At 36.1% G+C, this 72,089-nt stretch overlaps 1 protein-coding gene across 2 annotated transcripts; it reads right to left on the reverse strand.

Moving 5' to 3' along the window:
* Positions 1-2,753: 2,753 nt before the first annotated feature.
* Positions 2,754-46,965, reverse strand: LOC145670432 (1-acylglycerol-3-phosphate O-acyltransferase Pnpla3-like). 2 transcript variants are annotated; one of them, XM_081739104.1, is made up of 12 exons: positions 46,589-46,965; positions 35,258-35,370; positions 33,053-33,172; positions 29,609-29,797; positions 21,183-21,266; positions 19,210-19,386; positions 16,679-16,854; positions 14,517-14,674; positions 11,682-11,769; positions 10,108-10,300; positions 8,336-8,492; positions 2,754-6,452 (listed from the first exon to the last, which is right to left on the reverse strand). In XM_081739104.1, exons 1-12 carry the CDS (start codon positions 46,746-46,748, stop codon positions 6,193-6,195), a joined length of 1,875 nt encoding a protein of 624 aa, XP_081595230.1. In that variant the 5' UTR covers positions 46,749-46,965; the 3' UTR covers positions 2,754-6,192. The 2 variants fall into 2 exon arrangements, with proteins under 2 accessions (XP_081595230.1, XP_081595229.1); XM_081739103.1 differs by lacking the exon at positions 29,609-29,797 and adding an exon at positions 28,428-28,616 and having other exon boundaries at positions 46,589-46,964.
* Between the last annotated feature and the right edge of the window lie 25,124 nt (positions 46,966-72,089).

Here is a 72,089-nt window from a genome sequence, read left to right on the forward strand (position 1 = left end):
AAAAATCCTTGTTATACCATTTAATTCGCTTTCTTTCTCTCTTTTAAAATATTGCGATCATTATTATCAATCAATTCTGCTGGTTAAATCTTTGTTTCATTAAATATTTGCTGTTTCGAATTGCACAATCACTTCTGCTTGTCCATCAGGGCCACTTATTATAGGTCCTCCCGAAAATTTTAAATTGTAAAGTGTGTGATTTAATATTTCAGTGAAAAGATAATGGAAAACAAACAACTTTTATAGGAAAACGAGTCCCTCAAATCCATCTACAAGTCGTCTTCTCCCGTATTGTTGACCTGCTTCTTTTCTAATTGCATATTTTTTAATACTGAAGTTGTACGGGAAGTTAGCCAACTATATTTCTCTGATTCGGTACTTATACGTATCATTAGTTGTTTTTAGTTAAAAATGCTTTTCGGTTTGTGTAATAAAGCTGCAACACTAGTAAACGAAAAATGAAAAGATTTTAAACTTTACTTTAAATATAGAAACGAATAAATATTAGCCCATGACTGATTTTTAAGAAGTTATAATTTTAAATTATATCATTCCTTGTATGTTTATTTGTGTTTCTATTAGATGTAAGAGTAAACTGAGAACATGACAGTTAACCTTTACGAATAATGTACTTTCGCTCAGAATTGCACGAGTAAAACAGGATTACTCGTACAAAATTATCAGTTTTCATAATTAGAGTAGATTTTAGGTAGTTATTTAGTAGCAACAGAATATAGGAAATATACAATTTTAAGCAAATTTCTGATGTAATAGATTTTCACTGAACTGTTACATGACAGTATTGTGTTAGGTGAACTAAATAACTTGAGGTGATACTAAGTGCGAGGTGCGGGGGACTCAGAAGGAAATTATATATATCATAACAAGGCCTTCTAAAAGATACTTCCAATTTTCAGAACTAATGGACCACGCCCCCCCTCCCCCCCTACGAAAATGTCCTAATTACGCCAATGGTTGCCAGTTCAGGAGGCTGTTCTCTTGGGACCTCAACATACCAACAATATAGCAATGTTAGGAAATGGATTCAAGGTACTCGTAAGTCCTTCACGTACGAATGTGTACGTTCCCGTATCACTTTTACATGTCCTTATGTTCCGTTCAGCCCGCTGAACTGGAAACTGGTATTTGCATTTAACATTGGGCTTACAAGTGTAGAGCCAGAACTACTAGTGCGATTTGAAAAATTCTATTTTAGAATGAAAACTACGTATTTCTAATAATTTTCCTCTCTTTCAATTTTTTTTTGTATCACTACTAATAACAAAATTTGCATATGGCCCCAGACTTTTGATACTCCCTGTATTTCACTCGTAACTTGGATTCTTACCGAGACGATACACCCGTAAATTGAGGTATCGTTATATATAAAATTATGATAATTTTGCTGAGTCATAAATTCTACGAGACTACACTATTGTGAAATAGGGTTGTGGTATTGGATTGGTCGATTTTACTGCTTTTGATTCGAAAGGCATATGCAGTGGATTATTTAGGGGGTATCGGGTTCAACCCTTCCCCCGCGAAACAATTTTTTTTTTTTTTTTTTTTCATTCCGCATACGACAATAATCCTTCTTACCATTTCTAAGAATTTCATTCACTTTCCATTTTCTTCTGTTCTTTGTTCAGAAATAATAGTGTGTCAAATTTCATCCATGTAAGAACTGAGTTTTTTCTTTCTTTCGTCCATTCTACTCTTCTGTTTCTTTTTCTTAGTTGTTACTTTCTTTCGTTTCTCCTATCATACTTTCGACTGTTGTTAGTTGTGATTCAAGTCGGCCGTCGTCAGTATACAACGATATTGTATATTTGTAACACGTCCATTTTTTTTTTTTTTTTAAATTTTAATTATTGTGGGCAAAAGGTGTTGCTTAAAAGTGCATAGACTGTGGTGACGAAGAAGAGAAAGATATAAAGAAAAAAATATGTTGATAATATATGATTTTTTTTAACCGTTGTTATTGTAATAACAGATTCGTCGTTTTTCAGGGTTGCTATGACAACCAGTAGTTGTTGATTGATTGTGATACTAAGAGAGAATATAGATAATGAAAGCCGTTGCTGTCTAAAATCACTGTGTATTATTTCGAAGTAGTAAGTGATTGATTATGTTGTGAATTCCATTGTACGTGATATCCTATAGGCATTATATTAGCGAACTGGGAAAAATAACGATTATATTTAAGAACCAATATATACTCTAACAGATTCATATATATATTGGTAATTATACTTGATTCTCATGCATTTCTCGCAATCATTAATAAAACTATGAAATTCAAACGAAGTACGAATTACAAATGAAATTATAACAATATTCATAGTGAAACAAAACAAAAACTGATTGAATATATTTTGTCGGACGCCATAACTTTAGCTCAGGAGGGCAATGCCCCCTCCCACTTCCCCGTGTTGTCCATAGCCTTCTTCCCGAAACAAAATCCTAAATACGCCACTGGGAATATGTATAATCAGCCAAAAGCCTTTTTGAATCCAGGGAACGTGTATCATGCTGCACAGAAATCACTCGAGAGATCTTTCGTCGTTACACCAGAGACTGTAGAGAACGCCTTCCGTGTAAAAGTCAAGGGCGGTCATGTAGAACTGTCACTTTGTCACTATCCCTATGATTTCAGACTTAAATGGTGCATCCTGTATTTTTAAAGTGGTAAAGTGGCCACACACACACATTCTTTCGCTCTCCTTCCAATCTGCCAACACTAAATTCAGGCATGCTGGTAAGTTTACCAAGTTTTATTCATAAATACCGCTCCGACTTCCCACTATAATCAGAAACAACAGAAACCAAAATCTGGGACAAAATAACAAGACTGATTGGTTTCATTGTAGTAACAAATATATATTACAACTATGTACATTACAACTGTAGAGAGCAGACATATTATATACAGAAGCAAATTATTTTTTTTAACAAACACTGAAAGACTATGAAAAGGATATGTAGCTCTGTGCTAATTTCACTTAGAAACAACTTTTAAATATATATAATCATTTACAAAGTTTACTCCCAAAGTTTAGAAAAAGTAAAATTTCTATAAATTTTAGATAACTTTTTTTCCACAAATGAGAAAAAGTATTTAAAGAATGATCTTATGGTGCTTCGTTCATCGCACTGTAAAACTTCGTACAAGGCTAATTCTTCATATCTTATTTCCATAACCTTAACGTTCACTATGTGTACCATAATATACTGTGTATCGTAAGTAAAAGTGAAACATAATTTCGCCTCGTACTAAGCTTTTGTGCAGATTCAGTTCTTAAATATATTTCACCACGTGTCCTGTTCAATAAATTTTTACCAAACAAATGAAAAAACCAAGGGTGTAGTACATTATTCTTAAAAATCATGACTTTGTACACGAGTTTTAGTTTCATTACAAGAATATGCACAATAATCATTCAAAATTCATAATAAAATTAATAAGTATTCAATTGTTAATATATTTGTAGATACATATATAACGCATTTAAGTTTCCTTTCTCACTAAATGAACACTTGTCCGTTTTTAGAGTGTATATTCAAATAATACAAGTATTTCAACTTTATTTATATTCTTAACTGTGAAATGTTATTTATTTATTGCACAATATCTACACTTCGTAAATACAAGTGAAATGAAGTAAATAAGTAAATTTGGAGTACTAATGTTTTACAGTTAAAAATGTCTTAACGACATGGTGTGTTACACCTTTTCTTTCAAATTTTAGACTATTTTCTTTATTTTAAATATCCACATTTATGCTGTATTACCAGCTAGATAAGGTGTAAACTATAACACACAAAGAGTGAAAAGTGACTGACTGAACCGGAACTCGAACCCGGAACTTCCGGCATACCATACCGATGCGTTAGCCACTATGTATCGGTTAACGCGTAGTGGTTAACGCATCAGCACGGTAGGCCGAAGGTTCCGGGTTCGAGTCCCCGTCCAGTCAGTCACTTTTTCACTCTATGTGTGAGATAAAATTTGCACCTATATAAAAAAAACGGTTGTTTTCTCCTTTCATTAGTACATAAGGTATAAACTGTTTTTTTTAAACCATAAAATATATACATATTCTTTCAATATATAATATATGGTTTCCAACCGCTATTGCGTTGTAATATTTTTTTAATAGGATAAAATCGTGAAAAGCACCGAAAAATGATAATTTCTTTGTATATTGTTTAATGTAAATCAAAATTTTGGCCAAATACACTGTATATGTAAAACTTCTAAAGTACTTGAAGGAAGCAGTTGTGAATGTGGAATTGATAAAAAAAGTAACTAATTAATTACAGTTTTACACGATAAAAAATTATGTATTCAGTAAACAAACTTATAAAATTATAGTATTTAGTTGATATTACAATACAATCAAAATCATAAAATTTATTTGGAATATTCAAGAACATGGAACATTTTTTAGATTACCAAACTCTGGCCTCCTGGAAAACAGGATCACATATAAATTCTTTTGTTAGTTCATAACGAGATAGGGATTGTTAGTAATTTACATAGACAAACAATCTTATTTCTGTTCCCTTCCAACTTGTTGAATTCTGTTTTCTCGCCTATATGCAACTCTACGGCTGAAGAATATGTGCCGAATTAGTTATTATCACCTATATATTTTAGATTCTGTTTAACTAAATAATAAAAATGTCCAGCACGAACGTACAGTCAAGAACAATATTACGTATAGGTTGGAGGCATAAGAAGTGATAGCTTCAACCTATATTTAATATTGTTTCTATTGGTTCTGTACTATCCAGGAATGTACTAAACAAAAAATGTACAATTGCTATAGTATGCACAAACTAAGAATTTCAAACGGACAACACAATAATTAGTATGCACAAAACACAGGATATAATTAAGTAATGTTGAATTTTCATCTTCAATAATATAAAAGTACTGTACAGAGCTACATTCAAAAACACACATTTTCCTTGGGCCATGAAAGACAAAGCATACAACCACGTACGATCATATAAAAGCGATAATTAAACTTCTCAGCAGTATATGTGACCAATATTTGACATGCAGTGACCCAAAGGAAATTGAGGAAAAGACAGACCCTTAAGATATAAAGCATGATTCTCAAATGTTGGAATTCACTAAAATAAGACAGTAAATCTTACTAATATTCAACACACATTAATTATGTAACAAAAGATCAGTGAATATTTGATTAATAAGTTCTAATATTTTCAAGTATAATATAAAAAAATATACTTGTGACACATTACTAGGTGAATGTGAAATATGTACGAAAAAACTCAAAAGTGTGTAGCAGACTATGTTATTTGAATTTTATGAATATCAATTGGAATAGAATCAATAAACTAATATTTTCCAAAACTATTATATTGCTTAAGAAATGAAAAGTTTAATTTTTTTTTTTAAAAAAAGGAAGATCAGCTACCAATAACCTCTCAAATTATGAATATGCAGTTATGATATCTAATGCTAATAAAATTCGAAGTATTAGTCAAAAATCCAATATAACGCGTACAAGCAATATGAAAACCTAACCAAATTCATTTATTTCTTACTTACTGACTTCGGAATCGTAACTCGAATATACAAAATTTATTAGTGTAACGTAACTTCTTGCCTCTGTATTTATTGTATAACACAGATATTATTTATTGATTAAAAAAAATAACAGTTACAATTGAACAAACATTACGGAATTCTTTTCACTATTAGAGAATTATTTTATTTGAGCTTAGCAGTCAAATGAAGCTTAAAAATGCTTACTTACCACAATGGAATGTTCCACATGAATACATCAAAGGTTGAGAACCATGCTTATATATATTAACACAAGTGAAATCTAAAAAAGAGCTAAGTTACACTAAGAAGTATAAACATATTCTGATTGCATTGTTGGATTGCTTATTATCAGTCTTTGAATATTTATTCACAAAAACACGTTCATACATGCACACACATATATACTGAAGAGTAATAATACATCTCTCGCGCTTCACCTATCGCATAAATATAATACTCACAACTCTCTAATTAAACGAGAAAGAACACGCAGTATTAAAAATAATATACATAAGTTTCTTATATGTATATTCAGTATGTACAAAAATATTGGGAAGACTTCTATACACATTATATATAAAAATAAGGAATTACACAAAAAACTAGTTTCACGTATCCATTATGACATACGATGGTCTCCTCGGTAGGGATGCTTTTGTGTCACTAACTGGTTGCGATCTCTGATCCGATTCCGGTCGGGAGTCGGAGCACAATTGTTTTTCTATGGATTTAGTGGGCGTCGGGTCTGGGCTCGGTGGATTCCATTCACTTTCCGGATCTGAGAACAAGGTACCTGATTCATTGGCCAGGATATCGTCCATGGAGTAGTCTGAATTGAAGGAGTTGGAGCGGTCTCGTGTATAGCCGTCTAGAAAAGTAGAACAGAAACAAAACAAATTAAGTACGATGTAAACATTTAGCTTTTATAAAAGTTTGTTCTAATTCTATTGTTTCAACAAGTAGTCTGTGCATCACTGTTAAAAGAAATCAAACAATAATCGACACAATCTGCTAGTTAATAGCCTACATTTCTCATATACAAAGCATAAATAAAAAAGAACCTACTCCAGAATAAAAACTATCAAATGCATCAGACTGACCACGATCAACATATTTTTTTCTTTCTCGATTTTCTCAAAACCTAAGCATCCGACTTCATCCTCAAGCATACCATTCTGTTTAGTTCAATGTAACCTATCGACTCTTATAGGAGATGGACAAAAATGTGGAAACACCTGGTACTAAAGAGGCAGCCATTTCAAACACGATCTGCGTCTGAATGTTAGGTGTCACTGTGGTCACCGGCACATCCTGTGAGGTATACAACCTGGCCAGTTGAACAGATGAATCAGTTACAAATCAGTGACCGGTTCGTGCAGCTTATCGTGCATCATGCCTGAGCTGACAAAGTTTCAAAGAGGGCGAATTGTGGGTGCGTGTATGGTGGGAACTTCCATGACGAACGTAGCGGAAATATTTGATGCATTAAGAGGCAAGTCTCGAAGATCATGACTGCCTAAGAGTATTTCGGGAAAACCGCATCAGCGAATCACCAGCGTGGAACCAAGTGTGTCTTGCGTTGGTACGATTGTGACCAAGCAGAAAATCACCAAGGCGCCGAAAGTCGCAGCTGAGCTGAATACAGTGCTTACAAACCCAGTTAGCGTCACAACAGTCAAAAGAGAACTCCATAAACAAGGTATTTATGGCAGACCTGCATTTCCCAAACCACTCGTGACTGTTGACCACCCTGCTTTACGGAGATAGTGATGCAACTCCCATAAAAACTGGACAATGGAGCACTGGAAGATTGTCATGAGGTCGGATGAATCTCCCTTTACATTGTTTCCAACTACTAGCCGAGGATACGTGTGAACCCCTGCACAAGCGTACGATACAGACTGTCTGTTATCAAGAGTGAAGCACGGCGGTGATTCAGTGATAATTTGGACAGCCATATCCTGGTATTCCGCCGGACCCATCATCATCCTGCATGGACATGTCACTGTCAAGGACTACGTAACAATTTTGAGTGACTAGTTGCATACTATGGCGCAACTTTGTTCCTAGATGGTAATGCCGTGTTTGAAAAAGACAGAACCCATGTTCATACAGCTCACATCGCCCAGGACTGGTTTGATGAGCACGAAGATGAAGTATCACATTTGCCATAGCCTTCACAATCGCCAGACTTCAATATCATTGAACTCTTGTGGTTACTTTTGGAAGCCAAGGTGCGAGCCCGCTACCAACCAGCGTCGTCTCTACAATAACATGCAGCTCCTTCGGCGGAAGATTGGTACATCCCTTTGACAACCATACGCGACTTGCATTTCTGCATTCTCCGTCGACTACAGACTGTTTTGCGTGTCAAAGGTGGTCCTACTCGCTATTAATAAAGGTAATGTACAACTTTTCAGGTGTTTTCATATTTTGTCCATCCCTTGTACATATATCAACATCGGACAATATTTTATTAGTTTCAGAGTCAATAAATTTCCATACCATTCAATCCATAACTTTCGGGTAGTTCAAAACTCCCTTTCTATAACCTTAAAGATCTGATCAAAGATAGGCTGAGATGAATAGTGATATTCCGGTTGTCATACGTATAAATTTATCGCCTATAGACGCTGGGGGATGGGGGTGAATTGTAGATTAAAACAAGGAACCTAGCTTTTCATCGAAGCTTGTTAGACAAAGAAAGTAAGCCACAAAACAAAGACATTAAGTCTTCAATTTCATACTCACCATCCACAAGAAGTGTCTGGTGTAGACCCCAAGAATTGTACGGAACATTCAAGTGTGTATCGTCGAACTCCAGATTGCTATTTGTAGCCCGTTCTTCAGGACTTAATACTGCATCCGTATCAGCATTGGTGACATCAAATATCTCCGTGACTTTAACCTGCAAGAAGAAAAAAATATATATATAATTATAAAAACTACCTACCTCGTTATATTATAATACATGGACAGAAAATCAATTTCCTGGTCTGCACAATAGCGACAAAACAAATCAATTTTTCCTTAGTAATTCACAAGAACAGGGGAAAAAACTAAGAAGTCTTTCGCAAAACACACTACAATGAACTGGTCTACAATATGAAAACGTATGATTTAACTGTTAATTAAAACAATTGATTTTCTTTTCATCACAACAATGGAGATATATCCTATAAAACCATAACACTGATAATTTTATCTTGTACGTCGCTGGGAGATGTTCAGTTATAAAGTTTCACTTAAAGGATTATAATATTATATGTGAAGTTCGTGTTGGAACAATGAAGAAGTAGATGAGCTGTCCAAACTTGCAATGGAAAATGGAACTAATGCAAACATAAAACTTCCTTCCTGTAACTTTAAACATCTAATCACAATGATTAGCTGCTGAACGCTTTAACTCAACAATGAGTACGTAACAGAGGACTGGGAAATCTCAACCATCAACAAAAGAAAAATTTAGAAGGGTTTAAATAACGTGGCTTAAATCTAAAATAATTATATTCTATCGAATTCCTTTTGATACTGCTTTAAATCCAATCAAATCAAACCTGACCTAGAGAAGATATTCAAGTTACTTTGGTTTAACAAAGAAACTGGAACGTTGGAACTTATATTTCAATGCAAACTATATAATAATAGAAGACTGGGATTTATTCAAATATTATTTAAAAATATGAACACTAACTATGCCATTAAGTATCCATTTTAGCACCAAAACATCTGCAACTTATCAGAGATTTGATACAATTTTTACAGGATAACAATTTATCATCTATCATTAAAAATACTCTCAAGCAAATACCTTTCTGAAGTACTAACGGAAATAAAAGCTCTATACTTACTTATAATTGAAAATAATAATAATAAACAATATACAGGGTGGACCAAAAGTCACGAAGGAGTTCTAACTGTGAATAACTTTTTTTTTTTTTAATTATCATTAGTTTCCATTGATATTTCAAAGACTTAAAGACCAAAGATGGGAGACTGTTTACACTTATGTGTGAAATATAATTTCAAAAAATGAAATGAAATCTTTAGTTTTACGTGCCACGGTTATGCCGGTTAGGCTAAAGGAGACGGTGATGATAAGAAATGAATGATATGGTGGAATGAAGAAAGTGGGAGGAAACGGGAGAATCCCGAGAAAACCCACGAGCTACGCTTGTCCACCACAAAGTCCACACGGCGCGGGCTGGGATCGAACCAGGGACTCCAACTACCGGAGAACGCTCTACCACTGAGCCACCGCGCCCCCAAATATAATTTCAGGTAGGTATCTGCCATTATGGGCCTCACAGATATAGTGTACCTATAACGCTTGGAAAGACATTGGACTTTCTTTAATTTAAATTCAACAAACTTTTTCCACATCGACACTATAGCCGTGTAGCTAAAACTGAACACGTCTGCTCGCACTGGAAATATCTCATGCCTACCCAATCGAAAGTAGAAATGCTAACTAATCTTAAACTTCTGTGAATACCTATGCCATAGTTGACGCTTGGACTTACCTCATTGCGCTCGTCCATGTAATAGAATGCCATAACAGCATCCTGATGTGATGTCACTCGCAAGATGTGCTCAAAGGTGTCGTCATCCACTGGAGAATCGAGATTGTTGACGGTCAAATTAGTTCTGTGAGGTGCTTGGCTTAACAGCTTGTTGGGATATTTCATGGCAGAAGGCTGCTGTACACACATATCGCTGAAAATCGAGATTAAATCATGTAAATTTCAATAGAAATAAAACAAATATGATGTATTTCATTTTACAGCAAGTATGGGACCGCTGGAAATGCTACAACAAATTTTCATATTGATATCTTAGATAGGAATGTTCTACTCTCTATTTCCTGTGAAAATTTCACGTCCCTGGACTTAATTGATCTACAAATCAAACATTCACATCAACGGAACAAGTACAAGAAAGTTCCTACGGAAAGCACTCTATAATCTTGGTTTATAATACAGAAAACAAATTTCGAGACTTCAATGCACATTATGACACTATAATTGCTCATAAATACAATAATTTAACATGAAAAAAAAAATTACAAAATCACAGTAAAAATAATTTTCTGAAATTAAGCAGATTATTTGTAGACTGAATTTTCATCTCATAATTTTATCTTGTACTTTCTCGTACTATTTTATATTCTAAATATTATCGATAACATAAGTAAACAATAAAAACTAATACCTATTAATCATTCCTGGGTTTTCATACGTTTTATTCAAACTGGAACTTTCAAGTAGCTATTTAATTCATTCAAGACAACTTTAATGGAGAAGACATGCAATGTCAACACAATAAAAATATAAATATGTCTTTTGTGAAAATAGTTTGTACTCAACTTTTGACAAGGAAGGCATGGAGCTGTGATAGCGCTCTCACCTCTGCTGTGAAGGGTCCGTGGTTCGGATTAGGATGAAATTTCTAGACTTTTGGCGTCTATGGCCATATTAGCCCGTTACCGATCACACTATCCGAGGAAAGGGAAGGAAGACAAGATTGGGAAAGGAACGAAGCGGCCTGGGACATAAATGTTAGGTACCATCCCGGCATTTGCTTGATGGGAATAAGAAAAACTCAGGATGGCTGGCTCACTCAGGCTTACACTTTTTCGACCGAGTGTCCCGCACCAAAGGTAAGAGCATTAGCGATTACGTTACGCGGAGCCACAGGGCCCGTGGTTCGATTCCAGACCATGAGTTTGTGATAGACAACATTGTGTCCGCGGCTTTTCTCGGAGCACTAACGTTTCCACCCATCTTCGTAAATATGTACGCAATTCCTTTAGTCTTTCATCCATACATTATACATCATTTTCACGAAATGTAGCTGTCGAAAGTTAAAATGGAATTTTTAGTTTCAGGTCCAACGAAGAAAAACACGAATGGAAGCGAATGATTATGATAAAGAAAAAAAAAAAAAATAGCAGCAGGAAAATTTCGAGAACACTTCAGAGCTATGATGTTATCCACCTTAAGCTCACATGACTAACGAATCTCTCACAGCAGAAGCGAGCACACTACCACTGAACAATCGTGCTCTCACTATTACACCCTTTTTGCTAGATACTTACCCTTCATCTAGATTCAGTGTAAAATTGAAGTTGATGTTGTTCTGCAATCTCGTGTCGAAATCATTGACAGCTTCAATGTCGAATTTCGCTGCAAAAAGAAGGAGAGGGACGTAAGTTTACTGTAATAACACTATTCAAATCGAAAACTGAATTTACGAGTTATCTCATCAACTACACCCAGAGGCAGATCTATAAGGTAAAAACTGGGGGAGCCAACCACAACTCACACTATGATATGTATATCATGAGTTTACTATTAACTTTCAAAAATATATAAATAATAGCGACAACTATTTTTGTTACTCGAAAAAACTGGCCCCGCCCAGGGCTAAATCCGCCTCTGACTACACCATCATAATTCCATCTTCTTAACATTTAGGTCTTCAACTGCATACCAGGAAGAGTTGGGTTTTACAGACATGGCAGTCTCCAAAGAACACAATTAAAGAAACAAGAAAAAAAAAAACTTTTTAACTGGTTCTCATTCAATAAAATACCAATTAAATGTCTTGTTCCTAGCATGTTCAATAAATTTCGTTTTAAAATTTAAGTATTTCAGAAATAATTATTACCATAATTATCAAGCGCCTAATAACTTGTTCCGTTTAAGGGTAAAAGTAAGGGTAAGGGTGCGCCCTACAACAAGGTCTATTTGCACTCGTTCAAGACCAGAATTAAAATCGACCGAGAAAAGATCAAATAAAAGTAAAACTCACAAGAACACGAGCATAGCGAAACAAATAGAAAACGATAGACAAATGTCATCGTTTATAGTAGAAGGTAAAAAGACTCTCCTCAGTCGAATCACATATACAAAGTACAATGGAATTAGTTAAAACATTGTTCCGCTTAAGTAGCCTTGAATTTTTAATGGTATTCTTTCCGCTGACAACGAACATGTAGTTGTATATTTCAATTTTGCTTACTGGAATTGCTTTAATGGAGATTCCGCTATTCTTGTGCCAATTTCAAATTGTACTGCTCATAGTTACATTTAGTGGTCATGCACCAATACTTGTCTCCGTTGTTCGTACTAAGCAATATGATAATAATCGCTTGCATAATATTTCACATTTCGCCTAGTGCAGCCATGTGCAACTGCCAGCCCCCGGTACAGTTCCGGCCCATTGAACCCTTTCATCTGACCCGCCTAACCCGTAATTAAAAATTAATTTTTTACATGATCTATTAAACTGAACTGATTTCTTTTCTTTGGATAACTGATGACCACCTTGAAAATATTCTCCGTGTTGAAACACCCAGTGTACCACCGAACACTGATAGCTAGTTCAGAACATATAAAAGTCACGTTTCCCATTAAAATGGTAAATAAATACACATTTTTCTGCTCTTCTTTAGTAAATAAATATGTTGGTTACCGTTATATACCAGTTTTTGTGTCCCTGTGATGTTAATATACGATAAGCGATTGAATAGTACGGACTTCGATGCCAGTAACTCCTCTGTGATTGGCCCACCCCCTGTCCCAATTTGCACATGCAAGGCCTAGTGGGTTCACTGACTATTCGTTGCCATTTAATATAAACTAATTATATCCGTTCTTCATAAATAATTAATACCAAAACTAAATAAGATTCGAGACGTCTATTTTAGAAGTACCAAATTCCATGATAAACACTATTTACTTACATTTACGATTTCAGCTCGCTATCAATATCTTTGAAACCCTATAAATTTATAGTGTTATGTACTTTTGTTGGACTATCCAAAAAATATGAGGGCTGTCGAGAAAGTAGCAGACGTTTTGGCCTTCACGGCAGTGGGCGGGGCTAGAATCGCCATTTTGGTGTCAGAGCGTTGCCACACTCAGTACGCATCCAGCTGTGGTAGACTGAGGACTGTGACGCTCTTTTTGTGCTTTCTGTGACGTGTAACAATGTCCACCGCAATAGAAAATCCCACCTCTTGTGAGGTGCGTTCTGTGATTAGGTTTATGTTGACAAAAAACCACAAGCCAATTGAAATTCATCGGCTTGTGAAGGCCGAAGCAAAGGTGTAGTTTTCTCACGACAACAGAGGGGCAAGCGTATCCGAGAGCTCTTGGATGGTTTTGGATGGAAGGTGATCGATCACCCACTACAGCCCGGATATGGCACCAAGCGACTACCACCTTTTCCCAGCGATGAAGACATGGCTCGCTACACAACGCTTTGATACTGACGCTAAATTCCATGCCGGTCTAAGCCAGTAGTTGAAATCGCAGGTGGCTGATTTCTACCACGACGGTACTGAAAAACTTGTGCCACAGCATGATAGGTGCTTTAATTTGCATGGCGAAGATGTGGAAAAATAGCTTCAAAGTGTACCTTTCAAATGAATATAATACAATTTGGTTTGTTAATTCTGTTATTTTTTATTATCATTATTATTATTATTATTTCAAAACGTCTGTTACCTTCTGGATAGTCCTCGTACAATTCTCATCACTATTATTTCTGGTTTTCTAGAACCGAGTTCGCTACTTTTTAACAAGAGCAGCTTCCCAAAAATCGCCTCACAACCGTGGGTCATCACCGGAAACTGCTCCGGCGCCGCGAATCGAACCTAAGACTACGAGCATAAAAAACACGAACGATTATCATCAAAAGCTACAGAGAATATTCTCTACATTATAAATTTAAACATTTGAATTTCGGCATACTAGGAAATTTCAATACATTACAGGCATTATTTCAAATTAATATTTTTACATTTCGGAATCATTATCTCAGAAGAAAACTACCAATTTCGAACTTCTTTCATAGAAAATAAATATACTATCGTTAATTCAGCACAGTTACTATAAACTTGCTTCGTGTTAATGGATATACTTACTGTCTCTATATTCTGTAATGGCCATATGACAAGAGATTTTGGCACTAATCTGCTGACGTTTCTTGTTCATCTTATTGACTAGGTGCATCAAATGATCGAGAATCATTTTACTTAGCAACCATAGATTATGGCCCAGCGTTGGAGCTGTAGATACAAATCTGCAACAAAATATAAAATTAACAATGATTTTCTATTTTGATCCTTTCATTGTAAAAACTAAGAAATTAAAGAAATAAAAATACACAAAAGTAACTATTAATCTTGCAGTGAAATGGCGTTGATAATAAGGAAATAGAAGCTATCGTTATAGTGTAAAGTGTACATAAATTTCTTCTCAATAACTTAATGACAATAGTGAAACGATTGCTTTCTAAAATTTGTCGTACTTTGCGACACAGATACTTAGATAAAAATCTTACTACTTCAAAATTTCTTGAACAGCTTTGACTGCAGTCAAATAATTTTCGAGTTAAATGGTTTTAAAACTTATTTGATGCATATTCAGGGGTTTTGCAACCTTGAAGTGTTTCGACCTATCCCCTCAAGTGTGAAAAGTTTGGTGACAAGTTGCTTTTGAAGACATGTTTATTCGTAAAATGTTTTACAAACGTTTGAAATTAGAAATAAAAATAGCAAAACTGATATTAAGAAAAACTATTCATTATAACAACAGTACTACTACGTTCCATAGCGAAATTGGAAAGAAGAATTGTTTGGAAGTATATTTACGGCACCCACATCCAGAACTAGTAGGACCAAATTTTAATGAAATGATTTTTTTTTTTTTAAGTTTAATGTTACACGATTATAGCTGTTAACAGTGGCGTATTTGCGATTTTGTTTCGGGTGGGGGGTTGCTAATTTTGTCTGGAAATGTGAAAATTCTGCAAGATAATTCATTTACTTTATAATAGTAAATAGAATTTCGGGTGGGAGTTTAAGCCCGGAAGCCCCCCCCTCAAATACGCCACTGCCTGTTAGGCTACGGGAGACGGATGATTAAAGCAAATGAATGATAATGGAAGTATAATTTCTTATCAGTTAATGTCACACAACCAGTTTCTCTTCTTCTTAATTCAATCTAATATTGTTCTTTTCTCCCAACTATTCGCAACTTCCTAATTTGTATCCCGTTCGATCTATTCAATTTTCTCCATTCTTCTTCAACCCACATTTCGAAAGCCTGCAATCTTTTTTCATCGCTTTTGCGTAGTGCATATGTTTTTGAACTATAGTATACAGGACTTTTTCCTTTAATACTTTTTTCCTTTTGTCATTTCTATCCTAGAATAATAGCAATTAATAAAAACAAATACTGTATATATATAAGTAATTGTTATAAATATGCCAGTACTTTTCTTATACTCAAACTGCAGCTATAAAGCCAAGCTTAATTTCAATCGAACTTTATTATTAAGTCATATTAAATATAGTTGAATTATGATTATTTGATGACAATCTATTTCTTTCTTATTATCTATATATGTCTGAAAAGGATCACATAATGATCGAAAGAGCTCACTGTTCATTTTGTGCATGCAAGTACAAATATATATGCAGAAGTGCATAATCCCTTAGGTAACTTCTATTCCCAGTATCTTCGGAATGGATGGACCGATTAATATGCCATTTTCTGGATCTGGAAGAAAAAGAGGCACGTTCTTTAAGATATACAGTATTATACTATTAGAAGCCAAATCTTTCAGAAGATACTGGGAACTGAAATTGTACCAACAAGGATTAACTTTTCCAACCAATTATACTTAAAAGTAAAGCGTAATATTGTTTAACATTTATAGCATATCTGTCTCTGTCTTGTTTATATAATAAATGCAGCTACGTACTGATGCTGGTGTAAGAGATCCATAGTTCGATTGCAGGCCATGAGCTTGTGGTGGACAGCATCGTGGGCGAGAGTTTTCTCGAGATTCTTCCGTTTCCTCCCACATGCTCATTCTACCAATTAATTCATAATCATTCAATCATCCGCCTCCTTTAGCTTAGCGTGGAAAGTAAAAATTTGCAGAGATTTCATTTTTTATTTCCTTATCAAACAGTTTTCTTCTTTTTAGATTTGAGCCAATTCTGTCGTCAGAATATTTAAAGTACTATGATATTGCCCCCAAAGCACAGAAAGAACAGATAGATGACAAAATACTTACTTGTTAAAGGTAGCATACACGATATCCGCTGGCAGTATACATGGTAAACTAAGGATCGAAAGGAGCTTCATGCCTCTGTGCTTAAACACCCAGTTGATGAGTCCTTTGTTGGCAGAATCGATTGCTTCTTGGAAAAGGGTAAGAATGGTGTCAGGAACCTTGTCCACTAGTGCTTCCTGTTAAGTGAAGACATTTCATCATTTAATTATTATTATTATTATTATTATTATTATTATTATTATTATTATTATTATTATTTACAAAGCTACAGTAGCGTTGCTATGCCTTGTGAAGTCAGCAAACAGAACTTTATCGAGCTAAATATCAAATTTCACTGAAAAGGGCTCATGCTGGTAGTACGTCGTCATCGAATGAAATTATTGTTTGATGATTTGCGACTTAAAACAGTAACTGTAAAGCTGTTTGTTATAAATAGTGGTGATAAGAAGGGAACCTTATCTTCACGAAAATATGTCTAGTAAAAATCTGATCTGTATATCCTGAGGAAAAACCACCGAACAGAAACTGAAATTATATCGTCCCGGAAGACGACCTTAACATATTTTTATCCTTATTATATGATTAAAATCTCCTTAATTAACATTTACGATAAACCAACTAACTAACTCTATGGCCTATGGAATCCGGAGGTTCAATGCCACGTTCACAAAAGATCTCCATTGACTTCTGTCCTTAGCCAACTGGATCCAGTTTTTACTTTGTATTTCTATTTCTGCGAGATCCGTCTTAATATTGTCCTCCCATCTGCGCCTAGTCCTAATGCACGTTTGCCGACTGGATTTCCAGTCGAAACTTTGAAAGTGTTCCTACTTTCTTTCATTCTGACTACATAACTTGTCCACCTAAGCTTCCTAGACTTGACCCTAACAGTGTTTGGTAAACCGTACAAATTATGTAGTTCCTCGTTATGAAGTTTCCGCCATTCCCCATTCCCATTCCTCTTGGGTCCGAATATTCGTCTCAGGACTTTATTCTCAAATACTTTCAGTCTACGTTCTTCCCTCAGACTAAACGACCATATTTCACAACACACATGATTATAGTTTTATATATTTTAAGCTTCAAATTCCTCGACAGAATTCGCGACGACAAAAGTTGAACTGAATAATAACACGAATTCCCTGCTTTTAGTCGACATTTAATTTCTTCGTGAATATGATTTTGATCTGTTAATATTGATCCTATATATATGAAAGTAACGATGAACTGTATGTATGTTACTTAAAACACATTACTTAACCTTATTTGAATTTCTTGTGTCATACGGAAAGCTCCTTTGTGGCTATATAGTTAGCATACGCGCCTTTGGCGCAAGAGACCAGGGTTTGATTCCCGGTGCGAGCTCATGTAGTTAGGATCCCATGTTAAGCTGTAGGTCCACATATCATATACCCTCGCTCAGTGGTGCCCACCCCCCTCATGTCCATGACGCACCCCCCCTCGATTGTCTATCCGCAAGTGTTCTTCCATGAAAAAAAAACTTTTCGATTAATTTTTACACACCCTTAAGCATATTTATATAGATTTTTAACCCCCCCAAATATTTCAATGACGCAATTTGCGTCATAGCCCCCCCTTGTGGGCACCCCTGCCTCACTGCGGAAAGAAACAGTAAACTCATATCAATCAGTCAACCTTGTATTATACGGAATAAGAACATATATATTTGAATAAAAGTTTTTTAACCAACAGTAAGTTTACCTTGTTTTATTCCCAAGATATGGGAGAGTAAAGGCATCATTTACCTGGCAGCTTATACGGTGTGCTATTTTATTCTTTTTAAAATTTAATAGTAATTTTCAGAACTAAGGGTATATGAGACGTGGACCTAAAATTCAATGTGAAATCCAAACCACTGTAATACGTTTAATGTTGGCCCATCGGGCAATCGTCAAACCCGGGCGTCAATGGCTGGTGCATTAACCACTAGGAAAGCATGAAGAATTTATGCGGGGTGCTGTAACGTCATCGACTGAAAATGTTTGTTTGTCCATAGATTAAAACAATAATCGAATAGCTGTTTGTTATAAAGAGTAGGCCTTTTTTACACTTGAAGGTGACTATTTGTTTCGTAATTTTTTTCTATGTTGTTCTCTTACATTTATAGTAATCATCCTGAACGTGGCCTAACAAATTAATATTGCAAAAGGGAAGGGAACTTGTACTTAACGTCACAGCTCCACAAGAGTGTCATTTCTATAGTGAACAAACTTATCAATCGTAACTCTATAACAAATAGAATAGCAATTGTTTAAAAAATACAAATACAAAACTTGTTTAAAAGATTTCTATACAAATAATAATAAATAATTAAATAAAAGTCTTAAATATTTTCTTTAAATCAAGTCTTAAGCAAACTGCTAATAATAATAAATAAATTCTGGAAATCCTTGCTAAATTTACATACAATTTAATGCAAGGCTTGATTGTTTCATGACTTCCAAATACACAATACTCTAGCAGTAACTCAATTCATAACCTTATTGAAGCATGATTCTATTATAACTTACCTGTCGTTGTAGTCTGCACTCATCACATTGTGGATCATAATCGAAACTCTCATCCAAGGTCTCTGATACGGTGAAAGTGGATTGAACGGCTAGACATCTTGTACAATTTATTAGGTTATTTCTATGAAGAAATCTCAATGCATCGTCGAATCCTTGTTTGCAGAAGTTAGATAACACCTGTTGATTAAAACATATTTACGTAAATATAGCAACATTATTGGAAATGAAATAAATACAACAATCTTGCATTATATATGGTAATATCGTACTACCAATTTATTTGTACCACCATGATTATACCGAGGAGCATTTAAAAAGTTCCTGGCATGATTTTGCACTTTCGGTTAGTGATTCAATCATAATTACAGTCCTTAGGTTACCTGCTTAGAATTTGACAAGTGTGAACAGGTCACAGCAGGCAGTGCATGAGTAACGTAGTTGAACGGAGGAGGGTATGGTGATTAGTTAGAGCAATGTTGCAGTTCGAGCTACGCACAAAAATATCAAATTCATGTACAAAATGGGAAAATGTGCTTCGACAGCCTTAAAAACAGCTCACGGTATCAGTGCTTTAAGGAAACAGCACCGGTACCCATTTCGCAACCATAGAAGAAATCAAAATCAACGCAACAGCTGAACTTCAGAAGATACCAAAAGAGGACTGGGTCAGAGGAGCAGGTGTTTCCAGAAATGGCAGGAGCGGTGGTATTAGTATCTGTCCTGAAAGTGCCTACTTTGAAGGCGATTAAATAAATGTGTACTTATATTGTGATAATAAAAGAGATACAACAGAATTCTGGGAACTTTTTGACCGTCCCACGTTCAATTAAAATTGCATTCCACAGTTTTCCCATCAACAGACTGAAGGTTATACTCCTTTACTCACTTGCACTACGGATTCTGTCGTAATCAACAGACATATTCTTACCTAGTTTCTTGTAACTAAAATAGTAAGTCATTAAGGTAGATATCAGTATACTGCAACAGATTAATCTAACTCACTAGTCACAAGATATGCACTATTAGAACAAACTTGTAATTTTTAGAATTAAAACTGCGTTTTATATTCCGTAAATCTATTACAATGTTTGAAACAAAACAGAAAAATATCATTTAAATAACCAAGATCCCCTACCCAGCCCTCGTTAGTGCATAGTTATTATTTTAAAAATTATTTCAGCAATGTTCCCAGTGACAGTTCTTGAGGAAAGGTGCATCGATATAGATTACGATTTGATCACTACAAACTAAACGAAAAAAAAAAAAAAAAAAAAAAATATTACGTATACAAGAATTAGAGCACTCGGGAAGTTTTCTTTTCTTAGCATGTAAAGACAAAATATACAGAGACAAAATATACAAAATATCATAACTTTTACCAATGTAACTTCTCTTAAGAGCTGTCACTGACTGCTTCAAATTAAGGTATTTTATACAATAAAATGGCTGATCTTCGGCTCAGTCACATATTTTCACCCTTCCCAATTCAATGTGATTTTACTTATATTAAACTGATTTTCAGCTGTCTGTTGCTGAATGCATTTCTCAAATATTTACTACTTTATTGGCTTAGCTACATAAAAACTGAACAATATTTTTGTAGACTAGAATTCGTGCGGATATAAGCAAAAGCAGTTATTCATATTACAAGATAATATTTTCCTACTGCAAATGTTTTCTGTTCGAAGTTCTAACTTGAATATATTTAAATTTCACTTTTATTCTTTTCTCTCTCTCTCTCTCTCTCTCTCTCTCTCTCTCTCTCTCTCTCTCTCTCTGTATGGCAAAAATCCAAGAAATGATCGTATATTTATGAAAGCGTTCAATGATAGACCTGAGGAAAGCCCACAAAATATCAATCCACAACTTAGAATTCATTTTATTTTCGCATTACTTAACTTGTTAGAACTATGGCTTGTCAACTAAAAAATATAACATTTTAATCGTGAATAAACATTAAAAAATCGACTCACCTCTGTTTTAGGAGGAAATAATATCCTAGCAAATCTGTAGATATTTTGCCGTGATAGTTCAATACTGGTATTTGCTAAATTCACCTGCAAAATGACATACGATGCTATGATTTCACCGCAATAAAGACAAAATTATAATAACTGCATTACACTAATATTATACTAATATAGTAACTACTATTATTATTTACAGTAATGTTTTTACTTAAAATGCTCTGAACCAAAATTATTTCTGACTATATACACTATTTACTAAGGGCTTATGACTTCTGATGTACATGGAAAACATGTTCATTCTTTAATTATGATTTTTTAAGTGCTAATAGAAATACACTACTAATCGTATTTCTCTATTATTATTATTATTATTATTATTATTATAAAGGCAATCATTCACTTGAAATGCAGAAAGTCTAACAGAACTGATATTAACAAATACTACAGAGCATAGAACATACAATATACAACTCTATCCACCACGACTCTCGAACTCACTAAAATAATAATTGACCAGAATATATACACTTATTTATTAAAACTAAAGTCAGTATCTGATGAAGATAACATTAAGTTGTCGAAACCGTTACATTGTATTTCAGTTTTAGTAAATAAGTGTACAATCCGCGGCAAAAAACCTGCAACATGAGCATATAAGTTTATTGTGAAATGACGAAGTCTTTTGCTCCAAAATAAGTGTGCACGGGAGGAGACCGAGGTTTATCCTGGCGTGATTCGTTCCACTTAGACGTTATGTTCATTCCCTGTGCTGATAGGCTTAGTTTCACAATAAACTTACATCCTCATGTTGCAGGTTTTTTGCCGCGGATTGTAAATACTCTGGTCAGAAGTGTTAATTATTACAATATACAAGAAAAAAATGTCCACGAGAAAAGGAAGAAGGAAAACAATCACCACACCTTTCTAGTAAGTTTATACTGACACTTTGAAGTATAGTATGCGATAAAAGAACATGGCATATTTTATTTTGAACATGGTATTCTCCTTTGTCGTATACTGTACAATAAGGGATTTACGTATTGATTGTCTGTAAATTTTTATACATCTTATTTATATTTTCAGTCTTAGCTGACTCCGAAACTCCCCTATGCATTACGAATCTAGATGAGTTTGATCCAGGAATCAGAGAAATAAATAACTAATCAAGTACTACTTTGGCATTTGTACGGTACCGCAGAAGTCAGAAAAGCAAGCAAGATCTTTATAGCTAGTTTCTAGTTTACACAAGGCTTTAGATTTAGGCTAAGTTCCGTTTTGGATAAGCATCGCTGGATAATAATAGCTAAAATTTACATGTAACTTTTGAAACTGTCAAGTCGTTCATAAAGAAAAAACAAAGTAATTGCAATTAAACTTAACACTAAGAAATGTGACAGTCTAACAATTACTCTGAAAAACTCTCCTATTCCCTCCAAATACCACCATATTAACGATTCCCCTATAACACGTTCTGCTTGTCACAATGTTCTTGGTGGTATCTTTGATTCGAAACTCATGTTCTCTGACCACATCTCCTCAATAGTTAAGAAATCAATGCGTATGTTCGGGCTGCTACTTTACCGATTCACTGAATTACGCACTGTGGCATCATTAGCAATATTCTATAACTTTAATAGCAACCAAGATCGAATACTGCTCTCCCATATGGGCCATGGCCGCACCTACACATCTCTCTAGACTTGATTCTATTCTTAATTTCTTAATTGCAATAGTACACTTTCGTGTTCCCGCACTTCGAATATTACTTAAAGAGGAACTCTTGCAACATCTTAATATTCAGACTCCGGAAGTACGCAAAAATAATTCTGACCTGAAATGTCTTCATAAAATAGTTAATGGAAACTTAAGATCAGAAACATTACTTCAGGAACTATCCTTACGTGTCCCTTTCCACATAACACGGAATACCCACTTATTCCATCTTGCCCGCCCTAGGTTGGCAATCATACAGACGTCTCTTTTTTACAGGATACCGAACAGTTATAATCATCTAACAACTGATGTGGACATTTTTTCGAGCTACCCGGTCTCCGAAAGAGCAATTAAACGAGTTTTGGTGAAATAATATTACTTTTACACTCTATGTTGACACTGTTATTTTGTTTTCGTCTTGTTTCTTGTTTGTTTGTTAAAATTTCCCTGTGTAAAATGGCAAAGTTCTGGAAATTTGTTCAATAAATAACTATTTACGTTCAACAGCTATCCTACAAAAACTAGTCTTGGACCCTCCCAATAGTAATCAATCCCAGGAGCACACAAACTCCACATATTAAAGGCATCAACTAGTAACATGTCCCTTTAATATAACCCCACCTACTTAAGAGCAAAATTATACGCTCCTCAAAAGACAATCGTCTACGTATTTTACTTACTACAATCTATTACATGAAGCTGATTTATGAGCTTTTTAAGTGGCTGCTTTAATGTAAAGAGAAGGAACCGCAACTCCCTGGCATACAGTGCGTGCTATGGCTGGTCATACTACTACGAGATGGGTGATGTATAGTTTGTATATCACCTTTTAGCCCATTATTTTGGCTTTGTAGAGCAGAGTTCGAAATTTCTTAATTTCAAGCAGCTCCTAAATTGTATCGATGCCTGTTCAAATTTTGTACCCACTTCGAGAATCCAATCCCGGAACTATTAGGCTGAGAATAAAGCATAATGCATCTAACAAGACTGTTCAAAAAAACGGCAAACTTTATCTACTTGGTTTTTCTCTCATTCTCTTGTTGCATCATAGGGAGCCATATTTATAAACGGAGTACTACTGACCTCTAAGACCAATATTCTACATACTTCCACTGAAAAGAAGAAAACTTATTGCACATAGTAACCGTTAGAACTGAACATTAAACTGAAACTTTGCTCTTGGACTTTAAAAAAAAATCTCTCCTACACAATGTTTTCAAATAGAACAGCAGTTACTTCATATTATTATATTCTATGCTCCTTATCGCTCATGTTATGTTGTGTCTATTCATATTACAGCATCCATTGCATAATTATGCATTTACTATATTTTATTTTTATTTATTTATTTAACAATCACCAGATACAGCTCAGAGGCCATTTTATACTAGATGTCTAACAACAACAATAACAATGAAAAAGGATTTGGGAAGATGTTGACCAGGGCCTGTTTAGTAGGTACCATCCCGGCATTTGCCTTGGTAGAGTCTGGAAAAAACCCCTGTCAGGATGGTCGGCAGCGGCAATCGAACACACGATCACCCGAACGCGAAGCCAACGCTCTACAACTTGCGCTACTTCGCAGACAGTCTGTTACAGCTGCTTATGTATCTTCCTGTCTTTATGTTTTTAAATGTGTCTGATATTTCCCACCTACGTAGTGATTCTTATTTTCTGCGAAATTGTCTATTTATGAAATCTGGCTAATCACTTAAATTATCATCATTTGACTGAAACCTATAAGATACACTAGCTGTTTCATTACTCTTTGAAATAAATTTGACAGTTTTCTTTGGAACAGAACGTGCACCATTAAACAGCTTAAATATACCAATCTAATCCACAACAATTATGATATTGATAGCTACACTCGTATTTAGTTCCGCACATATTTATTTGTCTTTTAAGGTGAGTGCCCAGTTCCCTTAACAAGTGAAATAATTCTTGCAAACCACTCTATTTTATTAAAAACACTGAGACTTCTCGAAACAAGCAAGCTTCAAACTATAGAAAACAATTTAAGAAATATGATTTACATTGTATAATGGAATGTTCTATTTACAAACTGTACGTGTACTATTTACAAGCTTACAATAATTATTTTTCATTTTCGGAAAGATTCAATACAATACAAAGACTATACGTATCTTATTCCACTATGATTCCTGTTGATTTTTATATCAGTAAATTTTTCGACAGGCTGTCTTCTACTATAGTATAACTAAAGAAACCAATTTTAATGTGTCACTGTATAAATGGAACAAAACGAAGGTATATATTGCCGATATTGTTCTCTGGTATACAGTTACTATTCTTTATAGTTAATATACCGTATTTGTGACGGTTTTAACGACGATATCTAACCAGTTCCTACAGTTTTTCAACATTATACCAGAAGACACCAGGAAAGCCTGTCAACATTATTTTGTGATACACAACTCAACGGGACTGATAGAGATTACAATACGCGTTTAATATGATCAGAGCTAGGAGTTTCAGGTGCTGCGTCTTTACTCTTTCTTGCTATTAAAGTGGCCAAACTAGCTTGTCTTGCAAAGAAAATACAGTAGACTCCCGACTATCCGGCCTAGTTTTCTTTTACCGTAATTAAATAAGAAAGGTAAGGCAATGCCAAGGCATTGGAAGCAGGCGTCTTCTACGATCCTCCTACGTGTCATGTGCAAAATACAAGTTGTGACAGGAAAAGAGCACCGTTCTGGTACTTGTTCATTGTTTCGTCAGTGTGTAACGGACCTTAATACAGTACGCTTGCCACTGTTCCTGATTATAACTGTATAGTACGTACAGTACTGTATTCGCAAATTGTTCTTGGGGTATGCTTAATGTTAATAAAGAAATTAGTTCATAGAACTCCGGCTTTTTGTTATCCGGCCTGCCCTTCCACCACATCAGGCCGGATATTCGAGAGTCTACTGCAATAAATAAACATTTATAACTATACTTTGATTGCAGCTTCTTCCACAGTTTTATTAATGCGTGCCTGTTTTCCACGTCGTCACCATTTTGCACTCTTTAAAACTTTTTTGACTGCTTTGCCACATTTTATTTCTACAATAATTAAACAAGGAACACCGAACGTATGCTTCAGTGCATTCTTGTTAGGCAAAAGCTATTGGACAGAAAGTAAAGGGAGGTGGCAACATTAAACTAACCAATCATGGCTATCACCAAATGATATTATGGAGTCTTTTCTATATACAAATATGTACTTAGTGATCGGAGATCAGTAGTCATTTACGGATTTGCTTAGGGAGAGTGGGCAAGACTCTTCACAGACAAGTAGTTTCAAGTCTTTTCTTTTAGTATATTGCCATACTATTTTTTCTTTTTTAGTATATCAACATACTATTTTTTTTCTTTTCCAGTATATTAACCACACTTTTTTCTTTTTTAGTATATTACCACACTTTTTTTCTTTTTTAGTATATTACCACACTATTTTTTTCTCTTTTAGTATATTACCACACTATTTTTTTCTTTTTTAGTATGTTACCACACTATATTTTTTCTTTTTAGTATATTACCACACTATTTTTTTTCTCTTTTAGTATATTACCACACTATTTTTTTCTCTTTTAGTATATTACCACACTATTTTTTTCTTTTTTAGTATATTACCACACTATTTTTTTCTCTTTTAGTATATTACCACACTATTTTTTTCTTTTTTAGTATATTACCACACTATTTTTTTTCTTTTTTAGTATATTACCACACTATTTTTTTCTCTTTTAGTATATTACCACACTATTGATTAAAATAGATGTGTGTCTGAAACTGAACGCAGTGGGACCAACTGCTACTATCCTGCCCACCGTAAATGATGTGCTTGCCAGAAATACAGCCTTACAGAAAAACATTTTGAAATATTATGTGTTCTAAAGGTTTTCCGTACTTACGATTTTCATAAACATTGTGTTCTGGAACTTTTACGAATAATTACATTTGAAGTTTGCTTTTTTTTTTTTTAATTAAAATTTTTCACCTAAAATTCCTAGCTCTAATCATCGTTACTATAATAAAAACCTTAACACTTCATCGACTTAAAAGCATAATTGTTACTAAAATACTCGTCTGCCCAGCTGCAGACATACCACGAGAAGAATACGAAACAAAATTTTCGTTGATTCTAAAACTACAGGAGTTTTATATAAAGGGCATATGCACAAGTTAACAACCATATGGCCTAAGTCGACAGAAGTAACTTTCGATAAATTGTGACTTTTACTTATTCACCTATAAAGTTGCACGGGACTGGCCCTGGAAATGAACACCTCTGATACGTTATCATTTCAGACTATACTAAATTGGAGTTAAGAAATTCAGAATGGCGGAAAAAATTGGGTGGCTTTTGATTTGTCAAACGTAGGAATATACAAAGTAGGAACTGCAATATATATATTTTTTCACAGTACTCTTGCATAGAAAATTATTTATAAAAAGGGAAGTCGGAAAATAAGTTCTCCTACCTTTTCTTTCCCCGCGAAATCGTAAAACCCAATCATATATCATTAGGTGACGTACAACCAAAATCTCTGTACATGGCGCTATCGCAGTGATGGCAGAAAGTTCGGATGAGCGACCCACTCCGTGCCCGGCAAGTATAGGGATTGGAATAATCAATGCTCAGCGTTATTTTTAAACACCGACAAGAGTGAAGCATGGCTTCGCCTTCTGACATCTGACGTTCTTCTATTGAACGACAATGTGAGACCACACTTCGTGATGATAACGTAAAATCACCTTTTGATACTCTCGATTTCGAGCGCCTTGCCCATTCACCGTACAGTCCCGCTTTCAGGCATTGAAGGTTCTCAGCGGAAGGTACTTTAGAACCAATGACAAAGTCAAGACAGCGGTGAAAGAGTTTTTCCCGTATGCAGAACATGTGTCTTTCTAAACCCTATAAAGCGGTATAATAAATGCGCAACATTCTTGGTTCTTACGTGGAAAAATAAAGTAAGCTTTGTTCTTTATTTTCGCAGAGTAAAATTTGAGATCCACGAATGCTTTTGTCCATAACCTCCTGAGTGAATTTATCTTCCGGCTTATCCTCGTACAGTATGAGACGTAGTAATATTTAGTATTGATAAGGATACTATTGAAAAAAAAAAAAATAATAAAAATAAACATCTCTCATTCTTTATTACCTCGGAAAATGTAGGACGCTGATATTGGAAATTGTCTAGTGGGATTTACCTAAGAACTAATTCTGAACTTCATGAATATTAATTTCCTTTCATTGAAATTTAAAATGTCGAGGCACTGCTGGTTGAAAAAAAAAAGTACAAATGAGATTTTTAAAAATAAAGCAATATACAATGCATAAAACATGCAAACACGAAAATTGCAGAATATATACAAGCCGGTGCAATAAGCATTTCTGTCAATCCTTCATACACTATTATATGGAATAGCATACATATTACTACAATGAAGCTTGCGAAGTTTCTAGAAGTCAGCATATTCAACAATTCTCTTCTATTGAGAGACCTAAACACTAGCTGCGCTCACCTGGAAAAAGTTGTTGGTGTCGTCACGTGGACATATATCACTCTCTCCGCAAAACGGACTAACAGTGATAGTATTTTCATCTAGCACAGGTAAATTGTCACTGTAACAGCCATCTATGTACCTGACACCATGATAGCGAGGAGGAATCCAGCCAGAAAAGATAGGAATAAAACTCGAGCATAGCAGAGCCTATGAGAAGAAGACGTGCATAAGCCATGCAAGAGAAGCTCTAAGTAAACACTGTGCATTCATTCTCTTAAGCTACTCAATGTGATCAGTAAAGTATTAGCCAATACCATGTACGAAAGAAAGAAGTACAGTAAAATACATTCATTTATCCTATGCCGCTTGTCAAGGGTGTTCACGATCTGGAGAAATGCATCGTTCGAGGCCGCAACACCGTTGAGCAACGGTAAGTGTTTTTGAAAGTGTGTGTGAATTCATGACGCGTCGTGTCTCTGTGTTTCTGCTAAATGAAAATTGTAACCATTTTAAACACTTTGAATAGCTCTTACTCACTATTTCTACTCGTCTTCTAACGATTATAGTCTCAAAACTCCATTGCGTAAAGAGTTCTTGCGAATTGTAGCTTTTTGAATCAATGCATAAATTACAATGAAGCAATCTCAATTTCCAAACATTACCACCCGTCAAGAGCTATGGCTTGCTAGTTGGACACACAGAACCAACATGGAAACTCTCACATTGTCCTTATTTCCGGCTTTCTAGACAAGAATTCGCTATTCTTTACAGTAAGTAGCCCTTCAATTGACTCATGATTAGTCCCTCACCAGTATGGAACTCGAAAGCAGAAAAACGTTATTTCTTATAAGAAAATAAGAAACTAATATAGTAAATCATTGAGTTTTTCTAATTTTGAAGATGGAATATTACAGAAAACTATTTAAAATGATTTGAATTAATATCAGTATTTTATAATTACGAAAATCACGACCTATCTTTTTAAAAAAATATATAATTAGTGCGATCCTTATTCATTCCATCAAATACCGTAAAGAATTAACTCTCCACTTCCGTACATAGTATTGAAAGATACTATTATGATCAAACTACCTATATAGGAGAAAAGAAGAGAATTATATACATATAGTGCACTCACACACACACATCCTTCTTTCAAAGCACCATTTACATGACCTGCAAAAGAAAAGAGAACTCACGTGAAATATTTGAGATGACATGTCTCGAGGACATATGTCGGATTCACCACAGAATGGACTCACAGTAATGGTATTCTCGTCAATAATGGGAAGGTTATCACTAAAACCACCGTCCATGTAGCGAACTCCATGAAATCGTGGCGGGAGAATACCAGAGAAGATAGGAATGAAAGCACTTGCTAGGACGGCCTGTTGAAAAATTTAGTTTTCATACTTTTACACTAGAACATTTATTATTTTCATTTTGCAGAACAAACTAAAGTTTATACTCACCAGATTAAAGAATAGTCACCTCTACACAGGGAAGGAGCTTTAGCCAAGGGCTACCGAATGGAGTAAAATTCCCTGGAGTTAGAACCCATGACCAGTTATGACCGACTAGATGGATTATGTACGGCAAGCTCTGAATCACACCGCGTGCGGTTGGGCATCATCATCATCATCATAGGTATTCTGCCATTATTGGGAGATCACTTCTCACAACTGAGAAGCTTCCATGCTCCACGTTCTTCCGCTAACCTCAGTCTTTGCGTACGATCTTTCTGTTTTGATATCGTCCATTAATTGTAGTCTTCTTCGCCCCCTTCCTCTCTTTCCTGCCACCATACCCTCTAGCACGTCCCTCATGATACAGTTCCTTCTTAGCCAATGTCCCAACTAATTTCTCTTCCTCTTCTTAATATCAAAAATTGTTCTTCCCCTCCCTCATTTCTAAGACCCTCTCACTCATCTTCTGCTCGGCCCGGCTAATTTTCCCATTCTTCTGCACACCCGTATTTCGAAAGCTTCGAGTCGTTTTTCATCATTTTTGCGTAATGTCCATGTTTCTCTTCATGAGTCTTTTTCTCAACTGTTCATTCAAGGCCCCACAAAATAGTATTTTCTTCCTTCTAAAGGCTTCTTTCCCCATTCCTATCTTTGCTTTTATTTCACGTTCACACTTTAACGGTACAGCGGCTAGGCAAATACTAACAATTACATGTTTGTTATCCGGATCGATTTCAGAAAAATAATGCTGTGAAAAATCTTGAAAACGCTACGAACACTATATAATTATTCGTCAATGTGATCTTACTGCGAGCAGTCTATTGTTTACATTTCGTGATCTTTAACGATCACTATCACTACTACCAGTTGTTTTGTGTACAGTACTTTACTACAGTAGTAATTTTACTACTTTGCTACATAAAATAGCGCTTTTTTTTTTTTTTGCTCCTTTTCTCCGATTATACGGATTTTTGATCATCCAGATTGGTTTCGGTCATAATTACCCGGATAATAGGCGCTCTGCTGTAGTATATGCTTCATTGTTAGGAGTATATGTGTCATTGAAGCTTATAAATACGTATAATATTTGCAAAAATATACTGAATTAAAACTGGAATGTTTATATTAAATAAGGCAAAAGAACATTTTGGGCTGAGAATTGAAAATTAACATCTCACGGATCGATTTCAATACAACATGTACATGCATGATGTTAAAAGAGGATTTCTTCGCCATCCAACCCATAATCTTATGGATTTACCAAGCGAAGTACATGTATATTCGATGAGAACGTAGTACAGGTGACTAAATTCATATCTGGTGCACTCATATATGAAGTATGTAAAAGTAACTGCATGAAATATGAAATATAATTTTAAAAACTTCACATAATACATGAAATGTTTTAACACTTAACAAGCAAAATAACGAAGTACATACTTTTTGTTACATTATTGTCCTTTCACTATTTGAAATTTCCTTCTAATTTTTCGCATGCAATTTGTGCCAAATATTGGAATTATATATAAAAGAAATCTGGTAACAATTACTGTTGTTAATTTTTATGTACATGGTCATACTTTGTAGGTTATAGAACACTGTGAGTGATAAAAGTGGAAAAAGACCTGAGCATTGGAAAGTCTACTTACCCGGCATTTGTTTATCACAAAATTCAAATGACTTGCACTGACAAATTAAACTTGCTCTCATGAAGAATTCGCTCCACTACCGAGCCCATGGATCGATTCCCGGCAGGAATTCATGTAATTCTTCTTAAGTCCTGGTCTCATGCTGCCTTGATGCTGATTGAGTGAAAGTTCAAATAAACAATAATCGGTTGGTTGATTTGGAGTTTAGAATCCCGTTCAGCACCGAGGCTATACGAGACGTGGGTTCCGAACCACATGAGCTTCTATCGGGAATCGAAACCCGCCCTTCCGCGCCGAAAACAGTACGCTAACCATATAACCCCGAAGGAGTTCTAATTAACTAATAATATTGACCAATAGTATGGAAACTGGAAGAAGAATTAGACAAGGATATAGTATGTTGCCACAATTATTCAACATTTACAGTGATTGTTTAATGAAGGAAGCATTCATGGGAATTGGAGATTTCAAGATTGGAGGGCAGATCATTAACAAGGTCAAGTATGCAGATGATACCGTTATTATAGCTAGAAACGAAAAAGGACTACAGCAGATGATCGACAAAGTAGTTGACAATGGGAAACTATATGGAATGGAAATCACTATCGAAAAGTCGAAAGTCATGAGAATATCCCATGGAAACGCGTGCTCATGGGTCAAAGTAGAACAAAGAGCACTTGAAAAGGTCCACCATTTCAAGTCTCCGGGAAGTATTTTGACAAAAGACGCTTACTGCACCAAAGAGATCAAGGCCAGATCAAGGCCATAGCCAAAGAAGAATTCAACAAGAAAAGATCATTCTTAACTAAGGAAAAGGTTCGTCAAGTGCTATATAGAGTATTGGACTGTATGGATCAAAGACTTGGACACTACGGAAGTTAAAGAAATATTCAGAAAGTTTCGAAATGTGGTGTTGGAGGAAAATGAAGATAAAATGGACAGAGAGAAAGAATAACAAACGATGGTTTTAAAACGGATAAAAGAGAAGCGGACGCAATTAGCCAGCATTCCTCATAGGAAGGCCAACTGAATTGGATACACCTTGCGAAGAAATTATCTTCATCATACCGCTATAGAAGGAAAGAAAGCGAGAAATAGAAAGAACAAACTGATCGATGATTTGAAAAACAGAAGAAAATATTGGGAGTTAAAAGAGGAAGCTGAAGATAGAGAAACATGGAAGAAATATTTCCAGATCAAAACCTTAAAAAACACCTCACCAATACCATTTTGTCGTATCTCTACTCATAACAGAGTTGCTCTACGGCCCCGGACTTTTGATACACCCAGTATATATATATATATATATATATATATATATATATATATATATATATATATAAAAGAAAAATAATATAAGTAGATAAAGAAGAAAGTAATGTGAAAAATACATGAACAATTATACACTCTACTAGTAACCATTATGAAACAACTTCTTAAAATTTCACTCTAACATGAATTAAGGCACTATTCTTGTTCACAATGGATCCTTAATAAAAGAGAAAGACAGATCTCAATGAAAACTCACCTGTACCAGATCTTCTTTACTATTAAACTGAGTGACTATGACGTTCTTTCCGTCGTACACCCTCGTTAAGGATATGTGTAGTTTCCCATTAACTCGAAGATGAGCATCTTCCGGTAATACCTAAAATAAATAAATTCCTTTTAGAAGTCCTTTTCTTATAATGCTCGTATAGTTTAGCAATTTATCATCTTTACTCAGAACATCCTGGATAATCGTTTATTGGTAAACATTCAGGTCCTACTTCCTATTTATTGCCACAGATCACTGCAATTTCTCAATGACAATAAAGCCATTTAAAAATAACTGTTCATGACTAGATCTAATACACTCCAGTGTAAACAACAAATCCGTTTCATTCATGAGCTCCCTCGGTGCTACCTAATTAGCGTACGGGACTTTGGCGCGAGAAACCTGGGTTTGATTTCCAGTGGGAGCTCATGTGGGTCGGATCTGTTGACCTGTAGGTCCACGTATTATATTACCTCGCTGCTAAAAGGGATACTAAACACTAATCAACCAAATTCGTTTCATGAGCCTGGAATAAACAACACATTCGACGGAACGACGAAATCGGACGCCTGCACCATCGAAGGTTATCACTAACTATTTTAAATTCTGCACTAAACACTTTCTAAGGGTATATGCTCACTTCATCCAAAGTCAAACGTAAATGAAAAGAAAAAAAGAAACGGTGCATAATGGTTCAAAATTGGTTCTGGACTTCACCAATGCTAGTTAGGTCACTAATGTGATCTTATGTAAAAACTTCATAGTTCAGTCTAAGGTGGCACAGAGTGCTGCAGTCAGCATCTTGTGGAAAACTGTTGCAATAAATATTTCTGTGCATGTGGTCCGGGGTTCGATTCTCGGTGAGATTAACTTGCTTCGGATACACAGTTATCTAGTGGTTTGGGTCCCACTTTAAAGACCAGATCCCATCTCAATATAGCCTCGACACCTGAAAGTAATATTTAAAAAAAAAAAAAATCAAATACACTTTACTTAAAGAGAGATGTCACCTACATAAAAATATTTCTTAAATATGGCTGTCTTTCTAAATTAATTTTACCCTTAAATTTTGGCAAAATTAAGTCCTTAGAAAGTTTGTGGTCCAGTGTTTATATTTTAACCCTAAACTGTGGTGGTACAAGGAGTCACGCTAGTGAAAGAGGCCGAACATCCCGATGTTAAATATAATATGGACGTTTTTCGGCCATTATTTCTCAAAACGCAGTCTAATCTTAAAACCTCACCCCTCTCAGTAAGCTCTAACTTTATTTAATGTATTGATAGGATGTACATTTGATAGAATTAACGAAGTTAATACTTACACAAGACCCACCGGTAACAATGGCCGTAAACGTTTCAGTAACTTTGATTTTGTCACCTTTCTCAGTACAAATTCATTAAGGAATCAACGCTGCTTGAAGAATTACATTATCGGTGGATTTCATGCACTGTAGAAACCACTTAAAATTAAGCCATGTACTGTTTTATTATAGAAATAAAATAGAGATGGATTAATGTAACATTGCTCTAGGTATCTTTCTTTCTGCTTGCCCTTTACATGTATTAAAATTCGTGGAAAATGCAACCGATATACTAAATTATAAGCCAAAGTACTCAAAGCTTACCAGCATATTAAGACCAGAATAATGACGCTGATTTCTTAGAGAGGAAAATGACAAAAAGCCATTGAATCGTCTACGGCCATTGTTATCGGTGGGAGCTTACATGAATACAAACTTTGTTAATACGAATCTCTATTTTGCAAAATTTTGTAAGATAAATTGCTCAAAAATTCTAAAAAAAAAGAGTGTTGTAACAAAAAAGAAATAAACGTGCACGTGAAGCATAAATAAGTTTCGCTCGCTCAGCTAAAGAAAATTGCTTAAATATCAAGTGTTATCATCAATAGTAACAAAGTACACCAAAAGTATGTAAAAACAAGCACGTCCATGAACTTCAAATCGTAATAAAATTAAATTTTAATCATTGTACGCACTCAACTGATAAAGGACAAGAAAAAACATGTTTCTACTGAAACTACAGATTGGCTTTCATTGACACAGAACGTTAAATATTGGAAACGTTTTTACAGTGTTGTATACCAGTTGAATTTTCTTTCTTAGCCAATCGATATTCATAACAATACAAACTACAGGTAATAAATAAATAATTGTAGAAGACTTCCGCATGGCTTACCTTGTCGAGTCCTTCTTTAAGAATTGCCTGGACGTTGAAAGAAGGACTAAATGGGCCCAGTGTCCTCGACCTTGCTTCTCGCACAACTCGCAACACATCACTGGTTATTTCACCTGAAACACACAGAAAAAGATATGCTGTAGCGGTTTTGTGTATCGATATTGTTCGAAAAAAGAAAAAGAAAACCACTTCTTTATATGTATGAACACCATAGACTGCAGTAAGACTTAAACTAACTGAATGGACGGTAATGGTAAGCACTCACACGGAATGGCCTCAACAGGAACATGCAATAGTATATAAATTGAGTTGATTTTGACTTTAATGTCCCTTTCAGCAGCGAAGCTATATGAGACGGGACCTACTGATTAACGTAGAATCCGAACCGCCGGGAATCGAACCCGGGTCTCCCACGCCAAAGGCGCGTACGCTAACCGCTTGGCCACGAAGGAGTTCAAAGTAGTATATGATTTGAAGTAATATTCATAATAAGATCTTGATGTCCCACGGGACGCGACATTTCTGGTGTAAAGAGTACCAGGATCGATTTCTAATTATGTAAAGTTTATGGTGGACAATATATAGTTTAAAATATCTAAGATCAATATTAATAGACAAAAACCATATTCACGAAATTAAATGTCGACTAAAAGCAGGGAATTCGTATTATTATTCAGTTCAAAATCTCTTGTCGTTGCGAATTCTGTCGAGGAATCTGAAGCTTAAAATATACAAAACGATAATCATGCCTGTTGTGCAGTACGGTTGCGAAACATGATCGCTTAGTCTGAGGGAAGAACATAGACTGAAAGTATTTGAGAACAAAATCCTGAGACGAATATTCGGACCCAAGAGGAACGGGAATGGGGAATGGCGGAAACTTCATAACGAGGAACTACATAATTTATACGGTTTACCAAACATTGTTAGGGTCATCAAGTCTAGGAGGCTCAGGTGGGAAGTCATGTAGCCAGGATGAAAGAAAGTAGGAACGCTTTCAAAGCCTTAACTGGAAAACCAATCGGAAAACGACCATTAGGAAGACCTAGGCGCAGATGGGAGGACAATATTGAAATGGGTCTCGCAGAAATAGGAATACAAAAAGAAACTGGATCCAATTGGTAAGGAAGAAAATCAGTGGAGAGCTTTTGTGAACGTGGCAATGAACCTCCGGGTTTCATAGGCCATAGAGTTAGTTAGTCTATAGTGGACAATATATCTTTGTCTATCAGAAGTCTTTTAAATTTCCTCCCTGTTGATTCTCTAATCATTATCATTATCCACGGTACTTCACTGATCACCCATGTCTCTATTCATTAGCAAATATTACTTTGCATGCATCTTGTGGCTGCACAGAAATCAGAACGTCCTAGCTATAACTGCATTTGGATACCGAACCTTTTTGCTGAATTGGAGTTTCGTGTGTGCCGCCACGTTTTAAACAATGACAGCACATATTGTGGTGCACAAAACAATAAGTCTTAGAAATGGAATGTCTAATTAAAATGTTTTGGTATTTTGCACGCAACAATTTAAAAAATTCTTTTGCAAACGTTCTACCGTAACAACCAGGTATTGAAAGTAACAAGAAAGAAAGAAAGAAAGAAAAAGCTTATTCTTGTTGCCCGATCACTTTCAGCAGCTGTTAATATTCTGCTGAGCTAAATGGGTCAAGGTGGTTCAGCTTATACACAGTAGAATTATTTAAAAAAAAAAAAGAAAAAAAAGAAAGAAAGAAAGAAACAAAAAAAAAGAAAAGAAAAAAGGAATAACTACACAAGAAAGACAACGGAGAGAGTTTCATATTCTCGCTAACACAAATTATACGTAACTGCTGAAATACAATGCTCTACACAAAGTCAGCTACAGGAAGAAGATAACTATAGTAAAGGCAACGACCTTTCGTTCAAAAAAAAAAAAAAAAAAAAGTAAACCACTTTCATACATTGTTTAATGACTTAAATTGGCGATTCTCAAACTCTTTGCCAGTGGGGACTTCTCATTTTAATCTAGATGTTCTGCTCTATACACTAGTGATGGGCACAGAAAAATGTTTTTCGTTTACAAAGACCGAAATCGATTTAAAACTTTAAAAAACTGGTATTTCAAAACTATCAAAAACCGGTTGGTTTTATATCAAAACTGGTTTTGGTGAAAAACCGAAATGTCTACCCTTGGTTTTCTATATATATTTAAAAAAAATGGTTTCGCCCATCCTTGCCTTACGTTCCTTTCGGAAGTAAATTTATCTTCTTTTATGTTTTGGGTAATACCAATATCATTATAGGCCTATTATTAAAATAATATTACCATATTTTTGTCGGGACAAAAAATGTCTGCATTATGGTAGTTTCACTATGTACAAAATGTCATTATTAGTCATTTTTTTCCATTCCATAATGAGTACAATATTGTTCCTGAATCAATTGGCCACCATTCGTTCAATGGACATTGAAAGCATAGGTGGTGTAGGCTCTGGTCGCCCTCCACGCTCTCCCCTCATCTATCCCCTCTTATTAATGGCAATGTTGGATTTTCATTTAACATTGGGCGCATTAAGAGTGTACAGTCCAAACGGCTCGTCCGATTTAAAATATTCCTTCACTTTAGATTGAAAACTTATATTTGGAGACTGTTTCCCCTCTTACATTTTATTGTAACTCTGATAATAACAGAGTTACCCTATGTCAGAGAACTTTTGAGACACGTACACAAATAGCACATTTACGACATTAATCACTCGCAGGAGCGTCATTTAGGGGGGAAGGGAGGGGCAATTGTCCCTCCTGAGTTTGAGGTTTATAGATTTTATCAACAGAATAATAAAAAATCAGTGAAAAACGCGAAATTTTACTTACATCAAGGGGTCTTCCCCCCCCCCCGCAAGCAAAATCTGAAATGACGCTCCCGGTCTCTCCGTCACTAAATATCCAGTTTCACAAGCCACGATAACAAATGCTAGTTAATGACTAACATGGACGTGAGTTCGAAACTCGATCAAAACTTAGACCACTGGCATTCGCCAGTGTCACTGACTTATCTTGTCTCAGGTGTTGACCATTTATTAAGATCACAGAAATCAAAGAACTAGAATCAACAGAGGAATTCATATCGTAATTAATAAGTCTAACTATACATATCACAGGAAGGAGGGGGGGGGATTTCCAGCCGCCATATCGACCGAATATTTTAGTTTGGCGATAGGGATTTGGCTTTTAGTTTGTTTGCTTCTGAACTGTGAAGAAAGAAAGAAAAGAAAGAAAAAAAAACAGACTTTCTGATTTGGCTACTGATTCAGACTAAATTTCGTGCTCTGGATATCACATAGGAGTGAAGTGATTTCTCTTTGAATAAAAACGCAAGAACTGGCTTATAACTAGACTTTTTGTTTCTAAAAATTGGTGGAAGAAGATACTTTAAAAGCCCTAACCATAGGCAAATATTTGATAACAATTATCACAGCCGGTCGAAGTGCAATAATTATAACAATATAATCTCATTTTGATAACTTTAGTCAAGGCCAAATCTAAGTATCAAGAGTTATTACACTGAAATCAAACTAAAGACAAACAGGCGCATTTGAAGTTTACTCCGTCTGACACGGGGAAAAGAGGGTGTATGCTAGCTGGAAGAGAAATAATTCTTACCTGCCGAAAATGTTCACTCCTACTTTATTCATGAATATGAACATCTAAGCTATTTAATGAACATTCTTTGGTTTACCAGTACAATTGAATACGCTACACAAATACGAACCATACGCATTTTTCCAACAGATAAATTAAATGTTAATGGCCTGGTATCATAAAATAGAGTGAAACGTCCGTTTATCTATTGGCGATCATTTCAAGGCTAGAATAATAATCTAATGCTTCAACTGAACCATGACGAGTGGTGTTGAATAAATAGCTTCAGGGGTGTTAAAAGCACAGCTACAAGATAAAACTTTAGACTAGTTGTGGTATCCCAGGTTACATAATCATAATAGCCCAATAACTTGAAGAAATTTGCTGCAATGTAGAGTCCATTCTCAGGCTATATCTATGGGCTTGGGGAGCGGGTAAGAGATTTCGTTGATATTCGCATTATTTTTAACAATCCCATTTCCACTGTCATTAAACGCAATACTTTAACCATTGATATAACTAAAATGGATAATCCACTCAGTCATCTTTCTAATAATGGTGTACGGAATCTTGAAAATGTAACTCATTAAGAGTTTTGAGAGTGCACACTGATACATCAAATTTAGTAAATCAGTGATACACCTATTTCAGATATTTGAGAGCTTTTAAAGAGTAGTAGGCTATCCATAGCAAATAACTACTTTTGATCTACACGTCCATAATTTCTAAGATTCCCTTCAACGTTAGTGGTCCTCAGTTCGTTTCACGGTACCGGTAACGTCAAACCTGTCCTGATCTGACAACTCGTAGATTCCCTCGCAACTTGCTGACTGAAAGTCCTGCACACAAGGAAAAACTCCTACCTATTTAAGAATTATCATAATGAAATGAACCCTACAAATTATACGCATCATAGCCTGGATTCTGGCTGAACCCCCCCCCCCATTTTTACCTCTAGATCCGCCACTGCCAATGGATCCGTCTTGCCAAGATACGAATAAGTTTGCCACTGTAAGTAAAATAAAGTAATCCGCAGTTTTGATTTTAAATTAGGCACCAAGCAGTGAAACAATGAGGAATTAATCCACACTTAATATTTTTGGGCCCAGTAATAAGTTACTGGGGTTGAATAAAGTATCACTATTGTTAGATATTTGCAATTATAGTAATTCGTATGTATGACTAACTCTGATGATTTCGCACCCGGGTACTAAGTACGAAGGAATACACACAAAATATTCGGCATAATCGTTCACAATAAAATACTTCTTAATTATTTGTCAAGAACGACGCACTTCCTTTTGTTTGCCTAAAAATACCTAATACAGGCATTGACCAGTGTAAAAACCACACAAGACAGGAAAACACTATTTCCGTACTCCATTTACACACATATTATCTTATAAACAACATTTCGGAATCCTCACGTGACACATACACATGGATTCTCTGTTGTTATTCCGTTTCAACTATGGGGCAACCCAACGGATATCTCTACGTAAATAAAGTAATCGCGGTTAAACTAGATTTCTAATCTACGGTTACACACAGTCATGTTCAGAAGATTCCTCCATTTTATGGTAACATTTCTCAGAATAAATGTACATAGCCATGTTAGACACAAATACCTAAGTTTTCTTTTGTTACTTTTGAGTAGTAAGAGGAAAAAAGTTATTTTACTACGACAAGAAATGAAATCACACTTATCAAAAAATGCAAGTTTCGCGGTTCTACATACTTATAACGCGAATTTATTTCCGTCTATATTATATATTATATATATATATATATATATATATATATATATATATATTATATGCTCCACGGTCTTCCGCTAACTTCTCCATGTACGACTTTTGTGTTTTTATATCGTCCATTAACTAGTCTCCGTCCCCTCCCTCTCTTTCCTGCCACCATACCCTCTAGCACGCTCTTCATGACACAGTTTCTTCTTAGCCAATGTCACAACCAGTTCCTCCTCTTCTTCTTAATAATACCTAAAGTTGTTCATTTTTCCCCACCATTTCGAAGATCCTCTCATTTGTTCTCCGCTCGACCCAGCTAATTCTTTCCATTCTTCTCCACACCCACATTTCAGGACATTGAACGCATGTATACAAGATCTGTATCTGAATCTGTTTCCTTTTTATTTAACAGTGTGAAACCTTGTTTCATTGATTAATCTCGTGAATCATCCCTGTTTCATTAATTAGTCTCGAAAATCGAAAAGAAGGGCAAAAGCGCGTCCGGCTTGGGTACAAAGCCGGACATCAATTTTATTATGTCCAAAAGCCGGACGTCTGGCAACCCTATACTTTTATTCTAATTTGTAGCGACAGGTTTCAATATAAGAAATATACAATTGTACCGTGTCCTGCGAAAACGAACTAAGCGCCACTTTCATACTTTTAAGAAAATTACGTATAAAGGTTGATGTCCAACATTAATGTAGCCGTAGTCAAAAGAGATTTTTTTTTTTTTTTTTTTTTTTGGAAAGGTGTTGGTTTTCCTCTCTTTTGGATTGTGCAAAACGTTCTAATGCGTATCAGGAACCAATCGTCGCATTTACGTGGATTTTCAAAGTTTGGCGCTTAGTTCATTTTTGCATAACACGGTACAATTGTACTTTTATCCGCAGCCCTATACTAATATTCCAACACTAAAGCGCTTCGTGAAACAATATCCTTTGTAATAACGCACCCTTAAACTAACTAAAACCTGCCGCCAACTGCACTTGCATGGATTGCCGAACATCCACACAAGTGCTAACATGCAGTGACGTAACTGACTCAATAATATAATTAACTTCTCTTTGGCATACAGCATCCGCACATTCCTCACGTTCCAAAGATCGCGTGAACTCAACACGTGTTGAATGAGCTCTTTAGAAAACACGCGGACAAGTAGACTATTTAATGGGTCGATTCCTATTCTAATGACTACATCCAGATGCTAAAAGAAGTCCCCTATCTCCTAGTCAGCAGGCATTTAGTAACTTTCCTTCATTATCAATTTTCACTAATTATGAAAAACAAACATGCATTTGTCGGTACTCATAAATGGCAATTAAAGCGTGTTTGATCTGTACCGCATACACATAAATGTCATCGCTGTATTAACACAGTGAAAGGTCGATCTCTTATAGTACAGAAGTTGGATCAGGATTTTTAGGTGCACACTTTTTCTTTTAGAGCTAAAATGAAATAAAATGAAATCTTTAAGTTTTACGTCCCGCGACTATGCCGGTCAGGCTAAAGGAGACGGTGATAACGGGAAATGAATGAAGAATGTGGGAGGAAACGGGAGAACCCCGAGAAAACCAACGCACACGGTGTTTACCCACCACAGTATTCCCTTGGCGCGAGCTGGGATCGAACCGAAGATCCTCTGCACCAGACATGAGCGCTCTATCACTGAGCCACCGCGGCCCCCTACCATTAGTTGAATATGCAACACCTACAGCCTTGCTATTCCGAGTGAATACGAAATTAGTTTCTTCGGATATGGAAAGAAGCTCTTGTACAGTATCCACAGAGATTTTAACTCTAAATAAAAGCGCACTTATATTTGACAACTGAAGAGATGGTTATTAAGCAAATACATATCTCTCTTCCTAATACAGGTATTGAATCTATTCTATATAACAAATGTATCCAGTTTATATATATTAATTTGATTTCTAGTCATGAAAGGCTAATTGTTCAACTATTTGAAGGAAATATATGTTTTACCCCTTTAAAAGCACCTTTATCTTTCCTTTTTTTCTATGAACACTGCCCTTAAAAGTCCTACGCTGGTTATAAGTTTGCTTCCAAGCCGCGCAAGAATTGAAATGTATTTCACCATTCAATCCCATACTGTCATACAGTGCGTAGTCTAAATACATTGCATCATGAACACTGTATTTGATTTTCCAAACGCCTGTTCTCTCTCTAGGGAAATTCTTAATTCAACAGTGGCTTAGAACGTTCCCTTCAAAGATAACTCGATTCGCTGAATTTCCGAAAAGAAAACCAAATTAACCTTACTCATGCCAGAAGCATCTCAAATACTTTTTCGTTCAAGGAAATTCATAGAAACTCCTGGAGATAATGAGCAACAACCACGGATCTGATAAGATATCTCAAAACAGATTAGAGCGCGGTACAACTATTGTTTTTACAAGATATCCACTCTTGACAGAGGCCACAAATCAAACAGTTACGGATCTATTCGTCTTGGCTTGTGTGCATAGAGGCGATTCTGGGGTAAATGGGAACGCAAAAGCGGAAACTGACAAGTTACCAAAATAAAAGGAAATATAAAATAAGTTAGGGACATCACTATATGGTAATTCTTGTATTTACTATAAGATGATATATTAAACAAACTTTTTACTTTGAATTCCCAGTTAGAGTACTTAGGTACATAGGTCTAATAAACAATATCTTGCTCTAGGGGGGGGGGGGGGTAAAAACCCTGAACCCTTGAGTATGCCACTGATGCCTTATACCCACTGGCAAAAGCAGCCCAATGGGACAAGTGTCCTCTGTAAATAGTTTTAAACGAACTGTTAATTTAAAAAAAGACATAACAATGGCGTGTAGATGTCTTTCCTTTTAGGATGTAGTGACATCTCGAATATCAAGGTAAACTGAATAACGGGTCAACGTATAGCTTCAATGAATGTGTCCTAAAACCCAACTCTTTGTCTTTCCGTTTCAATAATGAAAAATCTTACCGAAATATGCGAAGTCTGTCATGCGAGAAATTCAATTTACACTTCACTAATGTCATCAACCACATTTTCAACTGATTTTATCTCTTGTCAAAATTTATCTCACTAAGCAATAATGACAGGGAAAAAACTCGTGCCAGGAATTTCCAGATTTCTACACGATAGAAGAAGAGGAAATACCAACTTTAAAAGTTCTTTATCATTTGTATCACTGACATGAATAAACATTCTTGATCCATCAAAGCTGCATTGCAACAAGATTATAAATAAAATACGCCTTTCCTTATCGAAGAAACTCAATTGCCACCAATAAATAATGACAAAGCATTTATTGATGTCTTACAAAATTATCAAGTAGATGTCAAGTTGAAAACTACCAATCTACAAAGAATTAACTTCAAGTGTTAATGTAGGCCTAATTCCTAATCTACAGAACAAATGAAATCTTCAATATCTCACGGTTACCCTCCTTGGGGTAAATATGAGAGTTTCTTAACGAAAAAAAAAAAAAAAGACTGATGACCTTTGAAGGGGAATTCCGAGATAGTCAACACTCTATGATATCTACCACACACATACATACGGCCTGAAATTGAACTCAAAATCCCTCGCACCAAAGATAGGCCTATGTGCCTTGGTACTCAGACTCACCCACCGTCATTCACAAACATAAAAGTATAGCTCGCTATTCGGCACAAATAATTGGAACAGCTTTCGTCTCTTAGGCGTGAAAGACAGGTTTAATTCCCGATTAGAATAAATACAGTTTGAATGCTATGTTAAAATATAGTCTCTGTTCCATATAGTATCCGTACGGTACTTCAAAAGAGGCGCCAAGTACCAATTCTACCAAATACCGTATTTCCCAATTCAAAAGTTAAAAAATTGCGACAATTCAAAATCTGTGGAACATAGCTTGTAAAATCGATAATCACAGAAAGCTTCAAAAACAAAACGAAAATGCCCCACGCTTGTCCCTTAAGGCTAAGGGAGACGAATGAAGCATGATGGAAAAATTGGTGGAATGAGAATGTGTTTTGAAATGGGAGTAACCCGAGAAACCCCACGAATACGATGTTGTCCATAAGCTTACTTGATTCAGGACCGATCCGCTGTCCGCACGCACAAGAGGTAGGCGGTCTACCACTAGGTAAGTCACCATAACCACGGCTATGAAAACAAAAGCTATGCTCACGTAGTGATATGGATCTCATAAGAAACCCCAGCATTGTCAGAAGCCCTATTAATACGATTAAGAACAGAAAACCTCAGTGCTTCCCGTAATGAACAAAAATCTATACGCGAACCCCTCTAAATTTTCAGCCACAGTCTTTGAAGACAAAACAAAGAGTTGTGCAGAATGACGTATTCTACACTAGCCTATATTAATGTACTACTACATTAATATTAGGGTCTACCAGTGATGAAAATTTTCCGATTTATAAAAACATACTCCACTTATTCCTACATCGTTATTTAGTCGAGATGAGAGGTGGAAAATTTTCTTCTATATTTTTCCGGAAAATTTCCGGCAAGTGGAACAATTTTTCATGAATCGAAAAATTCTCTCTCCTGTACAGTGATGAAAATTTTCCGGGAAATTTTGAAACGGAAAATTTTCCGATTCGTAAAAACATACTCCACTTATTCCTACATCGTTGTTTAGCCGTGATGTGAGGTGGAAAATTTTCCACCTCACATCACTAGGGTCTACACAACCTGCCTACCCAACCGGATTCAAACCCTGTTCGTAGTTCAGGGTCCTGACCTTCATACCCTCGATGCCACAGGCAGGTATAAAATTAAATAAATAAATAAATAAATAAAGTCCATAACTTTGCCATAGTAAAAGCAATTCTGTTTGGCTTACACACAAAGCACATACGTACTCTATGAAAAATACAGAATACGGACTGGGTAGCATACTGCTCAGCGCACTGGCATGATTAGCCGGGGACTCGGTTCGATTATCCAGCCCAGTTGCACAATTCACTCTCTAAATTTTCGTAACTCTTTACAATCAAAATTAATCTTAAGACAATATGGCATGTTTTCACAAAGCAATGGGGAATCCCTTCTTCCAGGCACTACTCAGAAAATTACATACGACAAACGTGTTATATTTCTAGACAACGGTCAATAAGATTTGTCAATAGGCTTTCATTAGAACACTAGCAAATCCAATTTGGCATCTTCTCTACCTCATAACCGAATTCGATCACTGACTTGATTGTAATAATGATGTATAAGAATCGAATAGCAGTGGCGGATCCAAGGGGGGGCTATAGCCCCCTCCCCTTGACGCTCAGGTATACACTGGATAAAATGGGCTTCAATCCTGCTTTACACTGGATAAAACGGCAAAATATGGTCTAGCCCCTCCCTTGATCATATCCTGGATCCGCCCCTGTCAAATAGTATACTTTTAGTACCGTACTGCAATTTGAAATTTCTGCCGAATGTGCAAGTGATTTGCCACTACTGGACTAATTAAATATCAGAAATTAAAATTTAGAATAAACTTGGGCCATAAATTACGCTAATTGCATATCTAAATTGCTAGAGGAAACTAGGCCAATGAATGGGATCAATCTGAAGTTAAAAATTTATAAACAATAATTACTTTACTTTAAAAAAAATATTCACAATCAATATTTATAACATCACGATAATTATTTTTCCCGATTTAGACTGACGTTCAAAGGTGAAAGTGCAAATCAATTAAAGGTATTTGTCTCTGCACATTAAAAGGTATATTAAAAAAAGGAACCGTTTTCAAAGTAATCGTATCTCTACTTCTGTTAAAGAATAAGTTTGGCCTTGACAAATTGAAAGAGTGTGTTAGACTTATACATTTAAATGCACACTAATTATATGGGTGATACAGCATATTGTTTGAATATCAATTCTATAATTACTGCTAATTTAACTCTCCTTAGCATTCTAACTTTCATCTAATTTTTATGTAACTTGTAAATGACTACTCACCTAATGGCAGATCACACAACAGACAACAGGCAGCTATCGCCCCAGCTGAGGCACCAGATACTTTATCGACAACTAAATGAGGAGCATATTTTTTAATACATGCTGCTACTCCTATATGATAAACCCCCAAAAATCCACAACCGGCAAATGACAGATTCATCGTTGATACTGTACAAGGTCAGATGATCACAGCACAATGTTCGGTGTACTATTTATTTAAAAAACAAAAATAAATAACACTATTAACACAACACAATAGATTCACTATTTATCAGGTGATCACGATTATTACGGAGGCATCACGCTTTCAACGAGTAACTAACATCAATAATCTGAAACAGCAGTACAAATCCTTTTTATGCTCTTATCAGTACTGCGAACATACATAATCAGTGTTGCCAGACATACAAAACACAAAAACAGTACGCAAATAAGACTAAACTCCGGAGGACCGTACAGTAGCACGAAAGCGATTTTGTTTTTATACACACAATTTTTTATTACTTATCCAGACACGTTTATTGTTTTGCTTTTAAGTTATGGATGAAAAATAAAAGTAATACAGCATTATGACATTTATTTCAAGATATAAGGTTAGTTTGTAGCATGCCAATAAAAATGAAGGTAGGAAAACACTAAATGATTTGTTAGTTATCAATTGAAATTATCATCTTCCAAATGAACATCGCCATTTTCCATTAAATCCTGCTCTGTGTGCGAACTATTCAGAACTATACTTGTCATGTGATTTAACTTATTTTATGTAGGGGGCTGCTGTGGCTCAATGATAGAGCGTTCGCCTCTGGTATATTAGATCCTTGGTTCGATTCCAGCTCGCTCCAAGTGAGCTTTGTGGTGGACAAACACCGTATGCATGGGTTTTCCCCAGTACCGTAACTTATTTTTTTTCCAAGGGGGCAAGCATTAATACGTGTATTTGGGCCCGGAGGAAAGGTTGTTTTTCTAATTCTTGGCCCCCCTCTTTCCATCTTTCTTTTAATCTTTATGGGCCCTAGGAGCCTGTGGACCCTCCCGCACGGCAAGGTCTGCGGGGCCGTTAGTTACGCCCCTGGGCCCGTGTCATACATGACAAATTAATTAAGGAGACATATTAACAAATCTCAAAGCCATACGAATAAATATTATTTCTAGGGTCCCTAATACAGCCCATTTTTACTGAAATGGGCCCACGACTCATTTTTGTTTTATTTACCTTTTGTGTGCAGTTTTGTTCATGTAATGGAGTGAACAAGTTTGATGCTTCATTTATAATTTCATGTTCGTATCATATATGGAGTAAAAAAAATTGTCTTAAAAAAGGGCTCCCCTCAAACGGCGGTGTGCTTCTATGAGGGGCAGTTGCCCCCCTGCCCCCACAAGTTACGGCCCTGGTTTTCCCGTTTCGGACAATGTTTAGCAGAAGTGGGTCCAGATATTTTTTTGTAAAAAAAAAAAATGTTACAATTTCTGTATTTCCTGTTAACATTAGATTAATTTAGGTTAGGTTAGTTTATGTTAGATTATATTAGTGTAAGGATCCAGTATAATTTTCGAAAGAATGATAGAATTTCACTTTTTTTCTATTAATATTAGGTTAGTTTAAGTTAGGTTAGATTTGTTTATCTTATGATAAGTCTAAGTACTTGCATCTTGCATCTTCTCTCGTAAATTTTGTATTTTTTTTACGTACTTCTGGACTCCGTCTGTTAAACATTTACCCCCGTTTACTCCCACTTTTCTTCATTCCACTATTTCATTGATTTCTTATCACCACCATCTTCTTGATCCTACCGGGTATAAGCGTGGGACGTAAAACTTACAAGATTTCATTTTCTTATTTTTATTTTATGATGATGTGAAACTGATACATTTGGCGTGATTACATTTCACATTGACTGGCAAAAACGCATGCATTCACTGTCGAAAACAAGTTTATTTCGTGTGTGTGTGTGTGTGTGTGTTTTTTTTTTTTTTTCACTCAATGATGAAAGGGGAACACAGCTCCCAAAGCATCACTACAACGAGCTGCAGCGAGTTCTGAACCAATAGTCATTGAGAGAGAGAAAATATAATAGTAGATAGCAACTTTTTTTATTAAAAATAAAATATTGGTACAAAATTTGAGTAAGACCGCACATACAGCGTACAGTCGCACCATATACCGTACGAGAAGGGCAAATTATCGTATATGTACGGTCAAGATTGTATTACTGGCAATCCTGTAACACAATCCACATTTCTAGAGGTTGCCATACGTCTGTCTAAACTAAACTCTGATTGGCTGTGACGTATGAGTAAACTAAGCGCTGATTGGTTGTAGTGAAGGTGGTGTGGTGCTTGTCCTCGTCTACAACTTGTTGAATATCGATATGCGCTTCACGCACATAAAACAGCAGAGACCTCAGGCAAGAGATGATGCTGTTGAAAAATATGATCAGCTGTAAGCAGCGCAATAACAGCGATTTTGTCGACTTCGCAGAATTATCAAGATATTTTACAGTCAATTATAACACTCAGGATTTGATGACTACAAGTCGCTTTGTAAGATTGTGAACCATTTTGTATGAAAATAACTATTATAAAGTAAGTGATTACTCCCTAACTGCAGCTATTTCTTACGTCAATTTTGAGTATTTGATTTTAAAAAACTGCATGAATGAAATTCTCCAACCGATCGATTTGCGTTTTTATATGCATTTTTGGTATTCTATCTGTATTAACCTAAAATTTTATCACTTCACTTTCTTTTCAATGGCATGTTTGACTTTTTTCAGTAAACAATGTTATGGAACGGAAGCTGAAGGAGTGTAGATTAGTTTAGTATGAAATACGAATCAAGCAATCAACATAGGGCCTTAGTAGGGATCGAAACCAAGACTCGGATTCTAGAGTGTTGTCTATTCGGGAACCCTAGAAACAAATTAGTGTATAATATTATAAGTAAACAACTGGGTCCCTTACCGTTATTGCTTTCTGATATCTGTAATATTCTTAGATTCACTTCTACAGACGAGTTGTAAGTTGATTGGAGTTCAGGTCCCTTTTCAGCATTGTGGCTATATGAGACATAGACTGAAGTTTAAGGTGTTATACGAGCCTATAAGATCAGACGACAAAATTGAGAGCAAAAAACATAATTTACAAGGGGAAAATTGTGACTTATCTCTGTCTCGTCTCCGTGAAAGAATAAAGAGATGGGGAAAATTTTCCGGAATCGAAAATTTCACTTTCAGGATTTCGGAATTCAGAAAAATTCTGGAATTTAGAAAATTCTGAATTTCGTAAAAATTCCAGAATTTGAAAAAAAAATCAGGAAATATTCCGAAATCTAGAATTTTTTTCCAAGTCCGGCATTTTTCTGAATTCCGGAATTTTGAGTATTTTGCTTTGCGGATAGTAAAAATTCCGGAATTGTCCATCCCTAATTGATTTCATTAATAAACTTGAGTAAGACAATCGCTATAGCTAGCTATCTACTGCAGAAAATAAAATTCAAGAATTAGTTTTCGTTCAATAGTTATTGTGTAGGGTAACGGACGGACTTACTAATAGGCCCATTAGTGTAAGCCCATTTTTTTTTTTTTTTTTATTGTACTGTCTTCCTTGAAGATTCAGATGCAGCTGAAAACAAAATCGGAATTTTTGTGGGTTCTCCTTACACTTTCGACTCTACTATTACTTCCAGTTGTATAAGCAGTGGCGGCGTAAGGGCGGGGCGAGCGGTGCGCCCGCCCCGGGCCCCACTCTGTGGGGGGGGCCCCGACGGTGGGTAAAAAATAATTACTAAGGAACCTTATTACTAATGCAAGGGCCGTCAAGGTTCATAATCCACACCTTCCTTAAATGTAAACGCAATTAATTGTCAATCAATATTACACCAAATAACGGATGAAAAAACAGAAATATCTGTCTAATAAAGCTAATCGGTGCTGAATTTCCGTATAAGCTAAACAAACTATAAGCTTCGGCCTCACTCTCTTTGACACACGAAAGAAATTTAAAGAAAAAGCTGAATGTAGATTAAAAATAAATAAAATAAAAGTTTCATTATCTTGGAGGCTCCCAAAGAAATTTAAAGGAAAAAGCTTTGAATATAGGTGAAAAATAAAATAAATGTTTCATACTCTTGGGACCCCCCCCCAAATAATTTTGAAGGAAAAGGCTGAATGTAGGCGAAAAAATTAAACAAACGTTTAACTTTCTTGGGCCCCCGAAGAAAATTTTTTAAAAAGTTGAATGTAGGTGAAAAATAAATAAAATAAAAGTTTCACTCTATTCAATAACCTCAGTGAAATTTAAAGGAAAAGCTGAGTATAGATTAAAATATAATGAAAGTCAAAGTATATTGTGTTATTTACATTCTAAGGTCTTATGATGCAAGTAATGGAGCCCCGTCTGCTAGCCTGCTTCCTAAACTATCACTGTTTATTTATTCATATATCAGTTCAAGAGAAGGGTAGAAAGAAGGGATCAACATACATAATGCTTTATTAGGGTACTAGCATTCTGTTGCTAAGTAAAAGCTCTTTGGTACAGACGCTATAGTCGCTGATTCACTTGTTTTCCTTCTGTCTTTATTCTTTTGTCCTTTACAAGTCCAATTTTCAGCGAGCGAAACCCTTTTGCTTAGCTGGTTTCCCCATTTCTGCTCTTGTTTTTTGGCGTATGAATTTACATTTCAGCCCACAAATTTAGAGTGAAGAAAATGTTCAATAAGAAAATAAGTGTTCAAATAATCAAAATACTTCAGCTTTATATTTAATTCAACTCCTGATTGTTCTAATATGGAACACTTCTCACAAAATCATTTGATTTGTTGACATACAACGTGATTCCGTTCAAGTTCGGGAAGCATTTATTGATTTCGTCTCTGTCGAAGAAAAGACTGCTGAGAGTATTTCTGCTGAAATACCAAATAAACTTTAATGTGATAGGCTTGGTATTAAGATTCCAGAGGCCAGTCTTGTGATAATCAGGCTACAATGGCCGGGCAATATTCTGGAGTTCAAACTTTCATACGGAACATAAGTCCTTTGGCCATTTTCGTTCCTTGTAACAATAATTCATTGAACCTTGTGGCTTATATGCTGCGCACGTTAACGTTCTGGCGGTGACTTTGTTGGGAGCAATGGAACGTTTGTTGGTATTCTTCTCTAAATCTACTCACCGATGGAATGTGCTGCAAAATCACGTAAAGATTGGTCTGAAACGTGAAAATGACACTAAATGGAGTTCAAAAGCAGAAGCTTTAAAGGCACTTTCTGGTCAATTGGATGAAGTAATTGATCCGTTGGAAGATCTGCGTGACACTTCGATTGAAACGCTTGATACTACAGGAGATGATGGTTTTCTTCTTGCAAGCATCCAGTCTTTTAACTTCATCGCTTTACTATATTTCTGGTCTGCAAATCTCTCATATATTGATAGGTTCCAAAAATGCCTTCAATCTCAGGATATGAGTTTCAATCAAACTCTTATTCAGTTAGAGCCTGGTTAACACCATTAATATCTGGAGACTTGAACTGGACAAGGAAATCATATCCACAGCTGAAAGAAGTTGAAGGGCATGGAACACACAGTAGAAGGAGATGCATGCCTGGAGAAGCAAAGAATGAAACCTGACTGCACAGGTCGTGTTCTATCAATGAAATTCTAGATGAGGTGAGACAACAAATGTATGATCATTTTACTCAGATGCATGACCTGAACGACAGATTTGAATTCCTGTGTTCTATGGCCAACTCTGTGCAGCAGCTAGATGATGAGAGCGAGGAAAGGCTAAAAGCATGTTGCTCTGATTTGGCTTTGTTCTACCCGAATGACCTGGATGGCTTATTGTTATTTCAGGATTGTAAGGATTTAATCCTTTCACTAAGGTGTGCTAAGAAAGCTAAAGAACAACTTGACTTTTCACCACAAGGTATCCTGAAATATGTATCTTCAATGGGACTTGAAGTTTACTAAAGTTTGGCAACCGCTCTTCAGATTTTGATAACAGTGCCCGTATCTGTCGCATCATGTGAAAGGTTTTTCACCAAAATGAAATTGATAAAATCATACTTGCGTTCCACAATGAGTCAGGAAAGATTCACGAATCTGACCATTCTTTCTATCGAAAATGAAATAGCATCCACTGGATTCTGATAATATAGTTGAGACTTTCGCTGCTCTGCTACCAAAGCAAGGAAGGTATAATTCTGAATGTTGGTGGAACATAGGCTAATATGGTAGTGGAACTACTGTCGAAAGTAGTTTCATGTTTCAAGTAAAGGCAATAGAAATACAAAAGTACCAAAAGAAAATGAAATCTTTGTTTTACGTCCCACAGTTATGCCGGTTAGGCTAAAGGGGACGGTGATGATGAGAAATGAATGAAAAGGTGGAATGAAGAAAGTGGGAGGAAAGGGGAGAGCTCCGAGAAAACCCACGAACACGGTGTTTGTCCACCACAAAGTCCACACGGTGCGAGCTGGGATCGAAAAAGGGACCCCAAGCACCGGAGTTGAACTTTCTACCACTGAGCCACCGCCCCCAAAAGTACCAAAAGAGTAATAAAAAACTGTGAAGATTTGTCAATTGACTGGTGATAGGTGGTAATGAAAAGTAGGATGATATAACCCGTAGTAGAATTCTGTGATCACATATTTAATCTATAATATCCCCAATTATTCAATATATTCAGGATTTTTTTGTTATAATATATTCTAATACTAAGTATGTTAGTAAATGGTAATGGAATTAGTCATAAGTGACAGAATATAAACATGACTGAATTATTAAATACAAAATAATACAATCATAAAACATGTTCGAAATCTGGAAACAATATTCTAGTGCTTAACTATTTATTGATATTTCGGCAAAAGCAGCGGGACTAAATAGATCGTACATTATCACTGGAGAGAAACCGAATGTTAAAGTGAATGGGGCTAATTGTAGGAAGGAAAATCTAATCAAATAAAACCCATCTAACGTAAATTCAGACAGGTGAGAAACTATGAATAAACTTAACCATATGAGAAATTGCGCTGGAGAAACACCAAAGGCGAGAACCGAACAAAATATTCTAGAAAACATAGAGCTTACATTTAAAAATCGCATCGGTTATATTATTATTTGCAATTTGCAATATCAGTTCATTGTTACGTTTTGTACGTAAATTTGTCTCTAACTGTATTATTAGGAGCATTACTTCCACTAGTCCATCTAATCACAGTACGCGTTGATACTACGATAGTATAGGTATAGGATAAATTCTGAATTCTTGATTGTTACGTTTAGTTTGTTCTTAAGATTGTTATTTCTGTCGTGGGTTGTAGTTTCCGTTACACTTGTATCCCTAATCCTTTTTTCTATCGTGTCCTTTGTTTAAAAATGAATAAAAAAGAAAAAAAATATGCAATGATAATCGTGGTCCAGTTTTATTTGTAGATACCAGCCTGAAGGCGGTTCTAAGCATTATGCTGAATGTCAGCCCTATTTGTTTAATATATCCCAGATTATAATGATCTAAACACACACACCAACGGGAAAGGGGGAGGAGCAAACAGAAGAATGATTATGTAAATAAATGTCAAAAATAGAAGTGTATAAATCACGATTGTTTGAAAAGGGGCCCGAACCTACTTCACTGGCCCCGGGCCCCAGTTTGCCTTACGCCGCCACTGTGTATAAGCATTTCTATATACATTTGATTATATGGGAATAACAAGTAAAAATTCTCGTGAACCAGTCAGAACAGAATCAACTACTCTGCGCATTCCTAACCCTTCGTGATTTCTCATTATTTACTTAAAAATATCGTAGCGCTTCCGGATGAAGCAAACCACGCCAACTCAGACGCTACGTAGGCTAGACGTGAGTCATGGTTTTCGTAAATCATATAGCCATACGTATTTCCTAGAGTAATGTATCTATTTCATTTCTATTTCTTCCTGTGAGTATTTGTTCCGAGTAGAGTAAATAGTACGGCCATCGACAGTTGCTGTATGGAAATTAAAGTAAATAGCACTTAGGCCTATATAATCTGTATTTCCAAGAATGTACGAGGAATTAGCGTCATTCCAAGTTTTACCAGCGGGAGGCAAGATGGTCTGCCGAAATAAAGGCATTCACATTTTTTAATATAATTATACAATTCATTAAAAAAGTATGTTTTTCCCAAACTGAGGGGGGCAATTTCCCCCTGCTCTCCCTAAATGATGCTCCTGATACGAGATCTGTCTTCAAAATAACCGGACTGGGGCAATGACAATTTGTTTGTATGCCCAACTACGAACTACATACAATGTGTCCCTTTCAAAGTAATCCCCATCCACTTTAAGGCGCTTCTCCGCCTCTATCTCTGCTGAAGGATTCTGCTGGGATGTTTCAAAGCTTCGTCGTTACAGCCCTCTTGATGGTCTCCGCACCTTCAAATGGATGTTCTTAACAATTTCCTTCGGCTTGGAGAATTAGAAAACGTTACAAGGAGCAAGACCTGGTGAATAGAGGAATTGGTCCAGAACGTTGATCTCGGCTAGGAACTGCCGAATACTGAAAGACTTGTAACTTGATGTGTAGTCGAGATGCCGAAGATCGTCACACAATACCCGCCTTACCCGTTTCAGATTAACGTTAGTCCAGCTTGTTGATTCGCTGTTCCATGTTCTTCAGTTCTCGCAGTTTAATGATCTGTAAGGATGAAGATGTAAACAAAAGCATGTTGTTGTTGTTGTTAATAATAATAATAATAATAATAATAATAATAATAATAATAATAATAATAATAATAATAATAATAATAATAATAATAATAATAATAATAATAACAATAATAATAATAATAATAATAATAATAATAATAATAATAATAATAATAATACTTCCAGATAGCTAAGACTACAGTTATGCACTACCAAGAAATCATATTACATGATTACGTAATTAACTTACCTCTAGTGTTGCCCACGAAACTATATTTGGGGCTGTCTTGTCTCGGAAAGGTGGCCTGAAAGTGTAATCTCGTCTCAAAAACCATGTTTCTAGTGGAAGAACTCTGTGTAGCTTTGTATTCCGACACGAAAATTATATCTCGACTCGTCTCGTGGACAAGACTACCAACCAGTAATTCGTCCCACAGCCCACATAAAAGATGAAATTCGTTTTTTTTTTTTAAAGATAGACTTCATATGTCATTTTCTTTTGCCGATGTTTGTACATTCGTCGAAAATAATAATTTCCTTCGTATTGTACTAACATTTCCTCCCAATTTAAACTATTATCTTAACAGTTTTGTTTCGTGAAATGATTTTTCAGTTTAACGTCCCACGAGTATGTTTGTTAGGCTAACGGAGACGAATGATTAAGGCAAGTGAATGATGATGGGAGAATTCGTGGAATGAGAATGTGGGAGGAAAAAAGAGTACCCAAGAAAAAAAAACATGGACATGATATTGTCCATTACAAAGTTACTTGACCGGAGATCGAACCAGGGAACCCGCGCACCAAAGGTAAGTGCTCCACCACTGAACCACCATGTCCTCCAATTTTATTTATTTATTTAAAGAAAGAAGAAAATGTTATAAATATTTAGTGTATCCAATATATTAAAGAATATACATACACATATTAAATTATAAAAATACTAAATTATAAAAAAAATTATAAAAATAACAATATACAAAATATTAATGGAATAAAATTAAAGTATAAGGAAAAATCAAATGTCACAGAAATTAACAAATCAAATTTCTACTTGTAAGTGCTATTAATTCTCCAAAGGAAATCGAACTTCCTAGATTCCCTTTATTAATAGTTTAAGGTACCCGGTATTCAGAGATGACAAAACCTCGGACTTCCAAAAGTCATGTCTTTCTCCCGGTGTCGGGCAAATTAATTCAATGCACTTATTTCTATATTGCGAAATTTTTGTATTTCTTATTATTTTGCTTCATGTAACATGTAATTCATTGTATTTCATGCCTTTTCCCCATTAAAGATTCTGAACTAGTATTTTAGGAATGTTGTAATTTTCTTTGGAGATCACTTTCCCACAGCCCCTTCCTCGCAATAAGGTCTAAATTAATGGGTCAATTGATTAAATGATTGATTAATATTTGTCTCTTTTCAGCAGCGCCGCTATATGAGACCGATCCTACTCTTTAAAGTAAGCAGTGGTTTCTGGGATCCTTGGTTCGATCTCAACCAACGGCACCGACTTTCCAAAAATTTATATGGGTGTATATCAATGGTGGGATGTGTTAGCCTATATGTTTTCAGAGGAGTCTCAATATTTGATTGATTTATTTCTAGTTAAAATATAGCGGTACTAGAAGGATAAGTTGGAGCTGCCCTAGCTCAGTCGATAACACGACTGATTTACACGCAAGAGAAACCCCGGGTTGAAATCGGGGTCCAAACTAAAAATCTTGCGGGTGCCGGAGCCCCGGAGCACCCACGTAGTCGATGCGCATGATCCCAACTCGCGCCAAGTGAACTTTGTGGTGAACAAACACTGTGTCCATGGGTATTCTCGAGGTTCTCCCACTTTCTTCATTCCGCCAATTCATTCATTTCTCATCACCACCGTCTCCTTTAGCCTAGCCGGCATAACCGTGGGACGTAAAACTCAAAGCTTTAATTTCATTTCTTTAAACTCAGATAAGAACCAATAGCCAATCCAAGGATTCTATTTCCACCGATCTTCAAATCTTCTTTATGGTAAGGAAAATGTGTCACGTTTGAATTCCATTCTGTGAAACAAATTGTAAAAAACTCGACAACATTGGAGGAAACAATAGCGCTCATTGGCTTATTAATAAACTTCTAGACCTGAAAAACTGGTTTGCAATTCTCAACGCCAATGGCAACAGATAACTTTCATTCTCCGTAACATAGTTGCTAATTACAGAGGTTCTTAAACCATTCCTAAATACAGTGGTTGACACTGTCGTTTTCCTTTTGTAAAATGCCTGCGGGACACTCTACGGTCAATATACTCCAACTAAATAATTCTAAACAACGTGGTAGTACTTGAATTGTCAAGGTTATACAATAGTTGGTCAGTGCTGTTTGGAGATGCGGAAGTACAGGAAACAGAATTAAACCCTTTATTATTACTTATTTTTTTGGATGATGAAGCTTAGAACAGAAGCAGTTCTTTTATTCTCAATACAAAATGAAGGTTCTTCCGTTAAACACTCTGGAATACGTAAGCTACCAAGGATGTTATAAAATAGAGGATCTACCCATACAACAAAATCGTGAAGCCATACGTCACAGCTTCACCACACCTGCTCTGCCCACTCCGCGTCACTAAGATTGCAATGTTTTGAGTCAACCATCATGGCGGACACGAGAGTAGCCAATCAGACGTGCCGGCTCGGAAGATGCTCGGTTGGTTTTTGGCTTCATTGAGTTCATATGATGAAGATACGTATGGGCAGACCCTCTATTTTATAACATCCTTGTAAGCTACAGTATATTTATTTATTTATATTTATTTTTGTAGCCGATTGATTTATGTAAAAAATTATTACGGTATTTTCTTTAAAAAGAACTGTAATTTTAATTATTTTATTTTACTGAATTTTTCAAGGCTACTTAAACGTTTCTCGCATTTTTCAAAATGATTTTCATTATACATTAACTATTTTTTCTCCTCAAGTGTTCAGCCCATCTGCAAATTCTGTGCACACTAGCAACATCTCTTCCCATCATGTACGAGGCAATACAGCTAGCGGCATTATTATTATTATTATTATTATTATTATTATTATAATTATTATTATTATTATTATTATTACTATTATTATTATTATTATTAGAGTGAGCATGACTAAGATACCAAGGTGTCCTCCGTTTATAAAATTAGAATATTTCGTTAAAAATATCTAAATATCTTCGCCTAAACGCTTATGCAACCCATAACTTTTCTTCGTTTCGAAGTTTGCACATTAGCATCAATGACAGACAGATATGTTTTTCCTTTATAATAAGCAGTTAATATTGGTTAAACTAAATCTGATTATCAAATATTAAGGGGATCGCAGGCAGTACTCGAGCGCTCACCTCTTGTGCCTGGGGTTTCTGGTACGATCTTAGCTCGTGTCTGTGTGTGTGTGTGGGTTTCTTCCCACTTTTTCCATTCCACCGTTTCGTTTTATTGTCATAATCCTCGGAGCATAATCGCGGACGTTTCCGGGTTCTTAATTCAGAACCTACATGAAAAGAGAGGGGGAGCTCCTTTGTGGTTAGCGCACGCGCCTTTGGAGTGAAAGACCCGGGTTCAGTTCCCGGCGGAAGCTCATGTGGTTCGAATTCCACGTTATTCAGTAGGTCCACGTCTCATATAGCCTCGTTACTCAAAGGGGCGTTAAACTCAACATCAAATCAAAAGAGAGGAGGAAAGAATGCTGTTAAAGGAATACCTCCATACCACAAGAATTTTATTATCTGGGTATTTATTCTCTGTTGTTATATAAGCCCGCAAAACAAAGGAATAATGCGGGTTGCATATAGGTAAGGCGTTTATAAAAAATAGCCGGAGAAAAAACGCATAATTTGGCCCCATTCTCCGAGCTGAAAATCGAAAGAATGTATTCGTACGTGATTAAACCTGCTAAAGGTTTAACTGTGCATCAAATTTGGTGGTTCTGAGTCAAAACCTAATGACAGACACACAAAACAAACACATTTCATTATTGTTAAAAATTTACATATGAAGCAAGAAAAATTTAAAATGGTTTTGAAGCAGATATTAGTAAAAGCAAACTTTTCAGTTCAAAGAAAGACAAAAATAAATTCTCCACATCAATCAATTGGCTGAAATACAAAGCTGGCGCGGGGTTCAATACCGTTAATATTGAAATTTTTTGTTTGGTAGAGTCTTAAATAACAAATCCGGGATTTAATCCATCACCTTTTATTATTTAAAAAAAGAAATAAGGTTTTATAAGAGTTTTTACGAAGTTGTTGTAAGTCTCTAAATGTTTTCAGAGTTTAATAAAGATCGTTGCCACACGTAAGTAGCCTCGAAATGAAGTTATAATTGCCTTTAGCTCGTATTGGCCTTAGACATGTAACGAGAATAACTCCTTCGCTCATTTCAGACTCGGGAAATTGTTAAAGGATTTCTCCTTCGTTCATAGTAGCCTCGGGAGAAGGCGATTAAAGGATTTCTCCTTCCCTCATAGTAGCCTCGGGAGAAGGCGATTAAAGGATTTCCCCTTCGCTCATAGTAGCCTCGGGAGAAGGTGATTAAAGGATTTCTCCTTCGCTCATAGCAGCCTCGGGAGAAGGTGATTAAAGGATTTCTCCTTCGCTCATAGTAGCCTCGGGAGAAGGTGATTAAAGGATTTCTCCTTCGCTCATAGTAGCCTCGGGAGAAGGCGATTAAAGGATTTCTCCTTTGCTCATAGCAGCCTCGGGAGAAGGTGATTAAAGGATTTCTCCTTGGAGAAGGTGATTAAAGGATTTCTCCTTCGATCATAGTAGCCTCGGGAGAAGGTGATTAAAGGATTTCTCCTTCGATCATAGTAGCCTCGGGAGAAGGCGAATAAAGGATTTCTCCTTCGATCATAGCAGCCTCGGGAGAAGGTGATTAAAGGATTTCTCCTTCCCTCATAGTAGCCTCGGGAGAAGGTGATTAAAGGATTTCTCCTTCCCTCATAGTAGCCTCGGGAGAAGGTGATTAAAGGATTTCTCCTTTGCTCATAGCAGCCTCGGGAGAAGGTGATTAAAGGATTTCTCCTTGGAGAAGGTGATTAAAGGATTTCTCCTTCGATCATAGTAGCCTCGGGAGAAGGTGATTAAAGGATTTCTCCTTCCCTCATAGTAGCCTCGGGAGAAGGTGATTAAAGGATTTCTCCTTGGAGAAGGTGATTAAAGGATTTCTCCTTCGATCATAGTAGCCTCGGGAGAAGGTGATTAAAGGATTTCTCCTTCCCTCATAGTAGCCTCGGGAGAAGGTGATTAAAGGATTTCTCCTTCCCTCATAGTAGCCTCGGGAGAAGGTGATTAAAGGATTTCTCCTTCCGTCATAGTAGCCTCGGGAGAAGGTGATTAAAGGATTTCTCATTCCCTCATAGTAGCCTCGGGAGAAGGTGATTAAAGGATTTCTCCTTCGATCATAGCAGCCTCGGGAGAAAGCGATTAAAGGATTTCTCCTTCGCTCATAGCAGCCTCGGGAGAAGATGATTAAAGGATTTCTCCTTCGCTCAAAGCAGCCTCGGGAGAAGGTGATTAAAGGATTTCTCCTTCGATCATAGCAGCCTCGGGAGAAGGTGATTAAAGGATTTCTCCTTCGCTCATAGCAGCCTCGGGAGAAGGTGATTAAAGGATTTCTCCTTCGCTCATAGTAGCCTCGGGAGAAGGTAATTAAAGGATTTCTCCTTCGCTCATAGCAGCCTCGGGAGAAGAGTTCACTTAGTTTAAATACGGAATGACTTTGCAAGAATTATTACAACATGAATTTATATTATTATAAGTTAAATAATAAGTATTTATTTACTACATGTAATTCTCTGGTATGTAAATCGTCTGGTATTAAATTTAATGCGATTAGACGTTTGCAATAAAATGTAGATAACCACATAAGTTGTGTACGTCATAAGTTGCAAAATAGATTTGTAACTGATCACTCTAATTTGAATTAGATCTATACTGTAAGAAAGTGCTACTTAGACCTAGTTTAAATTCAGATTTCTTTTGTGTTTCCTATTCATTTAGACAAATCCTGAGTGTTTCTTTTTTAAAATAAAATAAAAGACAAATTCTGACCAAAGCATACAGGGTGTCTCAAAAGTCCCCTGACATAGGGTAACTCTGTTTTATTAGAGTTAGAACAATATTGTAAGAGGAAAAACCATCTCCAAATATGATGTTTTCAATCTAAAGTGAAGGATTAAAAAAAACGACGAGCCGTTTAAACTGTACTCTCTTTATGGGTCCAATGTTAAATGAAAATGCAATGTTGCCATAATACTGGACCCACAACATAAGTGAATGAAAGCTACTGTCTTTTACGCTCACATGTCGATGGCTAGTCCCCATTTCAAACAGTAACTTCATTCACTTATGTTGTGGGTGCAAGTAAATTGCAACGTTGCATTTTCATTTAACATTGGACCCATAAAGAGTGTACAGTCCAAACGGCTGGTCCGATTTAAAAATTCCTTCACTTTAGATTGAAAACATCATATTTGGAGATGTTTTTTCCTCTTAAATTTTGTTGTAACTCTGGTAATAAGTAATAACTGAGTTACCCTATGTTAGGGGACTTTTGAAACACCCTGTATATTATCTAATAAATAATAGCGTAACAGTTTCAACAAAGTATCTTTGCCTTCATTAGACATTATGAAACACAATTTCTAAGACTAAATTTTATATGTCTCTCAGGAAATCAGAGAAAGCCATATCTAAGTACTAATAAGATCCGTCCTTTCACTTTTAACAATCTTTAATTGACTTCACATTTGCAACTTTTAATGATAGAATTTTCACTTGAAGGCAAAACTTTTAATTGACATATCTGTGTTATTTTAATGAAGATTTTCCACTTTTAGAAACTTAAACTTTTAGTTGGCTATCTGCTATTCAATACACTTGTGTTACCCATTCTTTCTTCTCTGCTGTCCTACATCCAATATCTCTCTCCATCCAGTTCATAAGTTCCTCGCTTTCTCCCTTCTGTATCCATTCTGCCTCTTTCCATTTTCTAAAATTCTTCTTCTCTCTCTTTCCAGCCCCTCTACGCCTTCCCAGCCTATTTCATGTCCTGTCCCCTTTACATATTTATATATTGCGTTACTATCCCTCTTCAGTATAAAGTAGTCCCTGTGTTATTTAATCCTTTCTTCCAACCTGTTTCCTGTTTCTCCTATATAACTCATAGCACATTCTTTGCATTTAATTCTAAATACAACTCCTTCATCATTTACTAGTAGTTGAATCTCTGTTTCCTTTCTTTTCTTCCTTTTCAAAATATCTAACATGCTCCTACTCCCTTTTCTATATGTTCTTACTCCTTTTTTCTATAAGTTCTGCAGGACTTCCGTTTTAAAAAATGCAGTTTTAAGCAGTGTTCGAAGTGGGAAAAAGTAGAGGTGGTATGTTTTATTACGATTTTGACTCGACATACCAGCCATCTAAATGTTGAAATACAGTGATGGTGTGTTGCCTACAAGATTTCATTTCTATTTCATAATGACTGAAAACCATTGGAAAGCTTCTCTGTAGTTACGAGTACGAGGGGCATAGGGAGACTTTGATCCTCCGCATGCAACTCCCTGAAAAAAATTAAAAATATTCCGTTATGTTGTATTATAGAAAATTATACACGAAAATGCTTAAGCCGAGTTGTTATATTAAAATTTCCTGCAAGAAAACTCCCGGACCCCCCACTCGATTGAGGGGTATTCTAAACCCAGGAAGATCCGTCCTCCATAGCAGATAACCCCTAAATCCTCCCATGCTCCCCAAACACATGTATATATATTAAGACAAGAAGACACACACATATATAAGAAAGAAACAATTCAATATGGCACATCAAAATGTAAAGTAGATTAACTTCTTTGAAGACACCTCATTTTAAAAAACAAAAGGTAGGAAAAACATAAAAATGTCGGTGTTGTCAACTTGGAAATTATTTCTACATAAGAAATAAAATCCTTTTTACTTGCAAAGCTATTCCTCACTTACTGTGTATAAAAATGGATTTATTAAAGGTATTTTAGCACTTACTCTCCAGTGACGGTATGTCTTGATCACTGAAAAACCAGAGGCGATATGCCTTCATCATTGAAAAATCAGAGACGGTATGGCATACCACCGCATACCGTCTCGCTTCGACCACTGGTTTTAAGATAGAAGCTTGGCTTAAGTCTGTATTATAAGATAGCTGCTTACAAATTTATTTAGTAATCACTTGAACACGTTCAATATACTTACTTCTTTCTTTATTTTTTTAAATAACAAAGCAGTAAAAAAATGTAGTTTTTAATCTTGTATTATTATTATTAAGTAAGCCTATCTGTGAAATAAATCTCTCATGTCATTTTATTACTTTAAAACACTAACGCTAGTGGCTTATTTAGGGTTTTGTTTTGGAAATGGTGTTAAATCCAAAATTGCATTCAACCTGGATTATTAAAACAGTATGTATTAGATATCGAATGAACAAGAATATGACTCTATTTCTTTTTATGGCGGAGGGTGATCTCAAGAGCTATAGGACTTCGTAAACACACCTCGAAGAAATTTTGATCATTCTCCCCCACGGATCCGAAAATACTCCACCCCCATAATTTTCAACGAACTTAAAAAGTTCGTTACTTAATTCTCTATGTTTGTGTGTCTGTCTGTCTGTTATTTGCGAATTTTTCAACTTTGAGCCCTCCATTCGACAGAGCATCAAAAGCTATCTGGAAGAAGTTATGGAATTTTTCGCGTCACTCTTACCGTTCCCAAGATATTGGACAAAAAAAGTTCCGATTTCGGGAGATTTAAGGAGTCATATCTCGGGAACCGTAAGTCATAGATGATATTAGTGTTCATCAATACCTAAAGGGTCCCATAGACGATCCACGGCTTGTGCAAACATCATGTTTGTGCAAACACTGTGTTTGCGCAAACATTCGGCCATACACGGTTCAACTGTTTGCACAAACTTCAGTTCAATTTTGAGTTTGATCGCGTAAACGTGTCCACTGAAGCAGCTCGTTTAGCAATAGTAATTGCTTGTGCTTTGGAAGCGGAAAGACCTGCGAAACCAAAACGGAAGAAGAGGGTGTGGATGAAAGAGTGGTGCAAGAAACGGTCTAAGTTTAGTCATCAAAATTTACGTATGTAATATCCGAACTTGAGATAAGTTCAACTGTGGACTATAACAATTATTTACGAATGGATTCAACTACATATGGTGAAATACTGGGAAATTGATTTTATTTCTCACTGACTCTCTATCCGCCTTCTAATCTATTTTCTTCATTTTATCCACCAATTTCTCATATGCCGCATTTTTCAGATTCCTGTTTTTATAATCTTTACTCTTTACCTTTCACAGTTCAGATAAATTTCGATAAAGTTCAATAAATTCTCTCCAGAATTCTTGATTCCTATTCATTGACGCCATAGAGCAAGAAATAAGCGTCTGTACACTAGGCCTTTTACTCGGAAATAAAGCTCGTGTTTGCACAAACATGCCCATACACGGTCCACGTGTTTGCGCAAACATGTTCGTGTAAACAATTTTTGAACGAGTTCGATGTGGAAAAGGTTTGCACAAACATTTGCACAAACAGTTCATACAGCACCATACATGGTCAAACTCTTTGCACAAACAGCCTTGTTTGCACAAACCGTGGACCGTGTATGGGCCCTAGAGGATGGTGAGCATTTTGGTGCCAAATAGTAACCGTTGGCCAGTGGTTATATCTGCATTTTCAGTGTATACACGGTGATAAAAAGTGACAGCTCAATATAGCTAATTCAATAGATTCCCTAATACTAAGGTTCCAAATAATGTAAGTATATTATCTATTGAATTTAATCAAATAAATTTAATATACAATTTTATATGAATTTCGAAAAAAATAATTCTTTTAAGTTCGTTCTACCAATGGTCTTCGAACATTCTGTTTTTTTTTTCTTTTGACAGTTACTTATCCACTAACGGAAGTTTTACAAAAGAAAATGATAAATTGACCACTAAAGTAACTTTTGTAGATCAAATTTTATTGCTTCAATTGTTTATTTTCATTTGTTACTCCAACAGGTGCAACCATGTGACCGCAGGCTTAAGTTCAAGTTGTTTTATTTTGGAAGCATTGCAGAGCTAAGCAAACCCCTCTGTATTTATTTACTGTATATATATAAAAACTCTTTGGGTTATCCCACATCTAAGGTTTACATCTTTCATTTTCAAATACAGTGATGCCAGATCCACATCGGTTACTTTAAAGAAAAGAAGAAAATATCACTGGATAACGAAGTCTATCGTTTTATAAGAATAGAACATTTAAGAAAGGAATGTTACCATTTATATATAGCTGCTGGGGTATCTACTAAATAGAAACATTTCCAATAATTCAAATCCTGATCATTTATGGCATCATGGTTCCAGATAAGAAACATGTTAGTTTGTTCTCTTATCTACTTGTTCCTCCATTCACGTTAGTACACACCCGTTTTTGTTATTGTTTGGTAACAAATGTACCAACCAACGATAAAAGATAAATACAAAAGAAAGAAAGAAAGCCTATGATTCATACGCACTTAGCAACACAATTGGAAGAAAAACGTGCCATTGGCCAATACTACACAATTGTTGTTTTTACTTTTTCCGTGAGAAAAGAATGTTTTCAGTCAATAAGTACACACACAATCTAGATCTACACCGTCCAGAAAAGTGCCGACATTGCGTCTTTTTCCTCACGTTGTGAAAGCACGATTTAACAACAGTAACTATTAGTAAATCACAATTTGTATAGATCAATGTTGTTCAACATTCTTCCATAGTCGGACAAACCTGACTCATGTCTATGGATGTGCGGACGCCATTTCACCATAAGCAGTACAACCAGTGATGTATGCAGAATTTCATTAAGGAGTTCATGCACTCCATTTCCCGTGTTTTCGGGAAAAACGTGGTTTATATAGTGAATCCTAAATATCCTGCTCAAAGGGGGTTAAATCCTGAAACCCTCTTGCGTACGCCACCTTACTGCAATTAATAATAATAATAATAGAATCAAATTATTCGCATCACCTTTTGGCCCTATCAGCATAATCGGAAGAAAAATATAGGCTCATATTTTACATGTAAGAGAGAATTTCTTTTTGCAGCACCGAGGATATATGAGTAATCCCTAACAGCACAATTATATAGCAGGCATATGACTATCATGTTCCCTCAGGTACATGGGAATGTGTCCAGTATGTGCCTTATGTACCTCTGAGAGAGAAATCACATGGATGGCAAGTGATAGTCACAGTCTATGTCCGCCCCTAGGCACATGCATGACATGTACGTACCTGGGAAACGTGCCTAGTATGTTCTAGGTATGTTCCCCATGCCGTAAGCGTCAATGAACCACAAAATTACTCCCCCAAAATATGTTAAATCGCCTATATGTGTAATGTGTTTACATTAACGCGAGTCTAAAAAATACTTTAAACAAATAAAAAAATATATATACCCCAGAGCGGGCGCCAACCACCAACCTTTGGATTACTAGCCGCGTACTCTTCCAACTTGGCCACGGAAGCGATGAAGAGAATGTTGCTTGTAGAGAGATAAATTATTGAGGTCTTTTGAATTTGGCTAATCAGAGTGCTTCTTTAACCGCATATATTCGACGATAACCGTTTGGGATCAGATAAATCTGTACGCCATGAAGTTTTATAACAAAATGATGAGTGTTTATTTACTTTATTTCGTGGTTCTTCCATATTCACTTTCAAATGATCGGCGACAGTTGCCATCTAATAAAGTTGATGCGTTTGTTGCTTTTAGTACACAATTGCTTATAAAAAGAAGCAACCAATGCATCAAATGTGGGAGATGAATTTAGAACACTTAAATGGCGCATGCTTAGCACATCTTGTGCTGTTAGGGTATCTGAAACAGTATGTATCTAAAGAACGTACCTAGAACATGACAGATATATGTCTTAAGTGACAACAACAAATGACTGTTAGAGTGCGAAACTGTGCCAGGTATATAAATGCTATATTTGTGGTACATAGTTGCAAATATCAATAAGGTGTAACAAGTACCTAAAACTATAGGTAGCTGAAGTACATCCTTAGGACATGAATATCATCAATGCCAAGTGTCGGATACCTAAAAAGTAGCTGAGACACCTAAATGGCACGTGCCTAGCACATCTTGTGCTGTTAGGGATGGACCTACAGTGTAAGGTGGAATCCGCATCGTCGTAATATGTTCAATGTTCCGCTATGAAGAGAGAGAATTTGCACTTTAATTAAGCTCACATAAATTAGTATTTGATTTGGAAACCATATATGTTTCGAAATTAGATAAATCTTTCAGATTTATGAAGAACTCAGTGACAAATCTAGGGGGTCTAGGTCCCTAGTTTTTTGAGTAACAAAAATAATTTGAGCTCTTATTGATATATTTTTGAAAGTTTATAGTAAACTCATGGTCTGTATTCTGGCTGCTCCCCAGTTTTTACCTTCTTGATCCGCCACTGGTACCACGGTTACAGGACCCTGTAAGCTAAAGGAGACGAAGGATTATGAAAGAATTGGTGAAATGGAAATATGGGAGTAAATAAGGGAACCCCAGGGAAACCCTTAAACATGATGTTGTTCACCACAAGCTCACTTTGCCTACCATCGAACCAGGATTCCTTTTTGGAGAGCAGCCCCTCCTTGGGATTTTTGTATATCAATATGTAATTTTATATGAAATGGTTTGATTTCTTTTTATAACATATTCTATATTCATTTGCCTATGAATAACTAAATTTTATATCATATTCCGACTAATTAACAATTTATTGAACTCTTATGTAATGGGTAAACAGTCGTGTAAGTGAAGATCTGGATCAATTTTAACAATGAATCTATATGATTTTAATATGATAGCTGTTTCGAATATTACATATTAGTCACTTCTACGAAGAGACTCCAGAAACGAAGATATGTTGAGGTGGTCATTAACCTCAGCAGATACTAGTATTTCTATGTAACAACTGAGTATGTGTACATATGTAAATATAAGTACATACGTAAATATGTACAAAAATGTAAATGTGTAAATATTTTTAGCATATGTAAATGTAATAATAATAATAATAATAATCTTGGAATATCCATATTAATGATATTTTAAAATCGAGACTACCTTTTCACAACTATCGATATGTTGATAAAATTAATAACTAGTTACTCTGGGATCTGGCAAGCCTGAGGAAATAGGCTATCACAGCAGACAACCCGATGATCAGCTGATAATTTCAGTTGTGGAATCATCGACAAGTAATGTTATCCTACTATATACTTAGGTATGTCCTTTTTATTTCTTAATGTGTGTTGTATTCTTTATTTACGTACGAACATTATGCATCCTTGTTAATTAGTGCTACAACATTTGTTTAAAACTGATAAATAGACAAAAACTCGAAATATCAGAACACTGCATACAGTAGCGTAGGCAGGAATTTATTTCGGGGGTCCGAACTTAATGTGAGTATTTTATATTAAAATTCCTAAAATTGCCCCTAAAATTTGGCTAAATTTACATAAAAGTCGAAATTTAGGGGGTTGGGACCCCAGGACCTACCCCCTGCGTACGTCCCTGACTACGTATATGTATTCTGATACTATGGGTGTTCCTGAAATCAGCCACTGGAGGTAGCATTATGGAGATTGTACCTAAACAGGAGAGAACCACATTTTAGCAATTTTGATGAACTTAACATCAAAAGATGTTGGTGAAAGGTGTGTAAAAATTGTAACAAATTAGTGTCTAAACAAGGAAAACAATTTTTATTCGAATGACGTTCACATACAACGTGAAAAACCACGTTTAAAAAAAAAAACATACTCGACAGCGTGGACCGACAGCTTCTATCAACATACCTTTCCCTGACTGCATTGTTAGCTATTCTTAAGCCCCCCTCCCTTACCTCTCTTATATATAGTACACACGAACTGGTCTTAAGTATAATCGCCCTGAAGACGAGAACGTCATTTGAAAAAACGAGAAGGCATGCCATGACTCCGCGAGAGCCTTGGCTCTTTTTGACGCATTGCCTGAAATACAACTATTAGTGCGAGGAACAAGTGATTAGAACGTGTCTGATATTGGTCTTTAAAGAAACGTATCTATACTGTGGTGAAGTTCTACAACGATCGTTCGTGTGTTGTAGCTACTTTGCTACATACTGGAGAGGTGTTGACCTGCGTATAAGGAATTATTATATATACACAGTATGTTGTTTCTATGAAACATAATAGGACTTTCCGGCGGAGTTCATGTGGTTCGGATTCCACGTTAATCAGTAGGTCCCGTCTCATATAGCCTCGCTGCTGAAATGGACGTTAAACTCAAAATCAATTCAACTCAACAAAATAGGACATCTATTCCGAAGTTGGTTGTCCATCTGGTTTTGGGGAAAAAGCGTAATTACAATTACAAAAAATTAAAAATCAATTTTTAGGACCATTTTAGAAGGGTATAATAAAGTAGGGTAGAGTAGGGTTAGTTTTAGGGATGGCCAAAACCGGTTCCTGGTGGAACCGGTTTTCGGGTCTGAACGGATCTGGTTCTAGAAGATCCGGTTCTGGAACCGGTTTTTCAGATCCAGGTCAGGAACCGGTTCTTCGGATCCAGATCTGGAACCTGTTCTGAAAACCAGGTCTCCAAGAACCGGTTGCTAAACCCGAGCTGCTGCTGGGCTGTGAACAGTGTGCTAGATGAAATGGTGGAAACGACAGGCAGGCGTCCAGGCAGCGGCCGCTTCTCTCATTTGGCTAAATAAACTGGGTAACTGGCTAACTCATTGGCTAAACAGGCAAACTGCCCAATTCATTTGGCTAAGCATCCACTAGTGGACCAATTTTTTTTTCTGGGGGCACAAGCGGGTCTGGGCGGGGAGGGCACAAGCGCATTGTCCTCTTGCAGTGTTTTGAAGGTGAACTTTGTGCCTCCTTTACGGGTCTTTGGAAGCTTTCGGATCTAGGTCTGGAACCGGTTTATAAGATCCGTTTCTGGAACCGGGTTTTCAGATCCAGATCTGGAACCGGTTCCTAAGATCCGGTTCTGGAACCGGGTTTTCGGATCCAGGTCTGGAACCACTTCCTAAGATCCGGTTCTGGAACCGGGTTTTCGAATCCAGGTATGGAACCGGTTCCTAGGATCCAGTTCTGGAATCGGGTTTTCGGATCCAGGTCCGGAACCGGTTCCAGAACCGGTTCTGAAAACCGAATCTCCGAGAACCGGTTTCTCTCGGAACCGGTTCCGCCGGAACCGGAACTTTGTGGCCATCCCTAGTTAGCTTAAGGAAGTTTGGACCAAGGGCGCCGATTTCTTTGTAAATTTTGGGGGGAGCTATTCAGGTGCAGAAGAGATATGTATGAGGATTTTAAGACAAATTGTATTCAAATTATGCCAAATATTGTATATTCACATATACAATGACGGAGACCCATATGAGCTTTGTGGGGCCGGGCCTCCCAGGATCGGCGCACTTTGTTTGGACTCATACCAACTCATGCGTTTCTGTACACCAGCAGCCATGTTCAGAATACAAATTCTCGTTACTTTCCCACAATCCAATTATGCGGTTACCTTGCGCGAAGTAGTTCCCTCCATTTGCCAAATAGTTCCATGTTTATAACTGCTCATTAAGAAAAATAAACACAACTTTCCCTCTCCTAACATATTATCAAGCACACAAAGAGCAAATTATCCATTTCTTCCTGGTAAATTTTCAAAATTTTGTTGTAAATGGATGATCAACTTTGGAACTTAACCCCATAATAGGCAGCGTGCATGTCGGTCGGTCGTCCTTGTATCTAAGTTGTTTTATATATATATATATATATATATATATATATATATATATATATATATATATATATATATATATACTGGCGGATTTATGGGTGTTGACGCTCAGGTATACACTGGATAAAATGGGCTTCAATCCTGCTTTACACTGGATAAAACGGCAAAATATGGTTTAGCCCCTTCCTTGATCATATCCTGGATCCGCCTCTGTATGTATATATATATATATATATATATATATATATATATATATATATATATATATATATATATATATATATATATACAGTATATATGTAGATATAGATATAGATAGATAGATTATTAAGCCTTAACGGTTCACTACCTTTTCTGTCTGCCGGCACTGCTTGCAAAACAACACACCCACAGACTACTTCCCGCGTAAAATTCACCAGAGTTGTCACCAGCGGGCAATAACTGCTCTACCATCGCGGAGAGTATGTATCAGAGTTGGCGTGGGTCAATGAAAACTTGACCCAGGACCCACTGACCCACCACCAACCGTGACCCACGACCCACTGACCCACCACCCACCATGATCCACTCTGACCCACGACCCACCGTGACCCACTCTGACCTACCACCCACCATGACCCACTTTGACCCACCATGACCCACCACCCACGGTGACTCACTCTGACCCACCACCCACCATGAACCACTCTCATCCACTGTGGCCTATTCTGACCTACCAAAATCCATCGTCATCAACTCTGAACACGATACACGGCCTCTTCTGTACTGACTAAAGAAAAAATGAAATGAAATCTTTGAGTTTTACGTCCCACGGTTATGCCGGTTAGACTAAAGGAGACGGTGATGATGAGATATGAGTGAAATGGTGGAATGAAGAAAGCGGGAGGAAACGGAGAACCCCGAGAAAACCCACGAGCACGGTGTTTGTCCACCACAAAGTTTACTTGGCGGGGGCTGGGATCGAACCCGGGACCC

The sequence above is a fragment of the Thermobia domestica genome, chromosome 14, assembly GCF_964235325.1.
Source record: "Thermobia domestica chromosome 14, izTheDome1.hap1.1, whole genome shotgun sequence".
In the NCBI taxonomy this organism is placed as follows: domain Eukaryota; kingdom Metazoa; phylum Arthropoda; class Insecta; order Zygentoma; family Lepismatidae; genus Thermobia; species Thermobia domestica.

Excerpts from the sequence above, each read along its gene's own strand:
- LOC145670432 (XM_081739104.1), bottom strand. The coding sequence starts at position 46,748 with ATGAATCTGTCATTTGCCGGTTGTGGATTTTTGGGGGTTTATCATATA. Across the intron at positions 33,173-35,257 it reads TTAAAGAAGGACTCGACAAG|GTATTACCGGAAGATGCTCA; the intron begins GTAAGCCATGCG and ends TATTTATTTTAG. Across the intron at positions 11,770-14,516 it reads CATTACAGAATATAGAGACA|CGAAATTCGACATTGAAGCT; the intron begins GTAAGTATATCC and ends TTCTTTTTGCAG.